The sequence below is a fragment of the Vicia villosa genome, unplaced genomic scaffold, assembly GCF_029867415.1.
Source record: "Vicia villosa cultivar HV-30 ecotype Madison, WI unplaced genomic scaffold, Vvil1.0 ctg.001420F_1_1, whole genome shotgun sequence".
Taxonomy (NCBI): domain Eukaryota; kingdom Viridiplantae; phylum Streptophyta; class Magnoliopsida; order Fabales; family Fabaceae; genus Vicia; species Vicia villosa.
In genome coordinates this window covers 475813-547901 of record NW_026705612.1, presented here as the reverse complement: position 1 = coordinate 547901, position 72089 = coordinate 475813, and the positions used below count along the sequence as shown (strand labels likewise).

General features: G+C 33.7%; 4 protein-coding genes across 6 annotated transcripts; 2 read left to right on the top strand and 2 right to left on the bottom strand.

The window, feature by feature from the left end:
- The first annotated feature begins 27638 nt into the window (after positions 1-27638).
- On the top strand, positions 27639-30905 carry LOC131635074 (uncharacterized). Its single transcript, XM_058905672.1, has 6 exons — positions 27639-27917; positions 29045-29117; positions 29201-29294; positions 29547-29678; positions 29757-29814; positions 30062-30905. The coding sequence occupies exons 1-6, from the start codon at positions 27885-27887 to the stop codon at positions 30668-30670; spliced, it is 999 nt and encodes a 332-aa protein (XP_058761655.1). The 5' UTR covers positions 27639-27884; the 3' UTR covers positions 30671-30905.
- An 11007-nt stretch (positions 30906-41912) lies between these two features.
- LOC131635079 (cysteine proteinase inhibitor 6-like) lies at positions 41913-44108 on the bottom strand. The gene is made up of 4 exons (XM_058905679.1): positions 43809-44108; positions 43489-43714; positions 42483-42628; positions 41913-42226 (listed from the first exon to the last, which is right to left on the bottom strand). The coding sequence occupies exons 1-4, from the start codon at positions 44019-44021 to the stop codon at positions 42089-42091; spliced, it is 723 nt and encodes a 240-aa protein (XP_058761662.1). The 5' UTR covers positions 44022-44108; the 3' UTR covers positions 41913-42088.
- Positions 44109-56310: 12202 nt separating this feature from the next.
- On the top strand, positions 56311-64113 carry LOC131635077 (65-kDa microtubule-associated protein 5-like). 3 transcript variants are annotated; one of them, XM_058905676.1, is made up of 12 exons: positions 56311-56561; positions 57923-58126; positions 58747-58992; positions 59097-59312; positions 59964-60119; positions 60207-60366; positions 60562-60713; positions 61892-61979; positions 62977-63050; positions 63129-63203; positions 63410-63697; positions 63833-64113. In XM_058905676.1, exons 1-11 carry the CDS (start codon positions 56493-56495, stop codon positions 63671-63673), a joined length of 1704 nt encoding a protein of 567 aa, XP_058761659.1. In that variant the 5' UTR covers positions 56311-56492; the 3' UTR covers positions 63674-63697; positions 63833-64113. The 3 variants fall into 3 exon arrangements, with proteins under 3 accessions (XP_058761659.1, XP_058761658.1, XP_058761657.1); XM_058905675.1 differs by having other exon boundaries at positions 63410-63714; XM_058905674.1 differs by having other exon boundaries at positions 63410-64113.
- A 1814-nt stretch (positions 64114-65927) lies between these two features.
- Positions 65928-69095, bottom strand: LOC131635080 (WAT1-related protein At5g07050-like). Its single transcript, XM_058905680.1, has 7 exons — positions 68830-69095; positions 68672-68734; positions 68400-68516; positions 67726-67978; positions 67474-67635; positions 66690-66841; positions 65928-66506 (listed from the first exon to the last, which is right to left on the bottom strand). The coding sequence occupies exons 1-7, from the start codon at positions 69024-69026 to the stop codon at positions 66242-66244; spliced, it is 1209 nt and encodes a 402-aa protein (XP_058761663.1). The 5' UTR covers positions 69027-69095; the 3' UTR covers positions 65928-66241.
- Positions 69096-72089: the final 2994 nt, after the last annotated feature.

Below are 72089 nucleotides of genomic sequence, written 5' to 3'. Positions count from 1 at the left end.
GATGGAATCTGAGGCAAGCATCAAGAATCTCGAAGTACAGAATACCCAAGTTCAAGTGGCAATTCTGGAACTGGCAAAGGGGGCAACAAGAGCTGGAAAGCCCTGATACTCAAGAAGAAGAAGAAGCCCAAAGAATCTGCAGGGCTTGAGTTACCTGAGAAGGAAGATCAAGATCCCTGTCAAAAAGATCAAAAAGCCACCAATTCCCTGAAACAGTCGGTGATGGTGAACAAGAAGATAATCAAAGCAACCAGGGTTCTGCTAAAACCCTCTCTCTCTTCAAATGAAGAAGAAGATCATTCTGGAGACGAACAGGATGATGACAAATACCAACAGTTGGAGGATCGTATGAAAGCTATGGAAATACAAAAAATACCTGGCTTAGATTTCAATGATCTGGGACTCGTGTCGGATGTTGTCATCCCTCCAAAATTCAAAGTTCCAACCTTTGCAAAGTATGATGAGGTTTTCTTGTCCAAAACTACATTTGAGATCTTATGTGAGGAAGATACAACCTCATACAACAGATAACAAATTGTGGATTCACTTTTTCCAAGAAAGTCTGTCAGGTACACAACTCGAATGGTACTACCAGCTAGAAAATACCAAGGTTCATACTTGGGAAGAATTAGCTGCTGCTTTTTACAAACAGTACCAATACAATGCTGATCTTACACCCACTCGTACTCAATTGCGGAGGCATGTCTATGGGACCAAAAGAAAGTTTCAAAGAGTATGCACAAAAGTGGAGAGATATGGCTGGAAGGGTTCAACCACCCTTATCTGATCGCGAACTAGTCGACATGTTCATGGGCACTTTAACTGGCCCATTCTATAGCCATTTGCTGGGAAGTTCATCATCAGGTTTCACTGACCTAATACTGACCGGAGAACGTGTCGAAAGTGGCATTCGAAATGGAAAAATTCAAGTAGGATCCTCCTCTGGTACTACAAAAAGGCCCATCAGAAATGAGGTCAATACAGCGCAAATTCAGACAAGTCACAAAAGTGATCAGCATCAATCTGTAGGGGCAGTTATGATCTCCGCATCTGCACCTCAAAAAGATCAACAGCCAAAATATACGCATCGACCAGATGCACCAAGAAGAACTTTCACCAAAATCAACATGCCAATCTCTCAGGCATTGCAGCACTTGCTTAAAGCGGATCTGATCACATTAAGGGGTCCTCCGAAGAATGTCAATACTTCTTCTCTGAATTATCGCCCTGATGCAACATGTGCCTATCATTCAAACTGTCCAGGACATGACGCAGATCACTGCTGGGCCCTGAAAAATAAAATCCAAGACATGATAGATGCTGGAGAAATTGAGTTCGATCCTCCAGAAACTCCAAATGTCATCACAGCACCTATGCCAAAGCATGACAAAACTGTTAATGCTATCATAGACACAGTTTACATTTATGATGTGAACGAAGTATCAATTCCACTCCTCGAAGTCAAAAGAAAGTTCATCCAAGCTGGTTACTTTCCAGGTTGTGATCCCGACTGCTTTTATTGCTCACGCCAACCCAATGGTTGTGAAAATCTAAAGATGGGAATTCAAAAATACATGGATCGCCGTATCATTATGTTTGAGAGGCTCCCTTCTATGGACATGTTGGGCAAAGTCTTTGCCAACGGGATAAGAATGGAAGACGTCTCAGTGATCTCCAGCTTACCATTCAGAATCTCTACCAAGGCTCCATTCAAACTTTCTGCTACACTCAAAGTGGCATCAGTGGTCATTGCTAGACCAACTCCATTTCCATACTCCTCAGACAAAGCTGTCCCATGGGGATATGACACTAATGTTTACATTCATGGAGTTAAGCAGGATCCCTCGACTAAAGAGGACGCAACACTAACTACTTCAGCTGTAAGTAACATTGCAGGCACTAGCAAGATCACGAGAAGTGGAAGAATCTTTTCACCAGAAATTTCTCCAAATATTGCTGCTAGTCCAATCCAGGTTCCAATTCCTATTCCAGATATCAACACTCGAGGCAAAGAGCCACTGATCGAACCAGTTCAAAATCCGGTAGAGATCACTGCTGAGGATCCATCAAAGCAAGAAATGGACGAAATATTGAAAATCATCTGCAAAAGTGATTACAATATCGTCGAACAACTGGGGCATACTGCTTCAAAAATCTCAATGCTATCTCTGCTAAAGTATTCAGAAGCTCATGCTAAAGCTCTGATGAAGTTCCTTCAAGCTGCGCATGTGCCTCAAGAAATCCCAATCGACCAATTTGAGAATTGTGTCGCCAGTCTTACAGTGCCCAACGGTCTTGGTTTCTCTGATGTGGATCTAACTCCTGCTGGAAGAAATCACAACAAGGCCCTGCACATCTCTATCGAATGCAACGGCACCACTCTGTCTCATGTGCTAATAGACAATGGTTCCTCTCTAAACGTGTTACCAAAGGTAATACTGGAAAAACTTGACTTCAAAGGAGTTGTGCTACAACCAAGTGATGTGGTTGTAAGAGCCTTCGATGGGTCAACAAGAACGGTGTACGGAGAAGTTAAGCTCCCAATCAGAGTGGGCTCTCAAACTTTCGATGTTATCTTTTCCGTAATAGACGTTCTTCCAACATACTCCTGTTTACTAGGACGCCCTTGGATACATGGGGCAAACGCTGTAACTTCTACCCTGCATCAGAAGTTAAAATACCCAGTAAAAGGAAAGGTTGTCACAGTCTATGGCGAAGAAGAATATATGGTCAGTCACTTGAGCAACGACAAGTATGTTGAGATGGAGGGCGAATCCATCGAAACTCCGTATCAAGCTTTTGAGGTTGTATCTCCAGATATCTCTACCACCAAGCATATTCCTGCTACTCCAGCTACAACTATGGCTTCTCTCAAAGATGCCAAAGCCATGATTGAACAGGGTGATCGCACAGTATGGGGACAACTCCCTGATATACCCTACAAGTCCGACAAGCTAGGTCTGGGCTATAATGGTGAAAATCAAAAGAATGATCAAAATCCTCGCTCTGAAGGGTTAATATCACACTTCGCCAGCCAAGAAGTAAACGCCATTGATGATGAAGGGACATACTTGAACCACATCATTCAGCCATATCCAGACGAAATTCCACCCATTACCATGGGAATGTGGGATGCTGTGGGAGGACCAAATGACGGTTACAACTACCAGTATATCACACCTCAGAATTCTTACATTGCTCTGGAAGATCTTACTCCAACAGAAGAGGGTAATCAAAATGACGGAAGTATCACAAGTCCCGTCACTCAGCAATATCAAAATCCACCCAAAGAAGTATGGGACACGCTAGGAGAACCCAGCGGCAAATACGACTATATGGTGAAATATTCCGCTCCTCCGAGCTTTTCAACTCCCATCAAAGACATTGTCCCGACTGGATGGGACGAACAGTACGACGACAACTTCGCTCTTGAAGAAGCCAGGAAGATGCCAAACAACGAAGGTTATTTTCTGTCACAGTACACTCCTTATCAGGATGCACAAGTCTCTATTCAAAACATCATTCCTACTGCATGGGACGGCCTTATCGAGCATCTCGCTCAGCCAATAGAGGGACCTCCACCTGGATTCTCATATCCAACAAATCATCCAACTTATCCTGAGGAATTACCTACGCATTTTCCCACTAGCGGAATCAATGCTACGGAAGACGAAAAGAACAACTGCAACTGGAACAGCTGGGTGCTCCCTGCTAACAACGGTGGATTGAACAACTGGAAAGCAGAGGATGTGATCTCCTTTGATCAGGAGTAAATGCCATTTCCTGTTTTCTTTGTGTATATTGTGCAAAGATAAAAGTGGTTCCTGAACAATCGAACCATGAGCTTGAAAGCCGTGTGCCTTAGCACAACGGTCCTTCTATAAAAAGGGTTTGTCATATCATGATTATGTGCATTCAATAAAATCATGGGATGCTTGCATGTTCAAAATTTTGTGATCCTTTTTCTTTCTTTATTCGCTTTCAAATAGCTATGTTTTTCTCTTCATACACACTCACATATCTACCATGCAGATTCACATACACGCTGGATCCAGTCAATAACGACTCTGCTATTGCCCGTCATGACTTTGAAAATCCGATCTACCAAACTGAGGACGAAAGTGAGGAAGATTGTGAAGTGCCAAGAGAAATTGCAAGACTTCTAGAACAAGAAGAAAAAGCCATACAGCCTCATGAGGAGCCGATTGAGGTCATCAACTTGGGCAGTGACGAAGAAAAGAAAGAGGTCAGAATTGGGGCTGACTTAGAAAACAGTGTCAAGCAAAGACTGATTCAATTGTTGCAAGACTACGCCGAGATATTCGCCTGGTCTTATCAAGATATGCCTGGCCTTGACACGGACATTGTAGTTCATCGCCTGCCAATCAAAGAAGGAAGCACTCCGGTCAAACAGAGACTGCGAAGGAGTAAGCCTGATATGTCAAAAAAGATCAAAGACGAGGTTGAAAAACAATTCAATGCCGGATTCCTAAAAGTTGTAAGTTATCCTCCTTGGATAGCTAACATCGTGCCTGTACCCAAAAAAGACGGGAAAGTCAGAATGTGTGTAGACTACAGAGATCTGAACCGGGCAAGCCCTAAAGATGATTTCCCTTTACCGCACATCGATGTACTAGTTGACAATACCGCACAATGCAAGGTATTCTCCTTTATGGACGGATTCTCAGGGTACAATCAAATCAAGATGGCACCCGAAGACATGGAAAAAACAACCTTCACAACTCCCTGGGGAACCTTTTGTTACAAAGTAATGCCCTTTGGTCTAAAAAATGCTGGAGCTACCTACCAACGAGCAATGGTAACACTATTTCATGATATGATTCATCAGGAAATAGAGGTGTATGTCGATGACATGATCGCAAAATCCAACACCGAAGAAGAACATTTGAGTCATTTACACAAGCTGTTTGACAGACTCAAGAAATACAGATTGCGACTGAACCCGAACAAGTGTACCTTTGGAGTAAGATCCGGTAAACTCTTAGGTTTCATCGTCAGCAGTAAAGGTATTGAGGTTGATCCTGCCAAGGTCAAAGCCATTCAAGAAATGCCTATACCCCGTACCGAGAAACAAGTCAGAGGATTCTTGGGACGTCTAAACTACATAGCCAGATTCATTGCCCATATGACTCCTACTTGTGTGCCAATCTTCAAATTACTGAAGAAAGATCAAGTGGAAAGATGGAATGACAAATGCCAGTTAGCCTTTGATAAAATCAAAGAATACCTTCAAAAACCGCCAATCTTGTTACCTCCTGTGGAAGGCAGACCTCTGATAATGTACCTAACTGTGTTAGAAGATTCAATGGGGTGTGTACTCGGACAACATGACGATTCCGGTCGAAAGGAGCACGCAATCTACTATCTTAGCAAAAAGTTTACCGATTGTGAAACAAGATACTCACTACTCGAAAAAACTTGCTGTGCCTTAGCATGGGCGGCTCGCCGACTAAGACAGTATATGCTAAATCACACCACTTTCCTGATCTCCAAGATGGATCCAATCAAATACGTGTTCGAAAAACCTGCTCTATCTGGAAGGATTGCAAGATGGCAAATGATCCTAACAGAATATGACATTCAATACACTTCGCAAAAAGCAATCAAAGGAAGTGTGGTAGCTGATCATTTAGCTCATCAAGCAGTAGATGATTATCAGGCATTGAACTTTGACTTCCCAGACGAAGACATTATGCTAGTCAATGACTACAAACAACCAGGATCCCGATGGACTATGGTTTTTGACGGAGCTTCTAATGCGCTCGGCAATGGCATCGGAGCTGTGATCATTTCCCCCACAGGAGGTCATACACCCTTCACCGCCAGATTGTGTTTCAATTGCACCAACAATATAGCCGAATACGAAGCATGCATTCTGGGTCTCAAAGCTGCAATTGATCTAAAAATCAAATTCCTTGAAGTCTACGGAGACTCGGCCTTGGTAATCTACCAAGTCAAAGGGGAATGGGACACAAAGCACCCAAATCTAATTCCATACAAAGAACATGTGTTGAGTTTGATTCCTTACTTCGAGGAGATCACTTTCGAACACATCCCACGCGAAGAAAATCAACTAGCTGATGCCTTAGCTACCATGTCATCCATGTTCAAAGTCAATTGGGACGACGAAGCTCCTATGATCACCATTTACAGGCAAGACGAACCAGCCTATTGCAATGAGATCGATACCAAACAAATGGAAGACAAATCATGGTTCCATGAAATACAAAGGTATCTCGAAACCCAGGAGTACCCTGAAGGGGCATCTATTAACGACAGAAAGTTTCTAAGGAGATTTGCCTCCAAATTCTTCCTAAGCAATGGAACTTTGTACAAGCGCAACCATGACTCGACTTTACTTCGTTGCGTAAACAAGAAGGAAGCAGAACAAATCATGGAAGACATACACAATGGTACCTTCGGTACTCATTCCAACGGACATACAATGGCTAAAAAGATCTTGAGAGCAGGTTACTACTGGTCTACCATGGAGACAGATTGCCATCATCATTCCAAAACTTGTCACAAATGCCAGATATATGCCGACAAAGTGCATGTACCTCCAGTTCCATTAAACGTTCTGACGGCTCCTTGGCCTTTCGCAATGTGGGGTATTGATATGATTGGAGAAATCAAACCTACTGCTTCCAACGGACATCGCTTTATCCTGGTCGCTATTGACTACTTCACAAAGTGGGTAGAGGCAGCTTCATATGCTTCTGTCACCAAGAATGTGGTAGCCAGGTTTATCAAGCACAATCTCATTTGTCGGTACGGCATCCCCGAAAGGATCATCACTGACAATGGCACGAATCTAAACAACAAAATGATTACTGAACTCTGCACGCAGTTCCAGATCAAACATCATAATTCTTCTCCATATCGACCAAAGATGAACGGCGCTGTCGAAGCCGCCAACAAAAACATCAAGAAAATCATACAAAAGATGACAGTAACCTACAAAGACTGGCATGAGATGTTACCTTTTGCTCTTCATGGTTATCGCACATCTGCGCGTACTTCAACAGGGGCAACTCCATTCTCGTTAGTCTACGGTATGGAAGCAGTTCTCCCAATCGAAATCCAGATTCCTTCCTTAAGGATCATGAAAGAAGCCGATCTAGACGAAGACGATTGGATTCAAACTCGATTCGACCAAATACACTTGATCGATGAGAAAAGACTTGCAGCTATCTGTCATGGCCAGCTATACCAAAAGCGCATGATCAAAGCATTCAACAAGAAAGTCAAAAGTCAAGCATACCAAACTGGTGGCTTGGTTATCAAACGCATCATCTTACCACAAGGTGATCCCAGAGGCAAATGGACCCCCACCTACGAGGGACCATTCATAATCAAGAAAATATTCTCCGGCGGTGCCATGTTGCTTACCACCATGGATGGCGAGGATTTCCCACACCCTGTGAATGCAGACATAGTCAAAAAGTACTTTGCTTAAAAAAAAAAAAAAAAATACAGCTCGCTAAGTTGAAAACCTGAAAGGGCAACTTAGGCAAAAATGAGCGTCTCGGTGGATTGAAAACCCGAAAGGGCGATCCAGGCAAAAATTAGAGACAAAACAAATACAATCCCGGTAGGCTGAAAACCTGAAAGGGCAGCCTAGGCAAAAATTAGGGAATAAAGCATACAACTATGTCCCGCTCAGCTGCCTACTCACCGACAAGGTTCAACACCTCAAAGACACCGATCAGTCCAATCACTTTCCTCCAACAAGTGAGGGATGAGATGCTCGAAGACAGATTGGCAATAGCAGAATTGAAACTTGACTGGATCGTTCTCACATAGCTATTTCTTTTCATAAATACTTTTCAAAACTTTCTGACAATTTCCTACTTCTAGGATTGTTGTCTCCCTATACTAATCCGCCTATCACGGCACTTTTTCAAAAATCAATGCAGCTTATAACTAACATTTTCATTTTTTCTGTTTTGAATACGCGAGCATCCCAATGATATTTTGAATGAACATATGCATTTGAATATGATTGATGTTTACCAGGAAAAACAGGAATAGCATTCCGGACATGTCCCAATTATTTGGACATTATCCTAAACCAGCATCAGAAGGAAGTTTCCCCAATGGAGACACATTCCTCAACAAATCCCTCAAAAAGATTTTTCTTTCGAAAGAAGTCTTATTCCCCAGCAGGGTTGTTCCAGATTACTGTCTTCAGAAGGTGTGATCTCCGCACCCAAACTTGGTCAGATAGTGCATCGGAGGATTATGCATCTTCCTCATTCCCACTCCAAAGGGCGTCACAGTCCGAACTCTCAAAACTACTGTTCATCCCCGAGCAGTAATCAAAGATCCTTCAATAGAACATCCTGGTTCTCAAAGAATTTCCCCAACCCAGGGTACTCAAGCGAGACAGAAGATCATCAACAACCACGATGCCTTCACTTCCAAATGGCTAGCAGGGATTTATTTTCCCAATCACAATGCCTTCATTTCTTGACGACTAAGCTGGGATTTATTTTCCCAATCAGGAGCTTGACACGCTCTAAGCTGCATAAACCATGCATCACATTCACACTCATATTCACATTCACAATCATGCATCATACGCATATTCATACACAACATAACTTGCATATTTCTCCTCTAGCTCGAGGATCTCATATCATACATGCATCATAGACATCGCATATTATTAACTTGATTTTTCAGGTAGACAGATGTCTTCAGCAAAGATGTTCTCACTCACATGCAGTGTTCATCCTGAAACTTATTCAGACAAGCAGTCCTTTCAGATACAATCAAACCAAAGATTCACTCTGAAGAACTCTCATTCTCAACTCATTTATCATCTAACATTGCTAGTCTAAGGCGAAACCTCAGACGGTTCCAGAACGATCTAGCATTACAGATCTAAGGCGAAACCTCAGACGGTTCCAGAACGATCTAGCATTACAGATCTAAGGCGAAACCTCAGACGGTTCCAGAACGATCTAACATTGCAGATCTAAGGCGAAACCCCAGACGGTTCCAGAACGATCTAACATTGCAGATCTAAAGTGATACCTCAAACGGTTCCACAATGATCAACTTTCAAATCCTTCATCAAGATATAATCAACAGATTCATTCTGATGAACAAACCATCAACACATTGTCCAGGTGGCATCCGAAAGCCCATCTCAGGTAATGTTTCAATCTGCCAACAACATTTCACAGACAACATTCAAATGCAACTTCCAACATCTCTGCTGATCAAGGTAAGTGCAAATTTTCAGGGCATCTATTTATTCAATCATCTTCTACCCTCAGATTTCAGACAATCTCTTCAGGTTTAAGAAGATTGAATAGGGGCAACTGTTATACCCCAAAATTTGCCCACTTCTTTTTTCAGGAAAGTTTCAATATGAAAATTAAGAGTCTCATATAAACATGGATTTTTTCAAAATATCCTGACATATGAAGAACTTGGTTTTCAGAATTTTTCTTACACAGTAACTTGGCTTACAGTGGAATTTATTCTTACGCAAACGCCAAATACTGTTCTTTACTTCACAAATACTATTTATTTATTTTACAGATAAATAGTACTAACACAGTTCATGCAGGGTTAAATCTTTTTGCAGGCGCAAAAGCAGGAAACTCACACTGTACTGGTAACAATTGTTTTTGTTTTCCCACTAACTTTTGTGCTATATTCCATTATTTTCAAAATCTTTTCAAATCTATCCTTTCAAATTCAAATCTCAACTTTATTCTATCCATCTCTCTTTTCCCAACAATACCTTACACTTTCTTTCAAATCTCACTACCACTCAAATTTCCTTTTGTACGGAATCACATCATTCCCCAACGTCTCTATCATCTTTCCATTCTATAAATACCTCTCATTCTTCCCACAAATCTCACATCAAATTCTAAATCATCTTTCAAATTTCTACTTCATCATCCATTTTCTTTCTTCTTTCCTAGCAAGAATGGCAAAATGGATAGAGACACTGTTTCTTACAGTCATCACCATTGCTACGGTGATCATGACTTTCTTCTGCCTACACAGTCCTGAGAAGTGTGGACCTGCAATGGTTGCATTCCCAATCCTCTACATGTTATTGATCATAGCATGGTTCATCAACCGTCATTTTTAAAGTTTGCCGTCTATTCATCGTACTGTTCAATAGTATGTAATATTTATACTGTCAGTATTAAATGTTGTACTATTTGTCATAATATTGCTTAATTACTAAGATAATATTTTGTGTGTTTCTGCCAGTCAAATATTTCTATTTCTGTGCATTTAACAATTTTCAGGTTATTATCGGTAATTTTGCCCGCATACCGTAAATATCAGTTATTTATTATGTTTCTGTTTTCTAACAAGTCATGTAAATAAATTTTCATGCTTCACACCAAACAAAAACAAAAATAACAACAAAAAAAAAAAAAAAGAAAATTAACTTTGACGGTTGATTTTTCACTTTAACTGCTGCTTCAGTACACGAACAGTCGGTTGACAGACAAACTGCAGACAGTACAATTCACAGTGATTTGTACAATCAATCAAATCAATCATTCACAATTCAAATTTCCAAGATTTTTGTGTTAGAAGTCTTCTGAATATCACATGATTAGCAGAAACTCAACACTGCACAAAAATCAGGTACGCTTAACTGCCTCCTATACAGACAGTCCCTAATCAGGGTTTTTCTTGTTTTAACAGGAGCAACAAGTTTTGAGAGCTCAAATGGATTTCATATACATCCATACATCTCAAAGTACCATCATACAAATTTTCAAACTTCAATTCACTCAGACGCACCGTCAGCAGCTCAAACAGTCAACAGACGACCCGTTTGACCAAAAAAGTCAACTGACAGTCAAAAATGAAATTTTTTGTCAAAGTCCATATTTTGTCAAAGGATTCAACATTTGATCATTGGATGATCACAATTCATCAAGGAAAGATCAAAAATCAACAAAACCCTAAGATTCAAAATTAGGGTTTTTGCCTGAAAAGTCAACTCAACTTTGACTGATCATAACTCTCTCATCCTTCATCCAAAAAATGTCAACCAAAGCTCATTTTGAAGGAAATTCAATTATCTTTCAAATGCAATTGATCCCATGGTCATAGCATTCACCATTTGAAAAATATGGCCAAAGACATTACAGGTCATTTTCAAAGTCAACAAAAAGACACTTTTTTCAAATGGACACACAAGGAGAACCAAAAATCATTTTGACATGAGACCAAAGACATTGGTTAGAGGACTCTTTGAGGTTTCCAAAAAGTGCAAGATCTCCTTCATATGACAAAAATTGAAGGATTTACACCTTGTTGAAGTTGGCTAAATTTTGGGAAAATGCATGAAATCAACATTGCTCAAAAATGTTTTTTTTCCAAATGAGTCCAAGTTTTTATGGTCCAAACATCTTTGCCATGTTACTATGGGCCTCCCACGACCAAGACAAAGCCCACATCTTTATTGGCCATTTTTTGCATAATTTTATCTTACTTTAAGATTAAAATTAAAAGGAAAATGCATGGATAATGGTTGCTTGGCCTCCAAGTATGACTCACTTCAAGGAATCTTCATTTTTTCTGCAAGAATTGAAGAGCAAGACAAGAGCATTGAATGGAGTCAAGCTTGGTCAACAATTCAAAGATTTTTAATATTTTAAAAATCAAACTTTCAACAAAGACAACAAAGCTTCTTAGCTTGAGTTCCAAGCAACTTTGGGCTATAAAAGAAGCATCATACATCCACAATAGAAGGACAGACGGAGACACACGAAATAGGGCAAGAGTATAGCAAGAAATATCACAAAAATTCTCAAAATTTGCATATACTTTGTAATTTTCAAATTCAAATTTCCAATCAATATCAATACCAATAAACACTTCTAATCATCTCCTCAAACATTATAGAGTAAGATTGAGCTCTAAATATAGACATATGAGAGTCGTATAAAGCACTTAAAGCTCTTCATGTACATATGAGTTTTATTTTCGTTTTTGTATATGCAACTAATTTCACTGCAAACTAACCACCCTAACATCATTATGGGGACCTATATGTGTGATCTGGGCCTTAGCATGAGTGTTCCAACGTGAGGATCAGGCTCCACCATTAAAACGAGTCCATGAGTGTTTAAGCTTCATCTTCTTCGTATCCATAGCTAGGAGCTTCAAACCTTAAAACAAATGACATATTTGGATTCAGGACACTCTAATTAGTGGATCTGGGTCACTTGTTTCTATTTCTAACTCGTATTTTTTGCAGGTTCATAGGTTGTTAAAAAACTGGAATTTTAACGTCCAAATAAGGGAGGTTAAAAACCCCCGCTATTTGAAGCTGAAAACCTCACTTCTGGAGGTTGAAGACGACCACGCGTCCAAGCGTGGTTCGTCTGACTTTTCAGCGCGCCAAGGTGGCCCTTCCCTCAAATCTTATTCGCTGGTCAAATCCAGCGTGGGCCCCTGCAAAGACTTTGAATCCCCTTGGATTCAGTGTACACCATCATACCATGCACCTACAAATCTGTGCCCTTGGATCAATCTCAAAGCCAATCCAACGCCTCACACATGCAAGCTCACCATGCTCCTTCATTAATTGCCACACCAGATCAGTATCCTTACATTTTTAATTTTATTTTCTATTTTTATTTTAGTTTCTTTGATAAATTAATTAAAAATAGTTAAAAACTTCCAAAAATTCCACAAAAAATATTTTAAACTTCTAAAATAATATATTATTTTATGAAACAAAAATATTTTATTTTTCTTCAAAATTTCAATATTTTTCATAATTAATTAGTATGTATTTGTATATTTGCTTATTAATTATTTTAATTAGTCAAAAAATCATAAAAAAAAATTGTTCTTTGTGTTAAATATTGTTTATATATCATAAACTAATTTTGTACATATTTAGGATAATTTTCTCTTTAAGTTTTAATTATTTGTGTAATTATTTGCATAATTATGTTTTGATTAACTTAAAATATCCAAAAACAAATTTCAAAAATTCCAAAAAAATTAGTTTTGTTCTAAAATCAATTAACAAACATTTTGTACATATTTTTAAACTTATTTGCTAGGTTTAATCATATTTCCATCTTTTCTTTATTTTAAATTAATTAATGATGCATTAATTATATTTAAAATAAATCACAAAAATACAAAAATATGCCTTTTATTTCTTGCAATTTAAAATTCCTAGATAAGTGTATAGGATGTCAAATTCATGTAAATAGGCTAGTTTACATTTCCCGCACAATCGATGTAATAGCGTAGATTTACTTTCTGCACTTTACATTCCCGCATTTTAATTTCCAGCACCCATATAAACTGCGTGTATGTCAAAGATAAAACTGAACCGTCAGATCACTAACTTCAAAGATAAATATCTGAATTCAATCACAATCACATTTGCACCTCCTAGGGTAACCCCTTTTCACTCTTTTCAAAATCAAAGTTACATTTCTACTGTTTCGAGTACAAAATCGAACCTTTTGTTTATATCCGACGAATGGATAGATTTTTAAAGGGAACAAGGATAAAGACCTCCTAACTCAGGGTAGACCTCCTAGTTTGCTTGCTCAAAATCAAAACAAACAAAATTCTCATACACTGTTGTTTTTTTAAAACGAATTTTCCAAAAGACAATATTTTGTATACATCCAAACACGGATCATTACAAAATTAACGATCTTTTCAAAACATCTTTCGAAAGATAAACAAGCATTTGTATATATCCGCACAAGGATCATTACAAATTCTATTTGCAAAGGTATTTCAAAAACACAGGTAAAGCATTCCGAATTAATTGAAAAGTAAAGCAAATGAGCTAAGCAAACTAAAGAGCCCATGGATAACCATGGATACAAAGGGTGCTAACACCTTCCCTTTGTATAACCTACCCCCTTACCCAGAATCTCTCAAAGGTCTTTTTTCTGTTTCTTTTATAAACCTTTCCTTCATTGGATAAAATAAAAGGTCGGTGGCGACTCTGTAAACTTTTTCAAAAGTGACGCGAAAGCGTCCGATCGACAAAAAAGAGTCAGTTCACGTATCCCACCCACGGAGGGGTATGGCCCGAAAGGACGGTCCACAGTATCCAAGGTATGTTTAGTCGGGACCACTCGTTCAGCGCGTTTTTTAGATTCTTCCTGAAGAATTTTTATGAGATTCCGACACACAAACCAGTCTGGAAAAGGAGGGCTTAAGGCCACCCCAAAATCAGCACTAGGAAGTGGAGGAAATTTTGGAGGATGAAGTTCAAAAGCCACTTTATTATGTAGTTCAGGTCGAACAGACGTAGGCAATTTCAACTTATCCAATTTAGCAGAAAACTTTTCACGTAAAGTAACCGCAGCCTCACGAACGGTCCGACTAAGGTCATCAGGCCTGTAGATAGTTTCAAAGAAATTTTGAAATGCTTGAATTTCTTTAATATGAGTCGAAGCACCTTTCTGGATATTCTCCTGCACATCAGCAAAAGCTTCAGTTAGTTCCCGAGTAAGGCTTTCAGCATCGAAGATTTGCGCAGAATAATATTCTGTCCACCATTGATGAAAATCTATGGTAGAATAAAAAGCAGGCTCAAAAGAAACGGGAGACAAAGTGGTGATGCCAACATATCGGGAGATTTTTGATTCATAGTCATCTTCTGCCAGATGCGAAGTGTGTAGACACATGTGATTCCTTTTGTCATACAAACACTTTGGTTTGAGTTGAACCAGCCCAAATTGTCTTGAAACCAGATTGGATTGATAGCAAAGGAGATAACAATGACTTTTTGAAGATCGAAGTCGATGATATAACAACTTTGGGGTGAGGAAAGCTTCCCAGATGGCCATAGATTCAGCTTGTTGATCAGGAGAAGTTGCTGGAAACTCTCGAGTAAACCATTCGGGACCTACATTACGTTGCACGAATGGAGCCATCGAAGGAGTGAATTGATAACGTTCAGCGAACATCATTATGAATGCCAGGAAGGTTTCACGAAGTTTGCCACTTTCTTCCTTTGGGGTTAGATAAGCCAATCTGGTTCCTTCCACTGTTCGATCCTTTATGTCTGCATTTTCTTCATCCACAACATTTTTATATGGGAGGTGAGCCTCGAAAGTGGCATTAAGCCATAGTTGCAACAACCAGAAAGGGCCAGCGAAAAGAAGAGATCCTGTTTTGTAGTTCTTAACAAGGTTTGTTGCTTCACCAAGATTCTCATAAAGAAATCCTAGAATTAACTGGCCTAGGTTTAACTTTATCCCAACATTTAGCTGGTTAGCCATGCAAAGATATCTTTTTGCTACTTGTATGGATCTAGAGCAAAAGACACATCTCGAGAGCCAAAGTGCTAGAAATGCTATGTGTTCTTCGTCAGAAACATTTGGGTCCGTTTCGTTGTGGTATTGTTGAATGAAGGCGGTATAGGTGACTGTTGCTTCATTAAAATTGATGGTGTCAGTATCCATGAAATTAGGGTCGAAGGTTTCCCCAGTTGGTCGAAGCCCTGTAATGGCAGCTACATCGAAGAGGGTAGGGGTAACCATCCCGCATGGAAGGTGAAAAGTATTGTGAGAAGCATCCCAGAAGTAAACTGACGCTACTAACATGGTTTGGTTATATTCTAAACCTGTTTTGGATAATTGGATTAAATCATAAATCCCTAGTTGTTTCCAGAAAGGCGCTTTTTTCTTTTCTACCTTCGTTAGACAAGCATAATACAAGTCAGGATCCTTTGCTAATGGGATTGACCTAAAGACTTTCACAAAATTGGTTACATAGTTTAACCTAATTTTCTCTAAGGCCAAAGGAGTTTCAGTTGAGGTCTCTTTTGGGCTATCAGGGTTAGCTGAGACTGGGTGACCTTCATCGTCTATCTTATTCTTGCTAACTAAAGGCCTAGTTTTATAATAAGCAGGAAAGAACTTATTCAAAGAGGAGTTATTTTCTCCTGGTAAAGGACCCATGAAGGCATGAGTTTTTCCAGAAAGTTCAAAGAGAATGATTACCTGAGAAGCATAGATGGCGCGCGCCTCTGCAGTATTCGGGCTTGGTATATGTTCTTGATTCCCTGTCCAAATAGAATTTTGAAGTTTTAGAACGGGTTGAAGAACATTTGAAGAAGACGCCATGGATAAGTTTGATTTGGGAAATGGGTTTGAATGTAACCGAAGATGTTCTTTTCTGTAGAGAGAATGAGGAAATAGAAGTGGAAGTTATGCAAGGATAGAAGTTCAAGTATTTAAAGGTTTAATGGAAACCCTTTCAAATCTTTCGGGTAAAAGCCAAGAGACACGCGGCGGGCGTTGATTTAATCCAACGGCGGTCAAATAATTATTAGCTTTACTCCTAGTATATAGGAGTAATGATCATGAAGTAAGACCAGAACGTGGGAATGTAAGTTATGAGAAGACATCTTTGAAAATGACAAGACGTTTTGGAAACAGAGTCATAAATGATTATGACGTCAGTCAATAGTCTTGGAACTCTAAGAAGTAAGTAAAACGAAATCTCGTTATAACAAGAAACGCCTATTTCTCTTGTTTTCGAAACAAGCATTTATTGGGGGCAATTTTTTAGCTGAAGATTTCGTTTGGGAAGATTATCCTTCGAAGGTTTGAAATTCGAAGGAAGATGGTTACTGATGACCATCTTTGAGATCAAAAATGGCTACTGAGGGCCATGTTCGAGAATGATGGTTTAAGTTGGAACGGAGACAGTTAGCACTGAAGCTAAATTCGAAAAGAATCATCTTTTGGGACTTAAACGTTTTTACGAAATATGTAAAGTACTGAAGCTTAGCGTATTTTCGTGGCATTCTCGATTCTGATTACGTTGCCACGCGTCGAAAGAAGATTCAGGCGGGAGGATTTGAATTTTGAAGTAGTTTATATAACTGCACAAAGACAGATGGCATCCTAAGGATTCTCGTGAGTAACGTGGCATCAGATTAGTGTAGGACCGTTAGGGTCGAAATTAGTATAAATAAGGGTCTTAGTATTAGGATTCTGTGTGTTCATTTTGTACAAATCACTCACATATTGCTCAAGTATCAAGTGTTAAGAGAACGAGTTTCGCTGAGAAATGTACGTATGACACCAACACCATTTTAAATACATTTGTATCTTTCTTTATTCAAGTATCTTTTGATATTACTTCATTTCGTTTACTTTCTGTCATTTACATTCCCGCACTCTTTATTTTCATTCTATTTAGTTTCGAAGCATTTAAGTTTCTACACTTTAAGATTCTTGCACTTTACAGTTTTGTCTTATATTTTATCTTTATCTTACCCTTCGCTGATGTTATATTTACGTGTATAACAAGGTGATTGCTAATCTTTATTTCTTTGATTAAGTATTTCTTATTTTGAGACAAGCCAACCATAGACATAATTCGGAGTATCATGAATAACAACCTTTTTGACTATGTCCTAGGATCAATCTAGTCGATCCTGCTAGTAACCAAATCATATTTATTATAGTTTGGAAGACTAGCGGTTATTTACCGGAAATCACCGTAAACAAATACAAGGCTGATTGAACTTCTTCAAAGGTCCGGGACTCTCTTCCATACAAGAGAGTTTCTTTGAAGTGAGCATGTGAATTGGGAAAAGCACACAATAACAACAGCGCTTGATATTCATCATCGATCTTGACATCGATATTTTCAAACCCAAGAATCAGCTTGTTGAACATATCCAACTTCTCAGCCTATACTTTGTCTTCACTCATCTTGAATGAATACAAAGCTTGCTTCATGTAGGGTCGATTTACCAACGATTTGGTCATGTACAAACTTTTGAGTTTTACCCATAAACCTGACGGCGTCGTCTCCTTCGAGACTTGTCAAAGAACCTTATCATCAAGGCTCAATAAGATTACGCTATGGAATTTATCTATCACTGTCATTTTCTCTTTCTTCCTTAACACAACGTCCATGGATGCGACCCCCTTCAACGCTTCTAAACAACCCTCTTAAACCAGTAGGAACTTCATCTTTTAGCACCACATACCGAAATTGTTCTCTCCGGTGAACTTTTCAATCTCATACTTTGATGACGACATCTTCTCCATGCTCACCGCACCATTTTGTTATGAAATCGATGCCAAGAACAAAGTATAATAGGTTTCTTTTCTTGGCAAGAAAACCACAAGGGTAGGAAAAAGGGAAACAAGAAGAACACAATGAATTTGGTTATAAAATAGTATTCTTTACTTTCTTTTTGAAACAAGATTACAAGTGTTACAGAATAACAAATAACTTTTCTCACCCTAATTAGGATTCACAGTGTGCAATGATGAGAGACGTATGCTACTTATAATAAAACTAACACACTAAACTAATAGAATTTTAAACAGAGACCCATTACACTAGCTAACTTAGAGAACAAGCTAACTTAAACAATTAGGCTTAACAAACAGGACCAATTCGACATGCTAACAATCTTAGCATTTTACTACTACATACTTTAGCATACTTCGACTATAGTATAACAGGCCTTCGACTACAACATGTGAGCAGACTTTGACGGCATGCTAAGATCTTGTCGAATTGTCAAACCAAGAAGCTACCCTTTGACCATACTAGAGTTCAATCCAATATCTCATAACTATATTCTAGATTTCCCCCCTAATTTTAACCTTGTTAATTACGACTATAGTTTCTTCTTACAATGGCTTTGGAAGTTAAAAAAAACCTATCAAAGTGGAGTCTACAACCTTGAATATTAAAAGCAGGGTCAGCCTATTCAAACATTCATCCATATCCAAACCCAAAAACCCATATTCGTAGCCATATTCTTACAACCTTCAACCCTTAAACCCAGATCAACATGAACCCTAACCCTAAATATAAACCCCCACCCAACAATCTTCAATCGTTTTCCAGAAATGATGAAGATGAACCCTAACCCTATGAACACACGAACCCTAACTTCAACCGTTTTCCAGAAACAAGGAAATCAACTACCCTCGAACCCCATCCTAAGCACAAATCAAACAATAACATCAACCATTACAATTTAAAACCCTAATATCTAAGTGGATTTGGGCTTACTTGAATTTCGCGATGGTTCTTTACGCGAATTCTTCTCTGATTCTTTCTAATATTTCTTCCGATCCTCTTCTTCTTTCTCTGGTTTGCAGGTACAATTAGGGTTCTAATTATAAACCCCAATCCTCTTTTAATGATAAGATTTACTGAAGGGGAAGAGTTTGCGATTAGCTCAAAGGATTCTCAAAGGGTTCTAGGATCCCCTTTTTAGATTTCTCCTTCTGATTTATAGTATTAGGTTTGGAAATAGATTAGGAAATTTTGTATTGATTTGCGGTTACGAATCTGTAATTTTTTTGATTGAAGTTTCAATTAGTTGATTTGGGATTTGATTCAAGATTTAATTTAGGTTTTCTAATTTGACTCTGTATTTAGACTTACTTTTGTATTTGTACATTAATCAATACAATGCTTTTTAATCTTTGATTCAATCTCATATTTGATATGATTTTTTGGTAATATTTTATTTGATTTAAAGCGATTCTGGATCTTGATTCAAAAAAACTCTGTAACCTGGGCTTGGATAACTTAGCGAAGAAGACAATGAACATGGGCCGCCGCTGCTGATTAGGGTTTCAAAATGCCCTTGTTGACTTAGTCAAACTCACACAATAATAATAACATAATTAATATAATAACGTTTTGATAGAATAAAATTAACAAATAAAAGTAATAATTAAAAGTTAGCAATGATAGTCTAAATTTATCAACTAATAATGATAATGATTATTTACTATTAGTATTAACAAAATAATTAGAGAATTAAACTTAATCCACAGTTGACTTCGGTCAACTTTCTAAAAGATCATTGATATAAGCCAAAAGTATCAGATCTAGTCAAGCCCAACTCAACACACCTCCTATATAATTGGACTCAACAAATTCTAAATGAGGTTCTTATGGCCCAATAAGAAGTATCAATTTATATAAACTCCACCTCTCTTTTAAATGGATTCTTTATAAGACTAAATGGGCTTTTATTTTGAAGAAAAAAATTAGATGATGAACCCATTAGATATAAGAAATAAGATCATAAAATATAAATAGAAACTGAATTGAGTTTGTTACACCTAGGGTACTTAGTTGAATTTTTAGCAAATTTGATCATTGCATTTGACATACATCAACCTGATCAATAATTAAAATAAAAATGGCAAACGCCTACTTGACCTAAATAGTTAATTTAATGTTAAGCTATAAGTAAACAATAGACTAATATTTGAAACTAAATATTAGTGAGAAAATTAAGAATAAAACTTGGAAATTAGTTTGATTGAAATAGGATGGCCAAATTTGGGGTATGACACATGCGTCTGTAATGAGTATCTGAATATTCCAGATTCTCATATTTTTCAATAAAATCTTTCAAGGATAAAAACTAGTCTGAACTGTCAAGATGTTCTGGTGTAAGATGTCACAACATCTGACAGAACATCTGTCAAAACACATAATAGCTGAACTTGTTATGACAGTAGGACAAGATGTTTTAACATCTTGCTCAACATCAATTAAGAACTATGTTTTAGCAAAATTATGGCAATTACAAAACCATGGAACTAACAATATGCAAGACGAAGTTGGATGCACATTTATAGGGGGCCTTCACGAAGACATGAAATGCATCGTCGCAAGTTTTGCCATCATCAAAAAGGGGGAGTATATGAGTGCACTTTTCCGTTAGATGTTTTGCATGATGTCAAACCTAGGATAACTTTAGAATTTTTATATATTGGACGGTATTTCTGAGTCATTATGTGCACTTTTGTATCATGGAACTTAGAGTGCATTTAGAAAAGGTTTTAAACATCAAAAATAGGTTTTCATGCATCAAAATTATGATTTTTTTGTTGAAAAACCAGTCTATGTGTCGACACATACGAGCTATGAGTCGAAACATGTACTGCATTATTAAAGGCTATAGCCTACGTTTAGATGGGATGACACATGGGTGTCTTCAGGTCAACACATAGAAGAATTTTTTCTTCTATAAGTCGACACATATAACTTACATGTTGTCACATGCAACCCATTTTTAAAGCTTGTAGCTTCTATTTCTCATGAGTCGACACATGACCTGATATGTGTCGACACATACACTGATATGAGTCCTCACATAACTCGTATGTGTCGACACATGCTGTTATAAACTTGAAATTTTGCATAACTTTTTCTAAACCTCTTGTTTCCTTTTGCCTCCAACCTGCACACATATAAATTCCTCATACATGCATCTTTTCAAATTAATGAAACTATAAACACATACAAAGATTGCTCTTCATCTTCAACCCCATAGTTTATGCATTCACACAAGAAAACTACACATAATCATTTTTTGTTTGAGTGTCATCTAGATTTGGTTTGAAAATGTCCAATTTAGGTTTGTGTACTAAATAAATTGGGTTGAGAATTTTTGGGGGTTTTGTTGGAAAAACTGTGAGGGTTTATCCTCCAAGATCGTGGTGTTTATTTGGGGGATTTTGACAAGATTTTTGCAATTCGTATTCGATCAAATGAAATCTTTGAAGAAGGGAAGGTTCTTGTTAAGGAGTAGTGTGAGTCAGTGAATCACTTGGAAATCTTGGGTGACAATAATTCACAATTTGGATTCGACCGAGTGAAAACTTTGAAAAATGATGGTTTCTTGCAAAGGAGTAGCGCGATATAATGAATCATATTGGTATTGTTGGGTGACTTGATCAAAATCAAATCAAGGGAAGACAAATGCTAGGATCAACATCAAATATAGAGTTTGTAGGGTTGGATTGCAACATTTCTCTTGTAAAACAAAATTTGCATTGTAAGATTGATTATCTCAATTCCTTTGGAATTGAGAGCAGATGTATCCATAACAAGGAAGATTCATGAACTGCCTAAACAAATCATTGTGTTCTCGCTCTATCTATCTCTATATTTCTCTATTTTACTTTTAATCGAAAATTGGTAAACTCATTGATTGTGCATTGATACATATAGAAAAATCCTTTGTGTCAATCTTAAAATTGCTTTGTTGATTAGATTACAATTCTTAGTATTGTAAATTAGTTTTCATATCAATAAAGTCAAAAGGAAAATCTGAAATATCAAAGTGCACACCAAGTATTTGATAATTTAGATATTTGTGTTTTGTGTAATTGATTTCATTGAAAATAGGTTATCATTGTGATCATAGTAAAACGATTGATTGAGAAAATATTGTATTGTGTATTTATCATTGTTTTCGCATTTCATTTAGTTTCTTACACATATCTGAGTTTCCAATAATCGGTTCGGATTTGAAGACTTTGTTTGATCTAGGATCTCACTTCTGCTTGCCATAGTTTTTGAACGTTTCTAAAACAGTTTTTAAAAGTGAATATTTAACTTGGGGATCTATTCACCCCCTCTAGATAAGTTGTCGTCGTTTAACATCTCCTTGTGTGGAAATCACCTCTGATCCCACCGATTTCTTGAGCGATGAACTGTCCGAAGATTGATAAGAATTCCCACCCTATCTATAGGCATTCACACAGTACTACCAAGGTCAACATGGAGAGAATAACCTCCTTCTTTTCATTAGAATTTGTCACTACCAGTCAGAACAACCATAATCTTGCAAGCTTTCTTAAAATATTTCCCAAACCTTTAAGAACTGTTAGTTTCAAGACACGTCTCCCTAAAAAATTACAAATCTCCATAATTATTAATTAAGATATGAAATCAAACTAGAGGTTGAAGATGAAGAAATTATGTTTTCAACTTCAAAATTGGTTCTTATTCTATTAACTCAGGCAACTAATTGAAAGCATAATGATCATACTCAAATACAAACAATTGAGTTCAGTCCCCCCTTAGACATGCAATTTCAATGGAGATTTTGAGATTGCAGCTTCTGTTGTCTTTTTTAGGAACAATCTAGGTGACTTCATCATGGACTCTTTTTTGGTTGAGTTTTCTGCTGTACTCATGAACATTAAGACTATTTATAATAATCATTAACAAAACCTATGAATTAAGACTAACTCTTTGATGGTATTCAATGCCTCTGATTATCCCTCTCTAGTATCTAGGTAACTAAGGCATGAGTGGGAATCATGTTGATTCTACATCAATTCCATCTCCTTTTTGTTATCTCATATTTTTAGGTAGGATAATAGTTGTACGTTTTTTTTACTAATCTAGGTGTCACATTTAATGTCCTCAAATTTGTTCACTCAATTCTCTTGGATATTAGAAATGATTTTGTAAATAGTAGACTAAGGATGTATTTTTATGCGTTTTTTCTCTTGAATAAGTCTTGATTTGGTCTCCCACTCTTTTTTGCGCTCTTGTTTTCTTTTTTAATATATGAAAACCTTTATTGAGAAAAAAAATTAAATGTCCTATATAATTTGTAAAAAAAATAGAATAAAATAAAGAGATTGGCGCGTAACCATTCTAAACTATTATTATTCTTTAATTATTTTGGAATTAATCATTTTTATAAGATTAATATATATTTTTTAAATTTATTGGATTATAATTTAATATGTGTTTGGTCCCTGCAGCGCTCATGTTTGATTTTTGTTTTATTTTCTGTTGCAACCTCCTACTGACTCAAACTAGTAAGATACCCGTGTGTCTGCACAGGTAAATGTTATTGTTATGATAGAATATTTTTAGTTTTAGTCCTTTATTTAAATGTAATATATTATAGTGAATTTCAATATAAAGTACCTTTAAAATAGATAAAAATTGTATTAGTAACTAAATTATGAACAGGTGGGCTAAATTTATGAACTAAATTAATGGAAGGCATATGAACAAAATATATAAAGTTCAAAACATTGTTGGACAGTGACACATTGGAGGACATATGCTAATTAAGTTGAGAATCTCATATGAATTAAATATACATGTTGATGATGGATCAGAACTATGTTTCATTTCTACCATTGTAAAATTTGTAAGTTGTGAACTTGGAGATTCTATAGTTAGTAAAAAAAAAAGAGTTTTTACTGCATCCAAATATTTTTATCATGAATAAGAATGAAATTACAAGGATGGACCACAATTAGTTGCAATTTGTTTTCGTTTGGTTTCGTGGACCAACTCTATTTTTTCTGCTTTTCAAACCGTGAGCTTTTTGATATTGTTTTGAGAGTGGTATCATGTGTGGTAGTGTGTTAATAGGTTAAGTGCTCTACAAAATGCATTTATGGCCAACCTATGTGTACTTGTGTTGACAGGATTTGAAAGGTCATCTAACTTTTATATTGTTAACACAATAATCAAAGTTGTGTTGGCAATATTACAAAGTATTTTGAGTTAGTAAGAGTGATAGAAAATTGAAAAGATATTTCAAAAGATAAGTCGATGTGACAAGTTGAAAAGCTTATGTCAATTATTTTGAATATAGGGAGAGAACTGCATATTACATATCCACAGTCCACAAATTTCCATTTAAAAAGTTTCTTAATGGCAATGTGATGTACCAAAAATTCGACTTTGTATTTTTGTTTACAAAGTGTAATTATGGTTAGGATATGTAGCCAGTGTAATGATGTATGTTGATATTAGTTCAAATTGATATTTACCAATTCTATAATATGCTTAGTAATATTACAAAGTCACCCTTCTATGAATTTCCACTATGTATTCATATAGAAATCATGGTTAGGATATAGCCTAAAAGGTATAGACTTTTAAATAATTAGAAATACGAAGTTATAGAAATAAAAGATATAGCCTGTGAAATAGGTAACATACATGTATTCAAAGAAAGCTTCAGAAACTTTTCTCTTGTAACTTGATAAATTGAAGGAGCAAGTTGTAATACTTTGGGTGTTAAGCTTTTGTAAATTAATCAATTAGAAACTTTAGGACGCAAAGAAATAACATAAAACTATGATTGAACTTGACTAATTAATAAGTTGTATAAATTGTATCATGACAGGTATCATTAAAAAGTCACCACTAAACATCTTGCAGTGACAGTAATTTTAACAAACTGATAACATTAATAGATAATATTAAACCTATGTGATTGTATCATTAGAGGTACAAAAAGTCTTGAAAAAGCATACAAAAAACATAGTAGTATCATTATACATGAATTTGGTTAATCGATTGCCTAACAATACAAAAGTAGTTGCACTGGTAACTCAAAAAGTATTAGAAACCATTGATCACTATATCTTGATATGCTTTGCTTTGGTTGCAGATTGCTTAGGTGTTACAAAGGCAGTGGCAGGAATATCGTCAAGATCAGGAATATCTTCACTGGTGTATTTTTTTAAACTACATTCAAGACTCCAGTTTTGCCGGTACAATGTTTGATACTTCACATGGAAGGAAAAGTTATTTTTTAATAGTTTGTCAAGGTTTGTTAGGTAGATAAATGGGTGATCCTCATTTTCCTAAGTGATCAAGTATGAAGCATGAAAATGTTGACTGTATAAGATGGCTAAGCATGACTACAAAACATGTCATAACTATGTAAATAAACATATGGATAACTAAACTTTGACATACCTCCTTCATGATAGATCTCAACACCGTAGTTGTGATTCCAATATCGGGACACATTCCTTGTCCCAAAAGACAAAGTCCAGAGCAATATTGTTGTACTTGACCTCGATCTCAATTTTAAACCAAGAGAAAAACTACAACAACATTATGCATGTAGATAGTTAATCATATAAACAGAAAAAAATAGCACAATCAAAACTGACTTTGTAGCACTGACAACATCACTTGCACCACAACTGCATTGAAAAGGCATTCTCAGATTGCCAAATGGAAGCATTGCATTTTGAACAACATTCATAATACCAACCAAATTTACTCAGTTTGAATGTTTTGGTTTTTCCAATGATGGTGCAGTAACAATCCTACATTGGAAAAGAAATATGTATTCGTTTTGATGTCGGCTAGTTTCTAAACACGAAAAAGGTTATATTCTATGAATCTGACCTCCCTCTGATAAAGATAAGAGGCATGAGCATCTGAATGAATTTAAAACTAAAGTGTTAGGTTGATCAAGAGTTAGCAAGAAATCAACAACTCATAGTGATGCTGGAATATATTACAAAACAAAATGCTACTTGAAAAATAGAGCCTCGAATCATATATTTCCATTAGAATGTAGTGAGAAAATAATAGAAAACAAATACATAAAGTAATAGAAGACATTGCACATAATGTAGTTTGTTTTACTCTGCAAGCAAAATGCAAAATGGTACTTTAAAGTTGTGTCATGATGCTAGATTAGAATGTGTTAAACCAAAATAATAGAAAACATTGACATGTACAGGTACAAAGCCAAAATGGTCAATTCATTTAGTATTTGAAAGATTCAAAGTAGTGTACTCATTTCCATGCGTTTAGAATGTAGAAAGAAAAAAAGTGGTTAAAAATCAAAACTTTGTGTTTGTCCTTATTGCATTCACTACCAACAAGTAAAAAGCATGAAAACAAGACATATTTACAAAAACAAAACGAAATAATACCAACAGTTAGAACAGATTAAACAAAAACTTTTGATTTTTAACCAAACTAACCATAGAGAAACATTAAAGAATACATTTTTATGAAACCACAAAGATACCAAATACATTGTTAAAAACGAAACTGAAAGAAAGCTGATACAATTTATAAAACCACATAGATTCATTTTACAAACACATATTCTTTCCTAAAAACGTCTTCTTTCCTAGATTCATGCAAAGACTGCATTTTTGAAAATGAAGGTAACATTGAGAGCAAAAAATTACCTTAAGTCTTAGACTTTGTTGTAAGAAGGAAACCTGAAAGTGAAAAAATATATTTTGGTTAGTCATGACAGAAAAACAAAATGGAACGAGAAAGTTAGAAGAAGAAAGGTGAAGTGAAACGAAATCGAAATGAAAGAGAGAAATTACTTGAAAGGTGTGGATTAGATAATGACAAAATGAGAAAGAGAAGTGAGCTGAAGTAATGAAAAAGATCTGAAGAGGTGTGGAGGGAAAAAATAATTCAAGTACTGAAGTTGTATTTTGGTTGTACACGTGTGTTACTAGGATTGAATGGAGAGGCTAATCAATTGCGGGATTATGTATTGACAATATTGTCCAAATTGATTTGTAAAAATTTGGAAAAGAAAGGGCAAAATCGATTTTTTTTAGTAGTTTGTTATAATGATAGCTATATAGTTGATATAGTTGATAGTTTATTGTGTGTTTGACTTAAAGCAGGTATTCTTAAGTTTTCTTAAAATAATAATATATTTATTATTATTATTATAATTTTTATTTATTATAAAAAATTATTTTTTAAATTTATTGAATAGACAATATATTTAGTGTATATACTGTTTTAAGCATATTATTTATTCAATATATTTAAATGATATACTTTCTTATAAATAAGATAAATAAGAGTATCTTTTTTCAAAGAAAATATTATATTATCACAAAAAATTATAAAACTATAATTTATATTACTTAAAATATATCTAATTAATATAAAACAATTTATTATATACTTGTTTTGACTAAATTCTAGTAATAGTAGTTTTTTTTTTGGACAATACATAAAAACATACAAGTCTTAATTCCTCCTTTCATTTCAACCCTTAGATGCTTCCGTGGTCTGCAACCATTGGACCGTCACACAAATTTCCGTAACCATCGCTCATCACATTGAAACGAATCTAACACACCATGATGAAGTGTGCTTTGTACCTTTCGATCTGAAATGGGTACCGTTGATTTCATCGCGTTGACATTCGTAGCACTCTTTCTATTCAAAGCTCTCGATTTCGAGTTCTTGCTCTCTTTCCTCTACTTCACTTGATCTTGCTTTACTGTTAACTTTGATTCTTTGTTGCCATGAAGAAGAAGCTCGATACCCGTTTCCCTGCTGTGAGTATTTTTTCTTTCTTTTTCTAAAGTCTTGATCTTTTACTTGTTTTATGCTGCTTTGGGAATTAAAAATCAGATTTTTATGGTTTTGATTATCTGGGTTTACTTTATTTGTTAATAATTTACCTTGTTTTGATAATTTTTTTGGTTTGCATGATTTAATTTTAACCTAATTTTTGTAAATTGTAAATTTTTTTTTTGGTTTTGTATGATGCTTCATGGGTTTTGAGTGATGTGATGTTGGTTTTTTTAGCTGCTTAGCTTAATTTGGGTTTTTATGATCTATGAATCACATACACAAACATGAACAGCTGACACTGCATGTGTCAGTATCTTGCTGGTGTCTAACACTGACACAACATAGTTTATGATTCATACTCTTACTACTAATTTTGGATTTGTTTGGATTGTGACTTGAAAAATTATATGATGCATGCATCAATTGAGATTTATGATGGGTTTATGTTTTCTTTCTGGTTTTGGATAAGTGTTGTTGTTTTACTTTCTTATATTTATGAAGCACGGACACGTGTAGGATTAGGCGTGTCTATGAAGCACGAACACCTGTAGGATTAGGGGTGTCTATGAAGCACAGACACCTGTAGGAATAGGCGTGTTGCGGTGACCGATACTTGTATGATACTCATATGACGTGTCAGAAGAGTCGAAAAAGTGTTCTAAAAAAATTGTTTTTTTTCTTTGTTTTGACACTCATCGAATACACTATTTGAATCGGTGTCTGACACCAGTATGACACTCGTACCACAGGGGTGAGACAATTCAGACAAGTGTTTTTAAACAAAAGTTTGTATTTTTCTTTGCTTCACCCTTTTATATATTTTTTGGACAAATCTCGCATATCTAAAAGGGTTAAACACATATTGAAGCGCAATGTTATCAAGACATTAATTTTGATTAAAATATTTTTAACTCTTTTAATAATAAATGGATAAAAGAAATTCATATCCTCTCATACGAGTAAGTGGTGTTGATGTCCTATGTTTTTGACATTATCAGTTTCAGAGTGTCTGTGTTGTGTTCCCGTGTCCGTGTCGAAGTTCATGCTTCGTAGTTTACAATTTACTTTGCAATGATCCAACTTATGTGAGGGATTTATAAATTTGCAGGCTCGGATAAAGAAGATTATGCAAGCAGATGAGGATGTTGGAAAGATAGCACTGGCTGTGCCTGTTTTAGTCTGTGAGTTGCTTTGATTTAATGTGTTTTTAGTTTCAGCTGCTGCTTTTTTTATTTTGTTGACACTACTCTTGAATGCATTGCAGCTAAAGCTCTAGAGCTATTTCTGCAAGATCTATGTGACCGCACTTATGAAATAACTCTTCAAAGAGGGGCAAAAACCATGAATTCCTTGCATTTGTAAGTACTATATATTAATGACTAGGGTTTCTCTTGCATTCAATTGTCTGATTCTTTGACGATCTATGATACTTTATTCCGTCTTTCTTTCTAAATGTTTTCGTTTTTAAACAATTTGATTTCTATTATTGAACATCTGAAAATGGAGTACAATCAAGATCTATTATGTTTTTCTCGTGCCTTCATCATGAACTCATTTTATCTTCAACGATTCTAAAATCAAATCTAACCAATGGCAAATATAAACTGCAGAAAGCATTGTGTACAAAGCTATAATGTCTTTGACTTTCTGAAGGATGTAGTCAGCAAGGTTCCTGACTACGGCCATGGTCACGGCCATACTGATGCTGGTGGCGCTGATGATCAGGCCATTCCAAAAAGAAGGTTTGAAGTCTCGTGTCTTTTTTTTAAAACCTTTCTGATGTACATGTAGTTACTAACATGCTTAAACCATGTTTCCAGGAAAGCAGCAGGTGATGATTGTAATGACAGCGATGAAGAAGCTAAGAGGGGCAAGATGGTAATTGTACTTTTTCTTGTATCTAAAATCCCTGCATTTAAATTTCTTAGACACTGCTCAGCTATTTTGTCAGTGTCAATCACGCAAGCACCAGATTACATATTATTTTCTCAACCGATGTTTTCACTCAAAAACAAGACGATACTTTCATGTGCACGTGTCTACCTCATTCGTCGAAATGTCCCTTAATCTAAGAAATAAGAATTAAATCTCTTGTTTGGTAAGTGTTGTTTTTCTTTTATTCCAGGTTGAGTTGGGCCACCCTAGCCCTACTGGTAGGGGAAGAGGCCGAGGTAGAGGAAGAGGACGTGGTCGAGGTCGGGGACGGGCAAGTCAAAGAGAGGGACATCATCAAGAGACTGAGTTTGATCCCTTTCCTTCTATTCCCCAAGTTAGCCAACAGATTACAGATACAAATGTGGTTATACATGATATCTCAGAGCCAAGGGAGTTACCAAAGGAGAATATCGTTGCTCCTGTAGAAAACTCCGACTCACTCCGTAATATTGATCTGAATGCCAATATGAACGAAAGTGATGACAAAAAGGTCAACACAGTTGTTAATCTCGCAGTCACTATTCCTGAAGCCGCAAATCCCGATGCCGCTAATCCTGCACATGCTAATCCCGATGCCGCTAATCCTGCACCTGCTAATTCCGATGCCGCTAATCCTGTTGCCGCAATTCCTGAAGCCGGGAAAACCTCACTGTCTGAACCTGCTCCAGCAGACAGCATGCATCATGAAGAAATTCCGGGCTGGTCCCTTTCAGAGGTGGACAAGATGGCCATTGATACGATGCAGCTCGCACAGCGAATGGAAGAGGACGATGAAGATTATGACGAGGAGGACGAGTAAATTGTACTAGTATTTTGGAGGGGGAGATTAGATTAGTAGCTAAAACTTAAAAGCTCATTATAAGTGTAGAAAAGTATATACTAGCTATCATAACAAGTCTTATGTTGACTGAAGAAAAAAGGGTTGTGAATCTGAATGGCCCTTGTGTTGAATCTAATTTGTCTATGTTGTATGTTCTATTGTTGTATCTTTCTTTCCCTTAACAAGTTATGTTAGCTTGGTGTACTTTTAGTTAGATCTGTAGTGTATATTAATGTTCCATATGTAGTAGATTTTATGGATCCAAACTTATTATATTGGAAATTTGGAATTGCAAGTATTTCAGTCTTAGATGTAAAGTGCGGGCAAAACAGACATATCCGACAGGCCTGTCGGATATGTCCGACAGGCTTGTCTGTTTTGCCAGTTATCGCGTAATTTCATTTTTGTTTGTGTACCCTTTATGTGATTGCATTAATTGTTCTTCATATGTAAGCTTGTATTTCCAACAAGAGATGCATGTTGCCAATGCATCTTTTTCCAACTTTACGACTATATTTTTGGCATCTACTAGCTATTTTAGAATATAAATTATTATTAAAGGATACAAAAATCATACAATATAATAAAGCAAAATGAGTATTTTGGCAAGTTTGCCATTTGTCACAATATTAGAGTCCTTACTATTTTAAAAATACTATTAATAGAAATATTACTATATTTATCTTTATATTTATTTTTATATTTAATTAATTATTTCATTAATATGTTTACACAAACAACTAAATTTTTAGCACGGCTAATCAATGCATATTTGGTTTTCAAGATATTTCTTTCATTTTCTTTGAACAAACAGACCCCAATGCAACTTTCATTTGGTTTTTTCTTATGATTTCAAAAAAGTTATTCATATCAAAAACTTAAAAATGACGTTTAAAAATATCCTTTTTGTATATTGTCCAACCTGATCTTCTAATTTAAAAATCACTTTTAAAAATATTGGACCTCCAATCCATAAATGAAAATTTGCTCTAATCAATGTGTTGTAGCTTTCCAAGTCCAACCTTTCATATTCTTAACAATTACCCATGGTTCTACAATTTATTGTCTCATCCTATAAATTACTCCAAATCAACACTATTCCTACTTCACAGCTTCTCTTTCGTTTCTGATTCTTTTTTGTTGTAACTTACTAAAATGTTTTCTTCTTATTTCATACTCTAAATTTGAGGAGAAATTCTAAATTTGTGTTTATCTGTAATTCCATTATCTGTTTAATCAATCTTTAGGTTTTGTTTTAGTTGCTCAAAATTTTTTTTCACACATGGTCAAAAAAATTCTTTGTATATTATTTTTCTGTTTTGCGTTCTTGAATTTAAAATTAAAGATTTAATTTTTATGCTTTGTTTCATGTATGTGTTGAAGGAAGGAGAAGGAAGAATGAATATTTACTTCAAGAAGGAATGCTTTATTTTCTGCCATGGAACCAAGAAGGTTCCCATTATCATCTCTATTTTCCCGAGGTTTTCATGTAGTTGTTGTTGATCTTCAGCAATAGTATCTTATGGATTTTTTTGTTTTTGTCTTTTTTTTTTTGTGTTTTCCATTTTTGTTTTTCATTTTTGAGAAACCTGCAACTTCTTTTAATGTTATGCCAACATGAGGCTGATAAGCTTGAGGTCTGGGGTGGGCACAACCCTCCTGTATTATTTTCATTCCTCTTTGTTGTTGATTTTTTCCATTTTGTATTAATTATAATTTGTTATGGGGTGAAACTAATAATTTAATTTATAATTTAACACAAATTATAAAATCATCTTGATCTTTAAAACTATTAAATTGATTATTTATACTTTAAATGTTAAAATAAATTACACTAATGCTGTTTTAATGCGTTGTTTTAATGCTCTTTTGTAAAAGAGAAAAGAGATGATGCTCTGACAATGTAAATTATTTTTACACTGTCAACCAATAACAATCATATAAAGTGTCAAGTCACACTGTAAATTTTAAAATACTTTTATGATTTGAAACTTTAAAATATTCTAATTAGATGTATATGTAATCTTTTTAAAACTCTTTGTAAAATAAGGGTAACACACAAGAAATAATTATTATGGTATAATTTTAGTGCTCTTTTATAAACAATAACTGATATAATTGAAATTCCAAATAAATATTTTCTATAAATACGTTAACTGATATAATTGAAATTCCAAATAAATATTTTCTATAAATACGTAAATCTCATGCGTAGAATTAAACATTTGTTTTTTTTCATAATTAATGCAAGCGGAATGGGAAGAATTGTTTTTTTCATAATTTATGCAAACAAAATTGGAAGAGTAAATTAACCTCAAAGGGTTGACTCAGTTGGCAAATGAGCTTTCTCAAAAATTAATGATTTAAATATTTGTAATAAATTGTATATTTTTTTAACTAAACATGCTTTCTTTTAATGTGAAAATTATATGAAATGAAAAAAAAATGAAACAATTTATATAAAAATTATAAATTAAAAATTATCGACTATTTGAAAATATTCTAAAAAAAATTAGTGGAGCGTTTATTAATTCAATCAATTTGATATATTTTACTTCCATTCAATTTTTTATCATAAAATATTATAATAGTCATCTTATTGATTATAGTACTAAATAAATGGCGATTTATTTGCTATGTTTACTTTTATTTGGAGAACATGTTATAATTTGATAGTATGAATTAGTGAAATAATAAATATCTTCGATTATAAATGAAATAAAAATATATTTATTTTAATATGTGAATATAATATTTTATATATTTATTTCTTTTGCTTTTTTACTAATTCTTCTCTCTTCTATTTCATAATATGATATATATATATATATATATATATATATATATATATATATATATATATATATATATATATATATATATATATATATATATATATATATATATATATATATATATATATATATATATGAATGAAGCAGTGTAACTATTTTTAAAATTTGAGTTTGAGAGCAAAAATATTTAGACAGGAAGAACACAATGAGATGTGTAGATGTGTTTTTTAGAAAAATATTCTATTATTAATTTTAATTTAATGTCATTTATCATTATTATAATTATTATGGATAGTATTGGATGGTAAATTTTTTTCATAGTTTTCCTATTTTTATGTTTGCAATTAATATTATTTTTATATCATATTTTCATATTTATGGAAGAAAATTTTATAACGATAAAAAAAATGAAAAACTAAAGTTTTAACGTGTCAAGTTCATCATTGATCCATATATATTTATCTATATAATATGAGTAATACGCTTAAATAATTATTAAGTAATATATGAATTAAATGACATTAGAATTATATGCTAATATAAACAATTCATAATTATTTTATGATCACCAATACAAATACGCTTAACACACAAGTACCGAGTACACGTACAAACGCGATACAATATTTATTAAGATGATATATGAAAAATTGAACTATAATGTAAAACATATCTGATTAAATAATTTTGTTTTTATTTTAAAAATATATCTTTCTTTAAAAAAGAAAAAACTACTTTGTTTTTATTATTTATATTTTTATTATATTTTAAAAACAAAAGCGTGTACCACACCAGTATTAGTGCGAACTCTTTTGGTAAAATAATTTTGTTTTGTTTTTTACATTCTTACTATATTTTAAGAACAAATACGGGTAACACACTCATACCCGTACGAACACACGTGTGTCCAATCAAAATTCGTGGGAATCCACGGGTTATGACTTTTTGGTACAATTAAAGAAAATAAAATTAAATATATTTAAAATAATGTATGATTTCAAACACGAAAAAAAATGTTTTTAAATTATTTATGGTAATATTATTTTTATTTTGAAATTATTTTTAATTTAAGATTTAATGTTTTTCAAAATGATATATGAAAAATTGAAATATTTGTTATTGATGTAAAACAATTTTGTTTTTATTTTAAAAATAATAAACTCTTTTGGTTAAATAATTTTGTTTTTCTTATTTAAATTTTTATTATATTTTAAAAATAAAAACTTGCTTACCACACGGTACCCGTGCGAACGCACGGGTATCTCACTAGTGTATTTTATTTAAAGAATTGAATTATATATTTTTAGATAAATATATCAATGTCTCTTTTATTTTTTCCTTCTCTTTCACGTCATTTTCTGTCTCTTTTTATCATTAATAATTTTTTTCTTCTTTCTTTCACTTTAATTTTGCCCATCTTTCACGTCACTTTCTCTTTATCTTTTATCATAAATTTCTCTTTTTTCCTTATTTATTCTCTTACTCAAAAATTCCTTTTTTTTTGTTAATATATTTTTTGATGGATATTTGAAAGTTAAAGTAAATGCTTTATTTAACTATTGTTGTTCTGCAAAACAACTCTAACTGTTTTTATTTTTTATATGAATGTTAATGTATTTATGTAGGGTTTGATAAGACTCATTTTAGAGAGTTTTAAGAGTTTTTATGAGTTGTAAGAATATTTAAAAAAAATATAATTAAGTTGTTTATGTAATTCAAAAGTTTAAAATAATATAAAAAATTAAGTGAGATTAATTTAAAAAATTTTAAATAAGTTTGATGGATAATGATTTTTAGTCTCTCAATTTTATCATTTTTGAATTTTTTTTTGGTTTCTCTCCATTTTATCATGTAATAATAATGACTATGATGCAAATTTATTTTTAATTAGGTAACAATGATGACTCACGTAAGGAGATGAGAAGCTAGGTGTATTCAGTATTTGTGTGAATATGAGATTGTCCCTTCACCCTTTAGGGTTGAGATATTAAAGGAAATCCAGGGTCTAGATCTCTTATTCCAACGAAGCAACTGCCATTTTCTAGCAGTTGGAAAATGGGGTAATTGATACCTTATTAATTAGGAGAGTGTGATTAACTTCCCCCCGACTTCTTCCATATTGTATTGAACCATGGAAACGTCACCTCTCAAGATCGCACACTTTGGGCGAGTTGTCAAAAGGGGTGGGAGATATATTCAAGGAGAGGGTGTCTCATCTAAAAAATGGGTGATGGATCTAGGAAATGGTCTACTAGAGAGATCCTGGAGGAGAGATGTCATATCCATGGCCTACATGTCATCCCTTGCGTGTCCCTTACTAATATACCTTAAGCACAAGGTTTTGTGAAGGCATAAATGATTTAGTTTCCTTCATTTGGAATAACTCTGAGTGAACATTAAATGGAGCACTTTAGGCAGGGCTTAAGTTAATCCCCTCTAACGAGATTTTAGTTGAGTCCCTCTAACAAGACTTCAATTGAGTCCCTCAGACAAGACATTAATTGATTCTCTCGGGCGAGACTTTAGTTGAGTCCATATTGAGTCCCTATGGCGAGACTTCACTTGAGTCCCTCAGGAGAGACTTTAGTTATTTTCCTTATTAAAAGAGTTTTATCAACTTGTCCTCTTAGAAACTTATTTTAAAGCAAAAACTTGCTTAGAGGTTCGTACCACATGACATGAGCTTGTTTAAGACCATATAAAGCTTTCTTAAGTTTGAAAAGGTAGTCAGGAAAGGTTGAGTTGATAAAACCTAGAGGTTGATCAACAAATACTTCCTCCTAGATCTAATCGTTCAATAACATACTCTTTACATCCATTTGAAAGTGTTTGAAATTCATGATGCATGGAAAAGCTAATACCATCCTTATGGCCTCAAATCGAGCTACAGAAGCGTAAGTTTCATCAAAACATATGCCTTCCTATTGATTGTATCCTTTCAAAACAAGTCTAGATTTGCTTCTTAATTGTCATTTCATCCTGCTTGTTACGAAAGACTCAACAAGTCTAGATTTGTTCAAATTGATTTAGCTGCTCTTGCATGGAAAGTGACTAATCTTTATCAATGATATCCTAGTCAATTCCTTTTGGCTCAATTTATGAAACAAATGCCACAAAGTTACATACCTTGTTAAGGGAGTGTCGAGTAGTATCTCCCTTGAAAATATCTCCAATAATGTTTCTAAATAGGATGGTCTTTAGTTGTCTGTCATTCCCTTGGAAGATCTTTATGATCTAAACGAGTTTCCTCATTTAGATCTTGAACATGTTCTTTATCTAAAGCTTGATCTTGACTTTGTCCTACTTCTTGATCTTGATCTGTTTCTTCTAGGTTTCTCTTTTCCAAAATACATACACAGTAGATAACCTCTACTTATACAAGTTTAGATGTGAATAGAGTCTTCAATAGTCAAGGTTCCTTTGTTAAAGACTCTAAAAGCTTTGCTTTAGGTGGAATATCCTATGAAAATGTCTTCATAAACTTTTGTGTCAAATTTTTCGAGGTTATCATTTCCATTGTTAAGGATAAGTCATTTGCACCCAAAGACATGTAAAGGATAAATATTTGACTTTATTTATTTATATAGCTCATAGAGCGCTAGTTATAGAATTCGTGTTATCAAGACACGATTCATAATATAGCAAGCAGTGCTTGATGCATCGGCCGAAAAGTATTTTAGAAGATCTGTCTCATTGAACATTGTCTTCGCAAGCTCTTCTAGAGATCTGTTTTTCCTCTCTACTATCGTATTTTATTGGAGAGTTCGTCTAGAAGTGGACCAATGGCCAAGCGTTGGGGACAATATAAAAACCCTCTCATTTGAAAGGGTCAGGTAACACAATTTCAAACCCTAAAAACATTCAAACGTATTTGTGCTCCTACTCACTTGATCGTCGGAGTACCTTGCAGGTACACCCCCTCCTCCTCATCACCAACATCATACAAATGTCCCTGACCCACTTCTGGTTCTGATCAACCGGTAAGATAAAAAGTATGCCAAATATTGTTCTCGTTACAAAATATTTTGAGTTCTTCATTTTGAAATTCTCCATCGTAGTTGCTTTAAGTGGATGAAATGTTTAATCCTTTCTCGTTCTGCATAACCTTAACTGATTTTTCAGAGACATCAAATGATTTTTTTCCTGAAATAATAATTTTAAAGTGTAGCAAATTATCACCCAATTTACGGTTGTAGATTATTAGTGTTTTAATAGTTTGATAGATGTCAATTATTAATGTCTAGTCTCAATATAAAATTTAAGGAAAATGCTTATTAGTAAGAAAAAGTGAAAACAAGAAAAACAAGAATAAATCTCAATCATTCTTTATCACAACCACCCCATGATCCCTATTAAAAAAAAATTATAATAAATTAAAAATTATTCACTAAATTAATGACACAGGTACGTCCTTGTGCTTTTTGTTTAAATTATTTTGTACTAAATAGCCTTACTCAAATTTTAATGTGTTCTTCATAATATTTTATTGCTTATTTTCTGTTTTTTGAATATAAAAAACAGGATTTTCATATATTTCCAAGATATTATTTTTACCCATATATTCTCAATCATATATTCTTTTTTTTAATATAAAAAACAGGATTTTATTGCCTTAAAGAATCAACTTTTTATTTGATTTGAATCCCAGTGCAATGAAAAAGAAATTATTTTTCAGTTATACTTTCTAGTAGGGGTGTTCATGGTTCATGAACTGCACTGAACCAAACCACAATTATGGTTCGGTTCAGTTTGCAATAACCACTTTAATAAAAATTCAATTAATTGCTAAAATGGTTCCAATTCAATTTAAAACTAGTTTAGAACCAGTTTATATTTATAAACTAGTTTATAATCAGTTTGTAGTTTTAAACCAATTTTATATTTTGAACTCTTTTAAAATCAATTTTTTTAATTTCATAAAAAAATTATAATAAAAAAAAGATTTTCAAAAAAAATAAATTTTTTATTTTTAGAAAAAAAATTATTTTAAGGAAAAAAAATTCCAAATTTTCTTTTTTCGTTTTTTTTTTTAGTTTTTCAGATTTTTTTTCAACAAAAATTTTGAACTTTTTTATTTTTGATTTTGTGCTTGATTTCTATTTCTTTCAAGATGAGTTATGTAAGCACACATTTTGATACTCTTGAGATAGTTTGACACATTTCTTCTATTTATCGACGACTTGTTATCTTTTAAGTTTTTGCGTGATAACTCGTTTATTTTTAAACTTTTATACTTTCTTACACTTGCTTATAATCTTAAACTACAATCAACTTAATGTATTTATTACAAAAATTATTTGTATCACCATTTTAACATGAGAATTTCTAACAAATAAAATATATAAGTCCTAAAATATTAAGATTCCGTTCTTAGGCATGAAAATAAGAGTGATCCAAAATTTAAATATGCAATAAAGTTGTCAAGACAATTTAATAATTAATTAAAACTGTTGTAACGTGTAGTAAGTAGATGAAGCACTGCCCCATTCCCTACTATAAATTCTAAAATTTGTTTATATTATTTCCGATTTTATTATGTAAATATTGATTTTTGTAATTTATTTTACTGTGACAACATGGAGTAGTTTTAAGCTTACCGTAAATAAAATTTACTCCCATTACAGTTTATGTGATATGTATCAGTGACATTGTAATATTGTTATCACGAAATAATTTTTATTCAAGCATCTCTCGTTATTTTCAATTAGTATCTTTTATTTTATTAATTTCTTTTAAATTATTTTTTATTTTCGGAAAAAAAATTATTTTCATATTTTCTTTTATATTTTGAAATAAAAAATTGTCAAAAATTTTTTTCAGTTTTTTTTATATTTCAAAATAAAATTATAATTTTTTTTAAAAAAAATATTTCAGAATTTTTTGTATATAATTAATCCAATTTATAAAAGAAAACTGGTTCTAAACTGGTTTTAAACTGAATTTGAATTGTTTAAATTAAATGGTTCAGTTCATTAACCATTTAAATGGTTCAAGTTTTTTATGGTGCAATGCAGTTCAGTTCAAGTATACAATTCAGTTAACCATATTTTTGAACACCCCTACTTTCTAGTACATATGCTTTGAATCCCACTTTAAAATAAATTCAGCTGCATGTGATTCGAATATTTTGAAATGGTCCACTTGTAGGACGTAATCCGTTCGATTTAAATTGATTTTTGGTAAAAAAAAAATATGAACCGATGATATCTTTATCGGTTTAATTTGGCTCAGTTTTTAGTGTTTTTCAAAAATAGAACTAACTAATCGATTTGGTTCCGTTCGATTGATTTATAATGTTTTTCTTCCACCACAATAAAAGATTTCAATATACATAAATTAACATGTTTCACACTACAAACACACATCAAATTATTTTATAATAAGACTAAAAGTAATTTCGTTGAAGAAGGAAAAAAAAGGTAAAAAAAAATAAAAGAACTTGAATACAAAGGTAACCATAACATATCAGAACGAAGGTAGAGAGAGCAAGAGTGGTGGCGGACGACGAGAACAACAGTTCGGTGAGAGCAAGTTTTTGCAACTTATGATTTCTACTTTCTATGTTTGAATTTTGATTCTAACTAGATGTTTTGCTGAAAGAAATGAAGCGTAAACAAAGAAGGAGAATGGCGGGACAAATATAAAATTTGAGCTTAATGATTTGCTGAATAAAAAATTAAGAGGATAATTATAGTCATTGGTTCGGTTCATCGATATGCCGATTTCTAAAAACTAAAACCGAGAACCGAATCAAACCACTTTAGTTTTTGTTAGTTTGGTTCGATTTTCAAACTGAAACAGGAACAATCGAGTTTTTTCAATTTGGTCTGATTTGAATTTTCAGTTTAATTGATTTTTTGTGATCTACTTATACCCCCACCCACTTGAATCATAATTTGAATCACACTACAAATTTTTTTAAAAAAATTCATGTAAAAGTTTACAGTAGGTACTGCGTAGGAACGTGTAAAAGTTTTGAGTTGCAATTGATAATTATGTTTAAAAATTCATGTAAAAATTTATAGTAGGTACTGCGTAGGAACGTGTAAAAATTTTGAGTTACAATTGATAATTATGTAAAAATATCAAATGTAGAAGCGTAAGTTCAAACCCACAACAACCCACTTATTTATCTTTAATTAAGTGAACTCTAATCACTTAACTACTCAGCAAAAAATACTTCACTTTTCTCGTAATTTCAATTTTACTTATTTATCTTTAATTAAGTAAACTCTAACCACTTAAGTAAACTCTAACCACTTAACTACTCAACAAAAAATACGTCACTTTCCTCATAATTTCAATTTAACATCTTCTAATCCTTCTCTCTTCAAATTTTCAGACTTTAACATCTTCTAATTCTTCTCCCTTCAAATTCAGACTATTTTCATTTTATTTAAAGCACTTTGATCATTGGTTGAAGAAAATTTAAAAGCTATTGAAAGATACAATAAGTCGGGATGAAATCAATTGTAAGAGATAGATTTGTTCAAAGTATCTATTATGGAGTCAATTGAGTACTGAAGAAAAAAAAAATCTGAAATTGATCTTTTTATTCTAAAAGTGAATTTAGAGATTTTTTCTACTTCGAGATTGTTTGTACTTCGATGATAATTCAACTAATATTGAGGAAGTTCACAAGGGTGAAAATTTCCAGAAAATCTCAATAGTGTGGATTTCAAGAAAGTGAAGGCGAAGGCTTAAGGTTCAATTTTCGTTAGAATTGTATAAATCAAGCATGCAGTTTGCAAGAATAGCGAAGGCATAAAGACTAGGGTGTTACTGGGTGCTTAGGCTCAAGGAATTTTAAAACTCTAAACATTTCAAGAAACAATTGGTGAGAAAAGAACTCCAATACAATATGCATTCAGATTGGAGTAAGCCATTAGCGAGGTTAGCAACACCGATTCAGCTGAAAACATCAATTCGGCTGAACTAGTAAAAAATGCTGATTCGGCTGAACTAGTTTAAAATTGTTAGTCTTGATCCTTTAACCCTTTATTGTCTTATTGCCTTTAGTTTTGTGTAATCTTGAAATTTAAAGCAGAAATTTATAGAAGTCATAACACCTAAAGTGCAAAACTCTCTTTTGCACTAGTTTAATTAATTCTGCAAATTAAGTTAATAACACTCATCTAACCTTATAAGGATACACACTGTTGATCTTATTCTCAAATCCATATATGGAACACCTTTGATTCCATTAACTTAGAAACCTCTCACTCTTATACTTTACACACCCATGAACTTAGTAAGCACAAGCAACCCAATAGTTTTCCCAAACACAGTCTATACCCATTGTCATCTCTAGTCAAAAACCAGTTTCAGAGTCACTAATGTAACTAAATCATGGGTTTCATTGTTAAATGAAACTTAAACAAACCCATCACAAGTTGCGAAACAAAAAACTAGTGTGACTAAAGGCATAAAGAAAAGGACAGCCACTCATATAATTGTTGAGACTTATAAAACAAGAGCAATATTCGAAACATACTAGTTATGAGTGAGTCTTATACGATACACAGCCCATATATAATAAGTGCAAATTTAGGGTCCAAGCAGGCCTATAATCCTACCGTGACCAAGCTTCATATCAAGATTACTAGGAATGATCTGCTTCCAAATGATTAAGTTGGAAAGTCCCTTCGTTATTCTTGTGCACCACTACCTTGAACTTCTCTTGTTTTTCTCCTCGCTTGAGCTTGAGAAGCAAATCAAACTTGGCAACATCATCGCTGACCTGCACAACCATTTAGACATCCATCAGTGATGATAAACCAAGAAGGTTGTAAGCAACCCAAATGCTGATTTTCTTATCAAAGGTTTTATTTACTAAATAAACTCCATATCTTTGGTAACAGTGTCATAACAGAAAGAATACATTTCTACTCATCACTCCATGATTCTATTTTAGCCAATCTATACTTTTAACTGCTACTTCATTTGGCATTTAAAAACCAATTTTGCAAAGAAACAATACAGAATAAGGCACTGACCTCAGCCTTCGCATCAGAAACCTCGTGGAGTTCATAGGGCACTAGTGAATTGGACCTCTGCTGGATGGACTTAAGAGCATGATCTGCTGCATCCTGAACTTGAGGGTCTTCTGTTGGCACAGACTGCCACCCCGGCTTGGGACCATCTGATAACAAAAGCAAAACAGCAGAAGATAGTATTAGCAAACACCTGAAGTTCAATTGTTCAACGAGAAATACAAGAGAAATGAAGTAATCATAAGCAATCCCAAGGAACTTTATACATCAATTATCAGCTATAACTACTAAAGATTGTCCTTTTTACTTCCAAAATAACTGAAACATGAAAACAAATCTTGGATAAAAATCAAGCCTCACTCCAACAAGCCTTAGTCTATATTTTCAATAGAACATAGGATTTAAGATGATACACAATAATTTTGGTCATTTGTGAACCTTCCAAGTTCTAATCACTCAAATGCACAGATTTTAAGGTTGTTTTGCATAAACTAAGAAATAGATTTGATTCATAAGCAAATTTCAAATATACTCTTACCTTTCAAGTTCTAATCACTCAAATGCGTGAATTTTAAGGCCACTTGTAATTACATTTAGGCTATGTTTGGATTAATGAACTAGAACATAGCGGAGCGGAATCAACATTCCATTCCATTGTTTGTGTATATTTTATAATTTGACTGAGCGGAATATAACAATTTAGTTCATTCCGTTGAATTCACCCAACACCCGGAATTGGGTGAAATGAAAATTGAAGCATATGATGGAATAGGATGGAATGGATTCCATCATTTTCCATTCCCATTCCTCTCCATTCATTATTTACAAATCCAAATGGAATCTAATTAAACACCACTCCACTTCATTTCATTCCATCAAATTCTATCAATCCAATCATGTCATAATTAATTTATTCATTTTTTCAAATTATTCTCGGCGTAGTGTATGTCATTGTCGTGTTTCTGATGTCCGTGCTTCATAAATAAACAATTTAAACCAAATGGCTTACCCTTTTTGACACCAAGATCAGCAGAAGTAAATGAAGGTCCATCACCAGCACCAGCATGCTCAAACTCCTGAAGTTCCTTAAAATTCAACCAGGGTTTAACCCAAACTTTAGCATTATAGATCTTCTTCTCACCGGCATCAACAGCCTCAATAGTAAGGTGATGCAATGTACCAGCAACAACCTGTTCCTGAGCTTTCACCACTCTCGCAAACTCCAGCAGCGAATTCTTAACACCATTCAACAAAAGTCAACACTATTAAATTTATATTCATAATTTCCATCATATTCAACAGAACAAGAGAGAATGAAAAGGAATCTACCTGTTTAGCGTTGTGTTGATCAACGGCGAATCGAGCGAGGGATTCAGTTTCGAGGGAGTTTTGAGAAGTGGGAGAATCGTAGATCCCGCCGGATCTGGTATCAGCCATTTGTGCGTGATCGAAATCGGAGCAGTCGCCGGAAGATTGTGGAAAGGTGAAGATTGCGAAGAAGAGGAAGAATAACGAAAGAATTGAAGAAAAAGTTGCTCTCATTCGGTTTGGTTCTGAGTTTGGAATGAATGAATGGATGGAGAAAAGAATTGGGAAGGCTTTGATTTAACGCGGAATTGGGAACAGTCTCCGTGTTGCTTAATGTGGAAGCCACGTATTCCACACGTTATGTTTATGTCGACTGCTACTATTCCGTTGGATATAATTGTTGATTTAGGAGTATTCAAAACCAAACCAATCTAATAGAAAACCGCAAACCAAACTAAAACCGTAAAAATTGTATTTGGTTCGGATTTGTTTGAATCATCTTTTAACAAAATTGCACGGTTCGGCTTGCGATTTGTATTGTGTAGATCGAACTAAACCGAATCAAACTGCATTATGTTACAACCTAACAGTACTTAACTCACATCCAACCCAAATTTAAACCTATTATACGTAAGCCTTATGATTACGAACAATTTTCTCATCCTTACACATACTCCTTCCGTCTCATAAAAAATGTCTCATTTGCATTTTTTCTATGTCTCAAAATAAATATTTTTTTAGGATATCAATACAACATTTACTATATTTTTCCACTATTATACCCCTGTTCATTAAACTTTCACGTTTTTCAACTACTTCAATACTTATAATAATATGGATATTTTAGTAAATTATACTAATTTTATCATTAAAATTAGTGCATCTAATCATTTTCTTAAGAACCGCGCAGAGTTCAAATAAGACACTTATTATGAGACGGAGAGAGTATAATTTTAGTCCTGATCTTCTCAAATCTCTATTAACATTATCGCCCATTCTTTTCCACATACATCTCCCCTCTTCTTCTCTAATATCCACTCCTTTATATTCTTTCTTTTCCACCTTGTCATTTTTATGCAAATGTTCCCTATTTCAGTTTCGTTTTTATCGCACATCTTCTCTAATTTCTCAACTCTTTTGTTTTTTCATTTTCATCTTCACTAATCTCTCGTCTCTTCTATTTTTTTTGTTTCATTATAATAATTTTTATATTATTTTATACTATTATTTTATGTTTATTATTCCACTTTTGTCTAATTTAATTTTTACATATTAAATGAAAAGTTGTTGTCAAAATATGACGAGTTTTGTTGTTATTTGATAGTGTACGAATGTCTAAATACAAAGTTATGTTATCAGCTATATGTGTATGTATGACTCAATAAAATATTTGTAAAAAACTGAACCAACCGAACCAAACCAAATCGCATTGGTTTGGTTTTTTTTCTAAAAGCCAACCGAACCAAACCAAACCGCACGATTTTTTCTCTTGCGGTTCGGATTATTTTTTCTGTCAAAACCGCCAAAACCGCACTGCGAACACCCATTATATTTGTCATAATTTTGTTCCTATCGACATTTTTTTTACTAAATAATGAGTAGAGCGGTCAAAATCGATTTGGCCCATAGTTGAGCCGCAAAATACTTTAAAAAAATACGACGCTATATTTTTGGCCCAGTTCATCGGACTTATGTTTTTTATGGGCCGGGTCGGACTGAACCAAGCGGGATTCGGGCTGGCCCATTAAAAAAAGTTGATAAAGTTTAGAGAAAAAGTATTGAGATAAGATATGATTGCATAAATGTGTTTTGAAGTGATAAGAAAAAGTTAAAGAGGATGAAGATATATTTTCATGATGATGTGATCAAGGAAATGATCTTGAGATGAAGAGAAATTTTGACAAGTATTGGTGATAATATTAAATTACATTGTACTTTTACATGAATGTTTTTGTGGTATTCATATATATTTCATATATATAAATGAATGTTTTTGTGGTATTCATATATATAAATGGATGTTGATTTGATAAATATTTTAAACATCAATTAACTAAGTTTATTGTGACTCTCTATTTATGTTATGTAGCTTTTATCCATTACATTCTTTTTATAAAATTAAAATTATAATATTGAAATATGGGTCGGGGTGACCCATTGAACTGCAGTGAAAAATGGGTCGGACTCATTTTTTGTAGTCCATTAAGCAATTGGGTCGGACTGGGCCAGTCCATTTAAATATTTTGGCCCACCAAACCGAAGCGGGTTAAGCCGGACCAGTCTATTTGACTGTTCTAATAATGACATATTAGAAAATTATATTTTTAAAAAATTTAAATATATTTTTAGTTTTCCCTTGAAATAAGATTTTAGTATTTTCTTTTCAAAATTTGAATATGCTTCAATTTTATTTATTGTTGCCGTTTTGGTGGAAAATTTAAAAGAAATTGCTTGACATTTTTTACTCAAAGTAGGGCAAGTTTGCTCCAACTTTAAAAAAATAGATTTTTTCTTTGTATTTTTTAAAATAGATTTTACAAAACCGTTTTTCAAAATATTACAAGTTTTTTTATATTCGTTTTTCTTAAATTGAAACATTATTTTTGACATCCTATAACATAAACAAACATTATTGAAGACCAAATCATAGTCAAAATTGCAATTTTTTCAAAAAGTGGTATTTCAAAAATGTTTTTTATGAAAATCTATTTGAAATAACTTCAAAATCAAGTGATTTTTTGAAATTTTGATATCCAAAAAAAATTTCAATAAAAAGATTAAATACCTAAAATTAGGGGTGGCAAACGGGCATGATCGCCCCGCAAAAGCCCGCAAAAAAAAACGGGGCAGGGCGGGGCGAGTATATTTGATTGTGCGGGTCTAAAACCTTGTCTCGCTCCGCAAAAAAGTGAGGGCGGGACGGGGAAAGCCCGCGGGTATTGAATTTTTTAGGCCTAAAAATAGTAAAATTGTATGAAAAAGCTAATGCCCGCAAAAAAATAGGGCAGGGCGGGATGGGCACATTAAAGGAAGTAGACCTAAAACTTTGCCCCGCCCCGCGTAAAAGTGCGGGCTTTTCCCACGGGCCGGACCCGTTTTGCCACCCCTACCTAAAATAACGTTTTAAGAATAACTATTCAAACTAAATTTCGTTTGAAGCTTTTGTTAAAAGTTTTTTTGTAATATTTTTTACACAAAATTATGTAACACTATAAAAAACATTTTTAAAAAAGCCAAAACAAACGGACCCTTAATATGTTTTGGATTTTCATCCTACTCAATTAGCTCTAACAAAAGCGACAAGAGTAATTTATGTCTCATAAGCTATAACCGTCAAAAAAGTAAAGATAATGATTATAACGTACTTTTTAAATATGATTTCAAAATTGCATTTATAGAAGTGTTTCCGAAAATAGAGAATGTTTGGGAAAATAAAAAACTCAAAAATAGATTTTGAACCTACATGTTGATCTAGGGGTGGATATGCAGTCGGTTTGTGTTGGACTCGTGCCAATATATCCAATTCTGAATGATTTGTACTTCGGTTTGATCGACTTCAGTTTAATCGATTTATCGGTTAACAAAGATCGGTTTGTTCAGTTAATTGATCCTAATTTTTTTAAAAACATGTATGTATAAAAAGTAAAGGCTGCAGACATGAGCTTTCAATAATAAGAAACAGGAAGGGCTGCAAATATGAACCTTTCAATATGAAAACAACCCAATAATAACATTGCTTAGACATTTAACTAATAGATTTGAGCATTAAAATATTACAAACTACGTAGAGAACCGATGAATATAAGTGAATGATCCCAAATAATTGAAAACATTACATGCTTTATCATTGTTACGATTAAAGAATGCACTGACTAAGTTAGGTGACTCTCACCCGGTCGTTTGATTCAAAGGATGTGTATCTTGCAAATTATAACGAGAAACCTGTTGTCGGTTAGTTCAGAAGTATCTGGTACTGAACTTGGTAGGGCAGATTACGGTTTAATCCCCCACAACTTGCAATTGGTCAAAAAGAGGGTACCACGAATACGTGCCAGAACCCCGTGCTTATATAGATCATAGTTACTAATTAGTTACTCTACTGTGTGTGTAAAGATAATGAGCTTAATGTGATTGCGCTCGAATGAAAACAGGTGAAATTTAGCGAAAAGAACGAGGTTAAGCTATAATAGCATGATTCGAAATGGTTTGCATAAATGGAGTTGTCTATTGTTTTTACCGTGTCTTTTATGTGAAATTGAGCTTTTATCGTTCTAACGGAAATACGTTGCAACAGCATGCGGTTCGATGTTGTGTCAATTGCGTTTAATCCATGCTTTACAAATTGTCATATTGATTATTTGCTTGAGGACAAGGAAAGGTTCAAGTGTAGGGGAGTCTGATAACACGAAATCGTACCATATATTAAGCTTAATTAACATGAATTAGTTCCCCATTTTTATCAATTATATTACTTCACGTTGGTATTTTTATTGTGTTTTCAGGTATTTGCATCTAGCCAAGCTTAAATGAAGAAATGTGAAGGAATGTGGCCAAAGAACACACTTTTGCTATCTAGCAGAAGTGTCTGCTAAATTTCCAATGACAGAAAGCTGCCCCGTCCAGCACAACTCCATGTTACGATCGACACATCATTCAAATGTGTGCCCCATGGTACACACACTTATTACGAACATAACATGTGTTATTAAAATTGAAATAGAATAGCCCACAAACAATTGAAACAGAAGCCCACTCGTTTGACAGTTTCTTCACACAATTCAAGTGGTGCTACCTAGATTCTAGGGAGACTTAGGTCATACACTGAGGGTTATAAAAAGGGTAGTCACTAAAGCTTTGGCTCTCTCTATTTCTCCTTCTGTCAATTCACATACCTTTTACATATTTTCTGTTTTACTGCATCTTTATTTTCCTGCTATTTTCTTTTGCTTCACTTTATTTTATTTTTTTTGGTGTTAACCGACCGGTATCCGCGGGGGAAAGGGGCCCCACGTGACTAATCCGGACCCGGGCTCGGGGGCGACGGCACCGTGGCCCCAGGGCGTTTTTGACTCCAGCCGGGATCGAACCCGGGTACTAGCCGGTTCCGTTCCTTTTTGGAGAAAGCTCATTTGCCAACTGAGCCAACCCTTTGAGGTTCTTTTGATTCACTTTAGTTTCTAGCCTTTTAATTACCTTCCATAAGCAATAGTTTCTCACATTGAGGAACTATTGCACCATATATTCAGGACTTTTTATTTTTGGAATCCAAGTTGTAATCAAAGAAGAAGTATGCACGAGTATTAAAGAGTATTTGGTACTTGAAGATTATTTCAGTTATTAATTTAATTCCAAGTTTCTATTTCCATGCCTTATTTATTCTGTTATTTTTTTGCCATGATCGAATCTATGTTTTCATATTGTTTCTACATGCTCGTAATAAATAATATGTCTGGCTAAATTTTCAACATCGGTATGTAAGGTTACCGAACCGAAAGGTTCGATAACGATTTGGCATAAAAATTAATTAAGCGTTTTTTTAGTCTTGATTTTTAAAACTAATACTGAATTGTTTTGTTACGAGAGTAAATTACAAACTAAGGTCTAAAATCAACACAACGAGAGTTTGAGATTTTTACCAGATAGTAGTCATCGAACATCAACTCTAAATACAACGAGAGCGCTTTAGAGGTTGATTATATCTTATTTGATTTTCAAAAAGTACTTTCAGTTTTGAAATGATTTAGCGAGAGCAAACTTTAGAGCTGCTAGTATAATCTAAATCAATAAACACGAGAGTCTGAGATAAGGGTTTTTAATTCAAATAACTTATTCTGAAAAGTGTTTTTACATTTAATATATGCCAATGACTTATTGAACCTTGACGTCTGACTATTTCATACCAGTATCCTAATATCCTTATATTTAATTAAAATTATATCTAATTTTTGTCTCTCCCTAAAACCAGGAAATCGATAACTTTAGCTAACTTAGAAACATAAGATCGTACTCTAGAAAATGCATATCCAAAATCAAATTATGACATTTACACACTTACACTAGAAAGTGCATATCCAAAATCAAATTCTGCAAAGGAACCATTACATTTTACCAAAAGTGTTACTGAGTGGTATGTTTCTCTTACTCTGCATCTCTTAAATGCATGTTCACATATTGATACCAAGAGATTCAAATTAGTGTGGTTGGGTGCACTGTTTTGCAATACTCTTTCTCTCTCTTTTGTCCAAACAAAATTGGAAGTTTGGGAAGACACACAAAGTATCTAATGTAGTAATAAGTAATAACATTTGATTGCGGCAGATTTATAATGAATACTACCTATGTCCCAAAATAAATGTCATATTTCTAAAAATTATTTGTCCCAAAATAAGTGTCACTTTTAGTTCCCAATACAATTTTAGTTTTTATCTTTCAATTGTACCCTCTAATTAATACTCTTCATTTACTATTTCTCTCACATTACATTAATGATGATAAGAATACACCAACAACAAATAAGGATAATTTAGTAAAATTGTCATTCTCTCTCTTTCATTTATTACATTTTCTTAATCTGTGTGAAAGTGTCAACTATGACACTTATTTTGGGATGGATGGAGTAATAATTATCAAAATATAGTACTATAACAGAAATAAAATAAATACTAAGCAATGGAGCAATAACTTAATTGTCTGCATATTACAAAATTTAATCAATATCATTTTATTGATAATGAAAAATCAATAATAATGATAATTGACTACTAATAAAATAACAAACCAATAATGAAAATAATGATAATTTTTTTTAAATATATATCAACAAAAATTATTATATTAATTATGACAGAACACAAGTAAGTGTCTTTTTTTAACGATAGTAGTGTTTATAGGATCAATATCTATTTTTTTCTTATTTTTTTTAAGAAAACCAATATCATGTAAATCTAAATGTCTTAATATGGTTTTCTTCCAACTTTTCATTTTTTATGTTATTTTATCAATTTATAAATTATTATAATGTTTACATGAAAATTAGATCTTAATTTTTTAATTTTAGGAGCATCATATTTTTGTTATATATTTATACCATAATTTTTTTTGTAAATTATATATATATGCTTAAATGCATTTTTGGTCCCTGTAAGTTAGCGAGTTTTTGATTTTCGTCCTTGTCAGTTATTTTTTTTTGTTTGAGTCCCTATATCTTACTTTTTGCTTGAGGTTTAGTCCCTAAAGCCAAAATTCGCAGGAAAATCTGCAGGTTACCTGCGGATTTTCCTGTGAAATTTCCTGCGGGTTTTGATTTTAGGGACTAAAACGAACGCGAAAGTGAAATATAGGGACTTCAACCCAAAAAAATAATTTACAGGGACGAAAATCAAAAATTCGCTAACTTACAGGGATAAAAAGTACATTTAAGCCATATATATATATATATATATATATATATATATATATATATATATATATATATATATATATATTTATTACAAATTAATATAAATACCTATTTTTAGTGATATATGAAAGATTATATATTAATATGATCTCAGCTATTTTTTTCTTATAAATTAATATGATCTGCTAACGGGAATTAATTATTTTTAATGGAATAACTAAATCATTTTTAATGCACATGTGACATATATGATATTGTATGCATAATGTTCATTTGTGTGTGATTATTGATATTTAGCGTGCCACTGTGTTCATGAGATGTTGTAATACACTTGTTGTAGAACATGCATATGTGTTGATACTCTATCTTGAAGTATGTACCACTTACTTTATTAATGTGATTTATCACCCCTTTGTTGTTGTTGTGGTTGTTGTTGGTGTTGTGGTTTGTGCTCCTCTTCGGAGTACAAACAAGCAGGTAATTGAGTAACTGCTTAGAGTGGAGAATGGCGAGAGGCTATTATCCTTTTCCTTTTATTTTTCATTTTATAATACATGCTCTAATCTATAACACTAGGCGGACAAACGTTATTATTTCATTGTTTATGTTTTTGTTAATGAAGGCCTTGCCTAATAGTTTTCGTTTCAATAAAGTGTTTCATGAAATTTATTTTTTATTATGAAGTATGCTTAGTTGATGAACTTATGTTGCGATGATACCTTAAGTGAAGGTGAGCATGCGATGACAAGTTTTGAATGTTTTGTTTGAAATTTCTAAGTGTTATTGAATAGGTGATTATTTTGAGAATGTGTGACACCCTATATGATTATGTGAAAATCTTTGAATTATTCTATTATTTTACGTGCGGAGAATTAAGGGTGTTACATAGTGGTATCAGAGCAGGTCGGTTTATCCGATCAGGTTTTTGTAATGTTGTTAGTTTTTTGGTACGTGCCATGTGTGCGAAACATTATCGATACTCAATGTTTTTCTAACCGCTTGCAGCAATAGGAATGAAACAAGTGAAAGAGAAGCTTTTGTTTCTCTGAGATATTTCAGGCGTGGAGGGTTGGTTCAATGTACAACTGATTGCACAAGTGTAGGTGTTGTAGAGGCTGTGTTGTTTCCCGAACCTGAAAGAGAGTACGAATTCGAGATTCTTGTTTTCCGGTCAAGTCGAGATGTCTTCAAGGGAGTCATATCTGACATTATTTTCTTAATGCATTACTACAAAAAACACATAACACCTCGTACGTGAAATGTATTTTGTAACACCCCATAAATGTCTTTATTTAATTTAATTGATTTTTTGAATTAAATATTAGAATTAATTGAGTTACTTGAGAAATATGGAATAATAAGGCTAATGGGCCAGTGTTGCGAGTAACGATTGGGGGGTGTGTCAGTTGCAAAGCCTTTTACTAAACTAAGGTTATATTTTTCATAAACAAGGAAAAGAGAGAAAGTTGTGAAAATTGGAAGCCAAGAGAGAACAGAAGAGCTGAACGTGAAATTGGGAGAAGAGCAAAGTGCGAAGAGCGAGAACATCCAAGAATTCGACATCGAGGTAAGGGGGGATTCTTCTCATTAACCTCTATTATGGGTATTATGAATGATTCTATTAAGTTTGTATGTTAGGATTCTAAATAGGGTTATAGGCCATAGTTGGGGGTTTTGGGGTTTTGGAGAAATTTAGGTTCAATTCATGATGTGTGATGCAATTGATTTGTTGTGAATGATAATTGATGTTGGAAATGTTTGTATTGTGATATAATCGTGTAAAATGTCTGGATTATGTGCTCTTTGTGGTGTTTAATCGTAATGGTACGAAGTTGGAATGATGGAGAATGGAAAATTTTGTCAAAAGCTGCGTTTTCAGGTTACTGGTGCGTAGTAACCGGTTACATGGTATGAGGTAACCGGTTACCACTGTTGGTTTTGGGGAAAAGTTGTTGTCTGGGAGACAGTAACCAGTTACGTGTTTTGGAGTAACCGGTTACCAAAGTTACGAATAGGATTTGTGGGAACTCCGTCAAACAGTAACCGGTTACTTAAGTTGAAGTAACCGGTTACCGCTGAGTGATTTTATTAAAATAGTTACTGCCATGTGTAGTAACCGGTTACTTGGATTGAGGTAACCGGTTACCGCTGAACGTTTTCAAAATATTGTTTCTGTAAAAGGGGCAGTAACCGGTTACTTGAAATGAGGTAACCGGTTACCGCTGTTTGTTTTTGAAAATTAAAATATTTTATAAAATCCGTAACTTTTAAACCGTTAATCCTTTTCGTACGTCGTTTTGGGAGTCCGTTAAATAAATTAATTCTCTATTTTATGTAATAGGTTAGGGAGTTATAACTTAAAATCATTTTATTTGGTTTTGAAAATTGGTATTTGGTGGTAAATTGAGTAAAGGTAAAAATATGCTATGCGGTGTTTTAGCTAGTATGATTGCTGAGGTGATAATATATTGTTGTGTTAAATGTATTATGTTGTGGTGAATATCAAATGGTTGTGATATTAGTATGCTTTGTGTATTGTGGATGAATGGTTATGAATCGTCGGTGAATGTTGATGATGAGCATGTCGTGGTTGATGCATGCATTTCATAATCATTATGTGGCTGATCCTTGACGATGGTGGATCAGTGGTAGCTAATTCTCATTGTGTGGAATTAGTTAGTGGGCGTCGCCGTATCCTTGACGATGGTGGATCGGTGAGATGAGTTCGTCCCATATTTGGTACCACATGCATTTAGTTGCATTGCATTAGGTTGTTGTGCATAATTATAACATGAATGGAAGTTGTCTAATGTTATAATTCGTATGTGTTTGATATGGATGGTTGTGTTTGATGAATGTTGCTATACTATCTGAATATAATTGATTTGGGTGAATAATGTATGAATGAGGTTGTATTGTTTATATTCCTATAACATTTGTTAATGCGAATGAAACTCACCCTTACTGTTGTTATTTTCAGATTGAGGAGTAGCTTTCGTACTTGGTGAGGATTAGCTCGTCAAGTAGTTCGTTAGAGTCAGTTGGGTCTGTGTCATGCTTTGGTCGTGTAACACTGGGGACGTTATGTAGATTTATTTGATAAACTCTTACTGTTGGATGTTTTTTTTATGATTGTATTTTGAGTCTACGACTCTGGTTGTTTCATTATTCAGATGTTAAAGATATTTTCCGCCGTGTTAACATGTTAATCTGGATAATTTTGGTTTAACGTTCTATTTTATGGCATGGCATGAGTATTATTTTATTTATCTGGAGATTGTAATGCCATTTTCATGTTTTACTCTGATTATTGTTAAATTTTCCGCGGGGTTTTAGAAGGGTGTTACATATTTAACCTCTACTAAAAGCGAGGTAACAAAGGGCGTCAAGAAAAGTTGTCACTTAACACCTCGGTGATTTAAAAACCGATGGGTAAAGTTATATGCACATGGGTTCGAACCCTAGCAGCAACACTTTTATTATTTTCAAAACTTGACTAAAAAATAAAAATAAATAATTAATTAAATTATTATTAATTAATGGTTTTCTCTAATGTCTTCAAGAATCAACTTCATAAATCAACTCCATGGTTTTCTCTAAATGTTGTGGTGGTTAAAACTCTACTACACAACACAATATAGTTACATGTCTTTTTGTCCTTACATACCACCATACACCTATCAACATCATTTTTTCAAACTCCACTTCACTTCCAATCAACACATAATGTTCCAATATAACTTTCTTAAACTATTTCAATGAAGAAAATTCCATCCCAATCTTAAAAGTAAAATCCTTACCAAGAGCCTCATCTTCTTTGAACCTAATTACACCAGGTCTATCATCACAACTATCATCATCTACCCCACTATCAAGTTCATCAATCATGTATTCTTCTTGAATGACATGCTCTTTACCAATCTCATTTGTGATAAATGTGTTATTCAGTGGTTCACTTGATCTCACATCATCTCAAGGTTCACCAACAACTCTTTCATTTAAACCTTCATCTACAACTTCATCAAAAATCCTCATCAAACCCTTTCATCCTCTCCTCCTTACTATCATCAAAATGCAATCCTTCATAGATTCATCACTATATTCACCTTAAAATTCACTAGAATTGTCAACCTCTTGATCATAGTTAGTCCCCTTGCCTTTCTCTCTAACCTTATCCACAAAAGTGACCTCGCTTGTAACTGGTTTTGCCTCTGTGTATATCTCAACGTCATAATTATTTTCAAATGCAAACATAGATAACTCCATTGCATCTCCATCATCCCTAAAAGGTTTCAAATGTTCTTCAAAGCTACCATCCTCATGTTTCCACCACATTTTCACAGAACTAGCATCAAACTCAGTATCAATGCTTTTAATTAATTCACATGCTTCGAAATAGGACAAATAATCTGGATCTTGACCACTATATACATACACATCTCCACTTTCATATCTTAGGTTAGGATCTTTTACAGAGCAACCCTTTGTGTAAAAAACAACCTTAAAGTCACCCATGGCCTGTACAATAATAAACTTATGGTCAAAAAAATTCCAAACTAGGTCAAAGGTCACGATACGATCAAATACGATACAAATACAATATTCAGTATAAGCAAATGATGAGAACAGTGCATATCAAAATAACAGAATACGACATTCATGGGACCACAACCATTTAATAAAGAAAGTGAAAAAGGGAGAAACCTCCAAGTCTACGAGATGAATGTTTCCTAAAAAGGAGACCAACAATATTTTTCAAATGGAAATGACCACCCTTCCAACAAAGAATCATGCACACACGTAGAGGGTCCACCATAACAACGCACGAGCTAAAACTTATGTTGTTCGAGTTTTAGGGCAAGGTAGAAGATGGTGTTTCATTACTTTAAGTGAATCCCAATTTGTGACCTACAGACTCACTAAATACCACACTGACAATTTAATTAATTTTTTTTCTTCATATATATATACAGTGCCACGTAACCCTCCGTTAATGAAAACTAATGTGAGAGATCAAATATATGGACTAAAAAACTTATTTAATCCATTAGTTATTATTAATAATTTAAAAATAGTGAGTTTGGCGCCAAAACCCAAGAGTAAAGTCGTGTGAAATGTGTAGTAGTACTCGACGCTGTTTTGAAATGTCGAAGGATTCAAAGAAAACTCAAATTAAGGGATTTTCATTCACTCATCATTATTACCATTACTAATACCAATTAACTCACCACCGTTTCAAACTGTTACGGTTTTTCATTTCCGATTCCTGCTTTCTAGGGTTTCCTTCGCCTTCATTCTCCGCAAAAATGGCTTCCTCACCTCCTTCGTTCTCTCCTTCTCGCACTACTTGTGCCTCTCTCCTCCGTCAATTGCAGGTTCTGTATACATTCAGTTTGATTTCAACCTTTTCAATTTCATCATATTATGTTTTCGTTTTCAGCTCATTTGTTTAGACAATTAATTGTATAAATTATCGGATTTTGATATGATTAGTGGGATCTTTATTAAGCTCTCATGAATTTGATACTGTTGTCGTAATTAATTCCCGATTTTATGTACTGAAAAATGGAGTGATGAGGACTATGTATGTATGTATGATTTTTGGATGGTATCGGTTTTTATGATGTGAATCTGTGGGTAAAGTGGCATCACTGGTGCCATAGCATATTGAAGTGTTAATAGATTTTCTTTTTATGTCTATGATTACTCAATCTAAGGCGATTACAATTGCCGACATGCTATGCATAAGTGAGATATGCTTAGGTCCCTTAACAACCTATGTTGTTAATAGTGCGCCTACATTGGCGCTATAGTGGAATAACATTGCGGCTGTTTGGTTCGGGGCGACACTTTTGGCCCACGAGTTTAGCAGCCGCTATTTGTGACTCAAATCGGTATCGCATCCGCTTTTAGGGTTTTGGGGCGAAATTCCTCAAAACCTTTGTTTTTTTAAGGATATAGTAGCAAGTTCGGACCCTTTTAACAGTAGAATTCTGTTCTTCATTCCATTATGTTCTTGGTCACAAACAATTGTTTGTTAATTCCTACTTTTAGTTTAGTTATGTTATGTTTTTCTTGTCTATTTAAGTTTTATTGTCATGTACTTTAAGTTCTCTAATTATTAAGTATGAAAATCTCTTTAATTTTGAGTATTTATGTTTACTTTGCACCCTGATTTTTATTCTTAGCAATAGCGCCTTTCTCGCTATCTGCTATACTGCTATAGCATTTTAGGGGACCGGTTCTACGTGACGCTATCAGATATTAACAACACAGCCCATAACTATTTGGTTGATAGTTTAATCCTTGGTCAATGCATTTTGGAAAAGAATCTGTAGGGAGATGCAACCTCTTATATGGATCTCGTTAGTCTTTGCAATTGCATGCTAAAGTACCTTGATTTATCTAAGAAACTGTGCACACAGTTGAAAAGGGTACATTGATAATCCCCTTTTTATTGGTGGTTAATTTGTTATCTTAAATTGAATGATCGGTACTAGAGATTAATCTTATTGATCTTTAATCATAAGCTGACCTTAAAATTTGTGTATAATTTGGTGGTTACTCTATAAAACAAGATCAAAGGTCTATCCTTTCCGAGAAAGGAACACATTAGAATTAGGCATGATGTGATCTGTTTAGTTTTTTTGATGAGATGATATGCTCAGTTGTTGATGGATATGTGAGTGGAACCTTTGGGGATTGAATTAATGATCTAAAGTTTTATTTTTTTTAGATTATATGGGATGAGATTGGGGAGAGTGACACTGATAGAGACAATATGCTGCTTCAACTGGAGCAAGAGTGCCTTGACATTTATCACAGAAAGGTTGAGGAAACCAGAAAGCACAAAGCTAACTTGAATAAGTTGCTGGATGATGCTGAATCTGAAGTCAACAATATTGCTTCTTCTTTTGGGGATTGCTTGTCGTTCTCACGGGTATGTTCCCTTGACATCCTGTTTTGTACTGTTGCTGTTGCTATTACCATGTCTCTTTAAGTACCATTTTGCATTAGATTTCTACAACAACATTTTGTGAATCCTTGATCTAGTCCCTTGAATTGTAAGGGTCAGGGTTTGATCCCTAAAATTAACAATATTTCAAATTTGTCCCTCAAATTGAATATATTTGATCATATTAGTCATTTTGTGTCAAGTTCAAGGACCAAATTGATTAACATTTAAAGATTAGTTAAACCTTCGACCCTATTAGGCATTTTGTGACCATTTAAAGGATTAAATTGACCAACTTCATGAGATTAATAACCTTATTGACAATTTTTAAATTTGAGATCATTTTAAATTTTGTTAATGTCAGCGACCAAATTATCCGATCATACGATTTCAGTAACTATTATTGTGTTTCGTTCTATGAATTTTTTTAGCCTGTAATTATTAACAGATTTGATAATTAATTTTTCCTTCTATTTCTGTTTGTTAATAACTGCAATCCTTGTTTAAGAATTTCCAAATCTCATGTTCGCTCCTTTTCACAATTAGAACTTTGCTAATTGATTTTGGTAGATAAATATCAACTAACTCAGTTCTACGTTTGAAAGGGAAAGGGCACTCTGAAGCAGCAATTAGCCAACATCAGACCTGTCTTGGAGGACTTGAGGTCAAAGAAGGATGAGAGAGTCAAGGAATTTTTAAAAATAAAGTCCCAAATTTCTCAGATATGTGCTGAAATAGCAGGCTCTGGACAGTCCAAAGATGTCAAAGATCAAGATCTTGATCAACATGATCTGACAACAAAGAAATTGGGAGAACTCAAATTGCATCTCGATGAACTGCAAAATGAAAAGGTGCTACCAAATTCAAAACACAGTAGCATAATATTGGCACTTCCATATTTTTTTATTTCCTTTTAATGGTTAGCTTAATGTTGCTTCCTTTTCAATCCAATCAGGTATTGCGCCAGCTGAAAGTGAAGAATCATATCAGTATTATTAGCGAGCTTTCAACAGTAATGTCAATTGATTTTAAGAAGACTTTAAATGACGTTCACCCAAGCTTGAGTGATTCATCAAATGGTGCACTGCTAAGCATTAGCCACGACACTCTTGCTGCATTAACTGGGGTTGTTCATTCATTAAAGCAGGAAAAGCAACAAAGGCTACAAAAGGTGACCTTTTTTGATCTAGTGAAATACTGCGAATGAAGTCATACCTGTGGCTGCATGTATATGTATGATTGTATGTGTCTCACTGTTTCCATTTCAAGTAATACAAATCATCTCATCTGATACAGCAAATTATCACTGTAAAAGCTTTACCAAGAAGTGCAGTTTAGTGTTTAACGGGCTATAAGCATCCTAGTCAGCTCATTCATTTCTTGCATTGAGTTGCAGTAGCTTTTGATACTATGTCTCTTATTTTCTTTCAGCTTGCCTAATTATTTGTTTTCTAGTATTCTGCTCTGTAAGCTATTGGAATTTGGAATAAGGTTATTCTGAAATAAAAAGAAAGCGTATTGATCAGTAATACTCAATTTTTATTAAATAAGGTTAAAATTTCTGTTAAAAAATGCAACGAATGAAACATATGTCATGATTTTTCTTTTCTTTACCCATGGAACAAGTCTTTTTGTGTATGAGACGGGTTTGCTTCTTTTTCTAATATGGCGTGAGGATGGAGTCATAAGGTCGGAAGGATATTATTGTTTTAATTCATGTAAATAAATAAGAATGGATTGCATGTCTAATTTGGTTAATGATGGAGCACTCTTTTCCAACCGGTTCTTGAAGATTTATGAATATAATTTTACTTTCTTGCAGGTACAAGAACTTACTAAGTTCTTAGTAGAGTTATGGGATCTTATGGAGATGCCAATTGATGAGCAAAAAGCCTTTAACCATGTTACTAGATTAATTTCAGCATCAGTTGACGAAGTGTCAATCCGAGGATGCCTTTCTGCTGATGTCATTAAGCAGGTGTGAAACCTTCAATGACTTGAACTTGCATTGCAATTTAATTGCATAGTTTCAATTTTAGTAGCTTGATTATTTATATTAATGCAGGTTGAGGTTGAAGTTCAGCGCTTAAATGTTTTGAAAGCCAGTAAGATGAAGGAATTAGTGTTTAAAAGACAGAATGAACTTGAAGAAATTTACAGAGGAGTTCATATGGATGTGGACAGTGAAGCTGCTAGACAGATTCTGACCAGCCGCATAGAATCTGGTACATAAATTATGACTAAAGTATTATTAAAATTTTTTTCTCGAAATATAAATATGGCTACTTACAAATGTACCTTTAGTTTCCTTTTTCTTACCTTAAATACCCTGTGGAGCTATTGTTGCAGACTTATATGGGCATCCATAATGTTTTCTCTTAGTTTCGATTTTCATTTAACAAGCTTTAATAGCATTGCAGGTGATATCGATATGTCTGAATTGCTTCAAAGCATGGATGATCAAATCCGAATGGCCAAAGAGCAAGCTCTAAGCAGAAGAGATATCTTAGATAGGGTGGAGAAATGGAAATTTGCAGCTGAGGAGGAAAAGTGGTTAGATGAATATGAAAAGGTAGATACCATTCTTAAGTTTATTTCTAATAATTTTATTCTCAAATAAACCACAAATTGATGCAGTTGAAATTTATCACCATAGAGTAGTACACTAGATGTTATTTTATCATTTATATATTCAAATATTTTTACTATTGTTTCAACTCATATTTAGCTTATTGTTGTCAAAAGGGAAACGGATGAGTTTCATTTGCACACAGGTTACAATAGCTTAGTGGTAATTCAATTTCTGTTTAATTGCTTTTCCTTTTTAGTATTTAACTATTCACAATTTATGGGCCTTTACCTTATTATCTAAACTTAGATTCTCATACGTTGTGGGCCCCTCGTCTAAATAAAGTTGATTTTTAGCTCTGGGTAGAGTAGACCTGTGCACTGTCCATATTGAAAACCTCAAATATCCTTATGCCTACTCTGGGTTATTGGAGATACAAAATCATTTTTTTCAAGGATTCACTCATAAATTTAGTTATCAGGACAATTGATCATTGACAGTTTACTCATAACATATGCATGCAGATAACATCACATGGGTTCTCTATTTAAGCAATTTAATTGTTCTGAATAATTTGTAGTTGATTTTGCTTATGTATCTTGATTGTGTACTTTGAATAATTTGTAGTTGAATTTGCTTATACATGTTGATCGCATGTCTATGGTGCATAAACGAATATTAAATTTTAAACATTCTCTACTGTGGTTATTTTGCATTATGTTGAAAATGAAATCATAAATGTTACTGACAGATATACTAGTTATCCATGATAGTTATTAATGGAACTTGTGTAGTTTGACCTTGATATCAGAAGTTAATACATCAATTCTAACTAGTAAAATAGAATATATTATTGGTCTTTATATGAATAAGAATCTAAAAGATGGTGAATACATTATGCAAATTTCTTTTTTGCACAAAATACCTTGTTGTAGGGTGGAATGTAACTCTTTTCTTGTTGTTTCTTTCTTTCCCTCGTGAACATAACATGTTGAATTTTGGAATAATGTCGCCAAATTTCGGTTGATGAGTTGTCATTTAAGCAAATACAAATGTTTTATATTCAGTTTATTAATTAAAATTGTTTGATAAGCTTGCTATTGTTTTTATTATATCTAGTAGATCTATATTGAGAAACATAACTAAATATGAACAATTTGTCATTTTCACTCACATACCAGGATGAAAATCGATATAGTGCAGTGAGAGGAGCACATAAAAATTTGAAGCGTGCAGAGAAAGCACGGATTCTTGTCAGCAAGATTCAATGTGAGTCATTATTTTATTTTAAAATTTACATTTGTATTAGTTTTAGATGATCTAGAATTTTGATGATTATGGTAGATATTTACAACTTTATGTTAAGGGAAACCTCTGAACTAGTTGCTGCATATGCTTGGATCAGAATGCAATTAAGATGGTAATGGTATAGAATACACCGAGATAGTAGACCAGAGTAAGCTGTGGGCAAGCTTGAGCGAATATAGGGGCTCAATATTTTCAAAATTGGACCGACGAGACCTCCAGGTTGTGTTTTAACTATCATTAAACTAGATGAGTAATAGAAAATGTAGTAAGTATTATTAAAGTAAAATAAATAGAAACCGGTTGAAACCACATCTACGGTTCGAACATGATTGAACCAATGTCCAACTGACAAACTGGCCAATTCCTAGATCAGCCAGTTGAACCTTCCAATTTGGTCCAATTTTTATAACATTACTAGTAACTGTCTGCCTTACTTTTTATGTGAAAGAAGGCAAAGGAATATCTACTTATATCTGACTAATGAGTATTTGAGATGGTGTTAAATAAATGAAAAGCTCTTGGGAGTACAAACCTTAGCTAGAAGTGTGTAACAGTGATTGACTAGGCGAGGTCACAAAGGTTTTCAGTTTGCGAGTAGATACTAAATCTGTGTGACCTGTAGACAGGCATTTAGAAGTGTCTAACAGTTATTGACTAACAAAGTGCTTTTCATATTGGATGTCGGCAGTAAAAATCTTATAATTTAATGGTGTTGTTGGACTATCTAATTTTGAAAGAAGTGAATTCAATCAAAACTTTTAGTCTATGTTCTAAGTTGGCAGATTAGCATGATTCAGTAATCACTCTTGTTTATCATAGCTTGAATATCATATATGTGGCTGAAAATAATGCTCTTTTGAGAAAATACATTTTTAAGTACAAAGCTCTAGGCTGTAACTTGCTGCTAGTTTCCTCATTGGTTTAACACTAACTATCTTTCAAATATTTTACGGAGCAGCTATGGTTGAGAATTTGACTGCAAAAGTGAAGGCATGGGAGACGGAAAAAGGAATTCCTTTCTTATATGAAAAGGTGATGGTGCTTATATTTTATATTATTGTCTGTAATATGAGCAAAGATTATTCAGGTTTCAACTCACATTTATTTCAGGTTCCGTTGCTGCAAAGCTTGGACGAATACAATGTACAGCGGCAATTGAGAGAAGAAGAGAAGCGGAAATCTCGGGTAGGACTCACAGTCATAGTATTTTTACTCCCTCTTTTGTTCTTCTCTTAAATCTTACTTCTATATCATTGAACTAAAATTCTATTCAGAATGAAAATCAAGTCTTTATAGTATTTTTGTCACATGATTTAATTTGTATGCTTAATTGATTGTTTGTGTAAGCTTCAAATGTTTGATTGCCCAACTATTTATTCTGGTCTTAGCAGGAGCAGAAGCGGCTTAACGAGCAACTTTCTGTAGAGCAAGAAGCAATGTTTGGTTCAAAATCTGCAACAAAGAAGCCTCTCAGCCAGAGTACTCATGCTAACACCATAGCTGGGACACCAACTGGGCGCCGAGGGCAAACACTTTCAAGCCGTTATGGAACCTCGGGTGCAAAGGATCGTAGAGAAAGTGGCAGAATGAATAACATAATTCCAGTTAACTATGTTGCTCTTCCCAAAGATGATTCTGCTTCAAGGGGCAGTTAAAGCTCCCTCTCAAATTAGACACATGTAAATCAGTTTTCAATGTAAATGTGCTTATTCTAGAAGCTGTGTTTCCTTTTGCAGCTTTATACGAAAGCTTTGCTCTCTAGAAATAGAGATTGATTTTAACATGGGGGTTGATTTTGAATTCTTACATGACAGATGACAAGACTTATTGTAGGCTCGACACAGAAATATCGTATACGCTTTGGGCTAATAGAAATAAATTTCAGAAAAGTCATCCTCACTCTTCCATTGTAGTGGTTGGAATAGCCATGTAGTTTAAACTTTTCTAGAATTGGAGCATGGGTAAGAGGAATGATGTATTGTTAAGCTTTTTAATTTTTTAATTTCTAGTAGGCTTTTTGAGCTGAAGAGACCTTGTCTTATGAAAATAATGAAAGCCAATTAATTCAGTGTTATCAAATATCTGCAATTGCAGTGCTATGATGGATATTTGTGGCAGTTTTTGGGCTTGCCACAATATATCAGAGGATATTGCGAGTTTATTATTTGCCATAATCCGCAATACCAATGGCACAAAGTGTTTGGTATGGTGGGGTTTTGGTTCTCCATCATGCCCTATGATATAAAAATGGTTCGGTAATTCATAGTAGGGTTAGTTTCATATTTGTGAAGCAAAATTTGCTAAGTAAATGGTTTCAAACAGGCATGTTTCATATTTGTGAAGCAAAATTTGCTACTAAGTAACTTGTTTCAAACAGGCATCTACGCCCCGCAAAAACCTGTAAAAAGAAAAGGGGTGAGATAAACATTGTTGAGAGTAAGGGTGGGAATAGGCCAGGCCGGCCTACAGGGGCCTACGGCCTAGCCTACATAGGCCTAGGCCAGGCCAGGCCTATTTAATAAAGAGGTCAGGCTTAGGCTTTTTTAAAAGTAGGCTATTAAAAAAGCCTATGAAGCCTTATAGGCCGGCCTATATTTTCATATATATTAGAGATATGTTAAATAAATTGGTTCATGTATGCATATATATTAAAAAAAAACTAAATAGGCTACCCTATATATATATATATATATATATATATATATATATATATATATATATATATATATATATATATATATATATATATATATATATATATAACAAATGCTAAATAGGTTCATTTATATAGGTACATATAGGCCGACATACAAGACTGTTTAAGTTATATAGATTAATTGAAAATTTTAATGAGATACAGGCTTTTTAAATAGGCTTTCAGGCCAGGCCAGACTTTCAAAAAGGCCAGGCCAGGCCAAAAAACTGAGCCTATGATAGGCCTTAGGCCAGGCTTAGGCCTTTAAAGTTTATCGTAGGCCAGACTCAGGCCTTCTAAAGCCTAGCCTAGCCTATTTCCACCCCTAGTTGAGAGTTTGGATCTAAAATCTTGACCTGTCCCACAACAATGAGGTGGGACAAGTGGACACTGAACATTTAAAGCCTAAAAATTTCAAAATTTATGTTAATACTTGCATCTACAAAAGTCTGTAAAAAAAACAAAGCGAGGTGTGACAGACATGTTAGAGGACGAGACTTAAAATCTTGGTTTGCCCTGCGAAAACATGCAGGAAAACGAGCATACCTAACTGACTGAGTATGTTTTGCTACCCTTAATTAAAACTTTTGATAAAGAAACTTTTTCCATTTAATTAATAATTCTATCAGGTTCTTTGGATGATAATTTGACGAACTATATGCTATTTGGATAATGTATCATTGTATTTTATTGAGCTATTAGGGTTCATATTATTTTAGTGTGTGTGCTATTTATTTTGTTTGGATTCTTTTGTTTTGAGCTACTATTATATCTTCAAAAAGTATATGTTAATGTTAGATACATTGTATAAAGACATTTTCTTAGTATGTTATAAAGATATCAATAAAAAAACATATTGCTGGTTTTTTGTTGTTGTTACTGCTGCATGATTTAATGATCAATTCATGCAATTGCAATAAAAGTAGGACAATGACTACAAATACAAACAATGCAATTAAAGTATAGAACAATGCCTCCACTTAACTTTAGAATTGTTAAATATAAGATCAATAATAGAACGAACCACTCTTGATGCAAGATTCTCAAACAAAGTAACATGGTTTTACACACATCAACATGAGAAAACACATATCACTATCAGCTTAGTGGAATCTGAATCAGGTTTCATTAATAATATAAATTAGAATAAAAGAAAGACTTATTTTTGAGAACAAATCCCACAACACCTATACCAATAAGAATGAAGAAAAAAAAAGATAAAATAAAAATAGATATAGAAAACTTTATGATTCACTTTTCTACATGGATTAGTTGGAATTTTGTTACAAAATTACATATTTTCTCTAATACAAGCGGAGGCGGGGGAGGAAAATTTGCTAAAAGGAACAAAATAGGGGATGATGGAAGAAGTGCATGTCTAGATTCACAGTGAATTTGACAGAATCATCGTAACCAACCGAGTTTCAACAAAAACACGGGTTACCATGATTCCGTCAAACACACCATGATTCCAAATACGCGCGAAGTTAATGACATTCCTAATCATAATCCATATTTCTCAAGCAATTTATTGTTGGTTAACATTATTAGTAGTAGTAGGAACTTTAGTGGGCATGGTTATTGCAAGTGATGAAAGCATGTTGTTAGTATCTCCAACTTGACCATTTTTCACTTGATCAGTGTCACCAATCACTGGCCCAGAATTTGCACCAATTTGAACACCTTTTATAGGCAAAGGAATATCATTTTCTATTTTTCTTTCTGTTTCTTCCTTATGCTTTCCCCATAGAACAGAGTATAGACCTATAACAATCAAGATGGCCCCTATCACACTGCACCCACAAAGGCCAAAAAAAAATTCTTTAGTTAGTCACTTGGCTTTATCCATATGAATGATGACACCATCAATACAAATTAGAATAAAATATCAAGATCATACTTTAGTTTGATTAAAAAAAGTTGATAATCAATTTTATAATTAATAAAATGATTAGTGGGCACTAATAGAAAATTACCCTCCAAAATATATCTGTTCTGCAAGGATAAAGGAGCCCATGACTGCAACAATGATCATCATAAGTGGGCTAAAGGCAGTTGCAAATACAGGTCCTTTCTTCCTAATCACCAGCCCTTGTACAAAGTATGCTAAGCTTGAGGTCACAATTCCCTAACAAAAAATAACATAAATTATAAGAAAAAATAATTAATAAGAATTAGTGAATTACAATAGTTTAAATTATTTTAAATCCTTTGAATATCTACCTTTAGTCTATTTATTATTAATCGGAAAAAAATATATGTATTTCCGCTATTCATTTCTATGACCGATAAATATTTTCGCTAGTGATATTTATGATTGAAGTTCTAATGACTTAATATGAAATAGATTTTTAAACGGATTAGGACTGGGGTAAAACGGGTCCGATCTGCCTGGGAAATATGTTTTACCCATATTTTTTGGACGGATCAAAATTTTAGATCTAAACCCTCTAATATGTCTATCCCACTCCACCTTGTTTTTTTTGCAGGTGGAGACATTAACAGTTTTTTGTTGCAACTTTTAGCTTTTAGATGTAAAAGACCCGCATGTCCGCCCGCCTCGACTGACAAGTCCGTTTTGCCCATAATTTTTTTCAGAGTGGACCAAAGTTTTATTCACGCATCCTTTAATATGTCTGTTCCGTTCTATCTTGTTTATTTTTTCGAACGCAAACATCAACAATAATTTTTGCAACAAGTTTGAAAATGTGTCCAAAATAAATTTTTTGTAATAAAGTGAAATAAATGGAAGATCCTTACAGCATAGGCAGCAGCAAGTAAACTCATATCCCAACCAATCCTCCAAACAGAAAGATTATGCTCAGCCACAAAAGTAACAGCAATAGCTTGAAGAGTACCAATGAAACACATAAGTGAAGTAAGACTCAGTTGATGATGCTTGTACGTTTCAATAACTTTTGCCTGCCAATTATTTGCAACATAAATTTATCAATCAAAATTTTCAAACAAAAAAGTATGAGAAAGTTAATTAACTAGTGCATAATGACTTACTTGCAAAACAAAGAGACAAGCCCAAGCAAAAGTGGCAATGATAAGGAAAGTGCAACCTAAAATCCAATCTCTTTCAGAAGAACCTGTGGTGGTTGTTTCATGTGTTTCATTTTGAGGATGTCTATGTTTGGCCCATATCATCTCCACTATTGGTCCTTTGTATAATGTCATTAGCATTGCACCTGCCACTGTCATTATTGTTCCAAATATCTTTGCTTGACATCTCACTTGCTTTATGTTTATCTTCTCCATCCTTTTCATATTTCAAAACAAAAATAAAAAAATTTTCGAAGATAAGAAAATTTAAAAATAAACCCTAGTTTATATAAATTAACTACTAAACTAGTAGTTTTCTTCACAAAAACTAGTTAGAAACCCGTGCATCCGTAGGAAAAACATCATTGATATTTTAGACGATAAAATTTTCACTAATAGTGGTCGAGCTTTTTGACTAGCATATAGTCAAATAAACATTAGTGGATATTGGAGTAACGTGGTGACCTGGGTTCGAATATGAGATTCTATATTATATATTTTAACTATCAAACAGTAACGAGGAATATGGTATATTTTATCTGTCAAACGTGGTGATTTGAGTTCGAATATGAGATTCTTAATTAAATTATATAATATTGGCTTGAAAAAAAAATTCTTAATTTAGTTGATTACTTTACCTGCATAAAACTGCCATCACAAAAGTCATGGCTGGAAGCACGTTGCTCATGGCACAAGAGAAAGTTGGAGATGTGAGTTTCAATCCAGCGTAATAGAAATTTTGATCAATCACTGGCCTGTTTTGTTAATCAAATACAATAATCACATTTAGTATATATTTATAGCTTCACAGTTTTAGCGTCCATAATGATATGAACGCTATTAGCGTCACTCACTTAGGCGGACGCTAAAGGTTTTGTTTGTTAGGATGAAATAGCTAGAGGAGACTAACCCAAGAAGAGCTAGGATGAAAATTTGGATGAAAATTTTGAATGTTATCTTTGGTTGTCCTTTCCTGGAAAATGAAAAAAAAAGAGTTAGCATTAATTTGCATTTAAATGTGACTTTGTGTTTAAATATGTTTATTAATTTGTGCTATGAAGTATGAACCTTTCAAACATAAGTGCAAATGGAGCTATAGAAGCGGTTGCGAAAGCGTGGCGATAAACCACAAGAACATAGTGACTCATGCCTTGGTTAAGTGAAACCTTAGTGATAATATTCATACCAGCATAACCAAATTGTAAGCATATCATAGCAATGTAGTGTTTTAAATTCTCATAGGAATTTGATTTTTCCATGGCCATTTTTTTGTTTGGTTTTTTTGAATGGGAAAGTGTTGAGGAAAGAGGAAGAACACTTGAAAGAAGGTTTTGTGTTTCTTCCTAAGAAGTTGCATGGGGAGGATTCAATTATTTATACCAACATGGAATTTGGTTGGTTACGTCATAGGAATGTACACGTATAATTTGCATTAAATTTGGCTCCTATAGTGGGGTTGGCAATATTTGGTGGATTATTATTGGAATATATAATATGGGGCAACTCGACAATGCATATATTTAATTGCTTATGAAAGAAACATTGAAACAATAATGTAATGAAAAATGATTAACCTAAACCAAATAATTGGGCTCAAGGTAAACGATCTCCTATTAAGGACGAAGTTTGGAGAATACCAAATTTGATTTTTGGTGGGAATAATATTTGACTAGTGCCATGACCTCTCGGCACGAACTCTGGATTACTAGAGCCTCATTCCTTTAAAAAACAGAGTGCATAAAGAAAAAAAAAAAAGGTTAACCTAGAGTGTAATGTTTCTAAGAAAAATAGTGAGTAGAGTTGTGATAAGTGTTAGTTTAAAAAGTTATACAAATATTTCATATCATCAGCAAATTTTTAGTTTAACCGATAAAAACTGATATTATTAAGTTAGACGTCGATATTAAAATTTTAAATAGGTTGTGCGTGTATAATTTTAGTGGTGATAAAACTTTGTCTACATACAAAGATAAAATGGTAATCTTAACTTTTTTTTTTTGTGACTAAAGTAATTTAAATCTTAATTCTATACAAAAATTGATAAATAAATGGAGGTCTTTTATATAAAATAATTATGATCAAACAAGAACTTTTTTTAAATGATTAGACAACATTTGGTTGATTGACAATGTATTTTTAATAGATATTAATATAAAGTGAATTTTGTAAAGAATAATATTTTTTAAAAAGAACGCATAATGTTTCATTTGCCAGAATGTATCTTCTTTATAGGAGAACAGTTGCCAAATTTTAATGGAATCGAACAAATTTAATTTATTTGTTATGTTCTAACTTTGAATAAACTAATCCATTTTTCAAAATATCCCACTTCCTTAACAATTTAATGGATCGAAAAATGTTGTCCATATTCAAATGCGGTGCTTGTCCATATTCATTTATTCTAAAATAGTTAAGGAACCTTTATTTTAGAAATAATTTTCTTTTGGCTTAAATGCACTTTTCGTCCCTGTAAGTTAGCGGGTTTTTGATTTTCGTCCCTGTAAGTTAGCGGGTTTTTGATTTTCGTCCCTGTAAGTTATTTTTTTTGGTTTTAGTCCCTATATTTCACTTTCGCGTTCATTTTAGTCCCTAAAATCAAAATCCGCAGGAAATTTCACAGGAAAATCCACAGGTAACCTGCAGATTTTCCTGCGGATTTTGGCTTTAGGGACTAAACCTCAAGCAAAAAGTAAGATATAGGGACTAAAACCAAAAAAAATAACTTACAGGGACGAAAATCAAAAACTCGCTAACTTACAGGGACCAAAAGTGCATTTAAGCCTTTTCTTTTTTAGTCCAATCACTTGAAAACAAGAGATTTCATGATGAGAGTTAAAAGTTGATCCATAACTAACTTTTATAGATCAGGACTATGTTAAAACCTATGAAGCACAAATACTTAAAAAAATTAGACCGTATCGTATCTGATATACACTGATACGCCGATATGTTCTGATAGGGCGCCGATACATATTAAAAGAGTATTTGAATTTATTTATTTTTTTAAAAAAAAATTCCGATACGTCACGGATACGTGACTTCTCAATTTTAAGAGAATTTTTTATTTTATTTTAATGACTCTTTATTCCTTTTTAATGGTCATTTTTAATATCCTATTTAACTCCTTCCAAAAACTTGCCATTTTTTAAGAATGGTTTAATTTCTCATAATTTATTACTACCAGTTTTCAATATTTTATTTTTACAAGAAAATTCTAGTTTCAATATTATACCTTGCAACATCTTTCTCTACAACGATTAATTTCTTCTTTTCATAATGCCTTCACATTTTTTCATTATGAACATCTTTTTACCATAATATAGGTATCACTTTAATATTTTCCAGTGCATTAAAATTTTCATTGAGTTTGGTTTTTGTGAGATATTGGATCGAACTCTAGTATGGCCGAAGGGTAGCTTCTTGGTTCGACAGGATTAAGCATGAAGTCGAAGGTTGTTCACATGCTTGTGTCGAAGATGCTAGGGTTGTTAGCATGTTAAATTAGGTTTTAGTGTTTAAACCCTAATTTGTTAAGTTAGCTTGTTTATTAAGTTGGCTTGTGTAATGGGCCTTGTGGAAAAAGCCCATTAGTTAGTATGTTAGGTTTTATTATAAATAGCATACTAGTCTCTCATCATTGCTAAGCTGCAAATTCTAATTTAGGGTGAGAGAGGTTATTTGTTATTCTTGTAAACTTGTAATCTTGTTTTAAGAGAAAGTAAAAGAATAACAGTTATAACCAATATTTGTGTTCTCCTCTTCTTCCTTGTCCTTTATTCATCCCTTATTTTATACTTTGTTTGTGGCATTGAATTCACAACAAATTGGTGCGGTGAGCGTGGAGAAGATGCCTTCAACAAAGTATGAGATTGAAAAGTTCACCGGAGTGAATGATTTCAGTCTGTGGCGCTTGAAGATGAAAGCCCTACTGGTTCAGCAGGGTTGCTTGGAAGCGTTGAAGGGAGAGGCAGCCATGAATGCAGAATTGACGGCAGCGGAGAAGAAGAATATGATCGAGAAAGCACACAGCGCAATTCTGTTGAGCCTTGGTGATAAGGTTCTCCGGCAGGTATCAAAGGAGACGACGACATCAGGGTTATGGGTGAAACTTGAAAGTTTGTATATGACCAAATCACTGGTAAATCGACTCTACCTGAAGCAAGCTTTGTATTCATTCAAGATGATTGAAGACAAAGTATTGGCTGAGCAGTTGGATATGTTCAACAAGCTGATTCTTGATCTTGAAAATATTGATGTGAAGATCGATGATGAAGATCAAGCGTTGTTACTATTGTGTTCTTTGCCTCGATCACATGCTCACTTCAAAG

Excerpts from the sequence above, each read along its gene's own strand:
- LOC131635079 (XM_058905679.1), bottom strand. The coding sequence starts at position 44,021 with ATGAGAGCAACTTTTTCTTCAATTCTTTCGTTATTCTTCCTCTTCTTC. Across the intron at positions 42,629-43,488 it reads TGATCTTGGTGTCAAAAAGG|ATGGTCCCAAGCCGGGGTGG; the intron begins GTAAGCCATTTG and ends TTTTGTTATCAG. Across the intron at positions 42,227-42,482 it reads TTTCTGATGCGAAGGCTGAG|GTCAGCGATGATGTTGCCAA; the intron begins GTCAGTGCCTTA and ends ATGGTTGTGCAG.
- LOC131635080 (XM_058905680.1), bottom strand. The coding sequence starts at position 69,026 with ATGGCCATGGAAAAATCAAATTCCTATGAGAATTTAAAACACTACATT. Across the intron at positions 67,979-68,399 it reads GTGATGGCAGTTTTATGCAG|GATGGAGAAGATAAACATAA; the intron begins GTAAAGTAATCA and ends AAATATGAAAAG. Across the intron at positions 66,507-66,689 it reads GAACAGATATATTTTGGAGG|TGTGATAGGGGCCATCTTGA; the intron begins GTAATTTTCTAT and ends TTGTGGGTGCAG.
- LOC131635074 (XM_058905672.1), top strand. The coding sequence starts at position 27,885 with ATGAAGAAGAAGCTCGATACCCGTTTCCCTGCT. Across the intron at positions 27,918-29,044 it reads TCGATACCCGTTTCCCTGCT|GCTCGGATAAAGAAGATTAT; the intron begins GTGAGTATTTTT and ends ATAAATTTGCAG. Across the intron at positions 29,118-29,200 it reads GGCTGTGCCTGTTTTAGTCT|CTAAAGCTCTAGAGCTATTT; the intron begins GTGAGTTGCTTT and ends AATGCATTGCAG.
- LOC131635077 (XM_058905676.1), top strand. The coding sequence starts at position 56,493 with ATGGCTTCCTCACCTCCTTCGTTCTCTCCTTCTCGCACTACTTGTGCC. Across the intron at positions 60,367-60,561 it reads GACCAGCCGCATAGAATCTG|GTGATATCGATATGTCTGAA; the intron begins GTACATAAATTA and ends ATAGCATTGCAG. Across the intron at positions 63,051-63,128 it reads TTCCTTTCTTATATGAAAAG|GTTCCGTTGCTGCAAAGCTT; the intron begins GTGATGGTGCTT and ends CATTTATTTCAG.